The sequence below is a fragment of the Zosterops lateralis genome (assembly GCF_965231275.1).
Source record: "Zosterops lateralis genome assembly, chromosome: 3".
Lineage (NCBI taxonomy): Eukaryota > Metazoa > Chordata > Aves > Passeriformes > Zosteropidae > Zosterops > Zosterops lateralis.
The window spans coordinates 90,105,380-90,168,193 of record NC_139764.1 but is presented as its reverse complement, the minus strand read 5'-3'; the positions used below and the strand labels follow the sequence as shown (position 1 = coordinate 90,168,193).

At 41.8% G+C, this 62,814-nt stretch overlaps 1 protein-coding gene and 1 long non-coding RNA gene across 4 annotated transcripts; both read right to left on the bottom strand.

Moving 5' to 3' along the window:
- Positions 1–4,394: 4,394 nt before the first annotated feature.
- GCLC (glutamate-cysteine ligase catalytic subunit) lies at positions 4,395–41,038 on the bottom strand. Of its 2 annotated transcripts, none has more exons than XM_083856910.1 (16): positions 40,874–41,038; positions 26,933–27,045; positions 25,933–26,115; positions 23,262–23,375; positions 22,429–22,487; positions 22,201–22,337; positions 16,401–16,475; positions 15,398–15,514; positions 14,454–14,592; positions 13,816–13,928; positions 13,050–13,142; positions 12,255–12,359; positions 10,078–10,159; positions 9,878–9,981; positions 9,665–9,785; positions 4,395–6,095 (listed from the first exon to the last, which is right to left on the bottom strand). In XM_083856910.1, exons 1-16 carry the CDS (start codon positions 41,021–41,023, stop codon positions 5,887–5,889), a joined length of 1,914 nt encoding a protein of 637 aa, XP_083713036.1. In that variant the 5' UTR covers positions 41,024–41,038; the 3' UTR covers positions 4,395–5,886. The 2 variants fall into 2 exon arrangements, with proteins under 2 accessions (XP_083713036.1, XP_083713037.1); XM_083856911.1 differs by lacking the exon at positions 40,874–41,038 and adding an exon at positions 40,524–40,568.
- A 6,981-nt stretch (positions 41,039–48,019) lies between these two features.
- Positions 48,020–49,034, bottom strand: LOC310907797. Of its 2 annotated transcripts, none has more exons than XR_014589725.1 (3): positions 48,965–49,034; positions 48,670–48,743; positions 48,020–48,097 (listed from the first exon to the last, which is right to left on the bottom strand). It is a non-coding gene; the product is annotated as an uncharacterized lncRNA (long non-coding RNA). The 2 variants fall into 2 exon arrangements; XR_014589726.1 differs by having other exon boundaries at positions 48,027–48,097; positions 48,612–48,743.
- Between the last annotated feature and the right edge of the window lie 13,780 nt (positions 49,035–62,814).

Here is a 62,814-nt window from a genome sequence, read left to right as displayed (position 1 = left end):
GCATCTTTATCAGTTAAAAGCAAGGCCAAACGTGCCATGTTTCTGGAAGCCTGAGTGACAGCTGGAGGGACTGAAGCGGGATGCCTGTCTACCTTCTCCCTTCCTGACCATGCCACTTTTTGAGTCCCTGTGGCTTGAATGGGAATGGTCAGATACTGATGACACCACATGTATTGTGATGAGTAGGAAGTGGAAAGTCAGAATGAATTTCCAGGGCCGTATGGGCACTCCCTTCTGGAGCTCTGCTTTTCACATGCATCTCTGGAAATGGCTGCATCTCTCCCCCACAAGAAGCTGTGGGATGTGTGCCAATTGGGCTGCACTGGAAGTAAAGGAAAAAAGACAAAAATCTGAAATATGTTGTTTTGTGCCATTCTCTGAGGAGGCTCAGACAGGTTTTTTTAAAAAACAGTGAGTGAAGTTTGTTGTCTAGAAATGATTATTTTATGAGCAAGAGCAAACTGCATTTATAAGAGGAATCCACCTCTTCACCTCACATGGTTGTTCAGGATGTGTCATGTCCGGAAGCACTGGAATGTTACATGTTTTAATTTGGACCATGACAGTTTTGCTGACAGCAATTGTGTGGCTACACCAAATGTTGGAAAGGGACATGCTGGTCTGGACTGTTCTTTAAACACACACAGAGCTCTGCCCTGCTTATAGGGCATCTACAGAGCACGTCTGCCTGGAGGGCTCCCAGCTGGGGTGTCCCCAGGCAGCCCCGCTGCTGGCTTCAGCTGCCCTTTGCCCCTTCCTTCCCAGTGGGAATGCAGCAGGGATGGAGAGGAATCACCACTGCTCTGCTGTGCGACCTCAATGGGAGGAGTTCATGGGCTAAACCTATGAGCAGCAACTTGGGCATAAATCCACAGAGGATTTGGATGAGGAAAACGGCTCTGGCTCCTTTTCCCCTTCCACCAAGAACATCTGTTTTCTCTCCCAGCTCACTGCAATGCCTCTTACCTTAGGAGGACATGTAGGGGTGGCCCTGAGCTTAGCAATGAGCTTCATCCAACCTCGTACCTGTGCCTTGAGCACACCCCAGCGAGGACCCTGCCTGGCTTTCTGCTCTCTGTGCAAAGGTTATTTTATTTTGCTGGTAATGGTCACGCTACTGAAGCCCAGGGATCACACTGGAGTTTATATTGCATTGCTCTGGTTCACCCTGCTGGGATGAGAAACTACAGGCAGAAGTGGTTTGTGCTCAGTGCTCCAGTTTGTGTCTGAGACAGAGCACAACAGCCACATCTCCTGCTCTCCAAAGTCAGGGGGGTCTGGAGGGCTGGCTGCCAGCTTGGCCTGCCTCCACTCACATCCCATGCCATCCTCTGTCCTACTGTTCTTTAGAATCAGATGCCTGTAGCTGATGCCAGTGGGATGAATAATGCACAGAAATGCTACAAAGTAGGATGAAAGGTAGGAAATGTGGGTGATGCCAAGTCTTGCTTCCCCTCAGCAGAGAGGTATTTTTTTTGCTGGAAGGCTTTCCTGTTTTTCATTAGGCAGCTGTGTGACGGTCTCTGGGCAAGGAGTCCCAGTCCCTTGCGGTGCCAAGAAAAACACTCTAAGTTCTTGGCCTCTGAATGTCCATGTGGTGAGTAAGCTGGCAAGGATTAGTTGTCCAGCTCTGCCTGTGCATGTACGGATGGGAACAGACGGGAAGGAATACAGTCCAAGCTAGAAAATGGTTGAAGGGAAAGAAGAAACCTAACTGAAAAATGCTGGAGAACTTGAGGTCGTCTTGGCACAGATGCTTCCCCAGCACAAAGTCTAGGGAGAAAATGGAACTTCTCACGATGGTAATAGGCTTCTCTCCTTCATTCTTTCCTCCTCCCTGCTCCCAGCTACCTCTTCTGAACATGATCTGCCAGGGCAACACACAGCAAGCAACTTCTCACTGCCACATAGACTGGCTGTAGTTGAGGCACTGATAGTAACACATTCCTTAAGATCTTTCATCAAAATCTGTACCATCACCCTGTACCATCAGATTAAAATCTGCTTACTTTTGATCTAATTGCATTTAATAGGAACTTGGACTTTTTCCAGAGGAAGAACAATTGTTGTTTTTTAAATATTTTATAAACTAGCGTTTTTCTGGCCAGAACATAAACTCTTAAAAGTTAAAAGTCAATGATGAGGAGCCATCATGTACCAACCTTTTTTTTTTTTTTTTTTTTTTTTTTTTTAATGCACAATATGGCTCTGTTTAACTTTCCTTCACTGGGAAGTGAAGGAAAATTTACTTCTTTCTTTCTCAATGTCGGCATGATTTTAGTTTTCCCTTTATACCATGCCACAGGGGTGTAACTTTGGAGTAACTGAGATACATAACTAAATCCAATGGCTAAATTAAGATTGTTTTCAAAGACTGAGAAAAGAGTTTACAGCCATTTCTTGCTTAACATAAGCCATAGTATCTTGCCCAGTTGTTCAATTCACAGCCAGCATTTACAGTTGCACTTTTCTTTGGAAAAGACATTGCATTGTTCAAAGGGAGACACAATGCTGCTACACAAGCTGCAGGAATTCGCATTTACTGCTCCCATGGCTGTGCAAAGTGAATCCTCATACTTCGAGAGGGAATGGGAAGAAAACACTGTAGCCTGCAAAGCCTTCCTGACTTCACCTGTCTAGGAGAATCTTATAAGAAGGAGTTTCCCATTTCTAAGGGAATCTTATTCCAGGGAACACTGTACTGGGTTTGCATGGCCCCATTTTGGTATTGGGCTGGTTATAGGGGTGGAGTCAGTGAGAAATTTCTGGAAGCTCCCTCATGTGCAACAGAGTCAATGACAGATGGCTCCAAGATGAACCTGCTGCTGGCCCAAGCTGAGCACACCAGCAACAGTGGTAGTCCTTCTGGAATAGTATATTTAAGAAAAAGGGAAAAAAACTGCACAACAGCACTCAGCAGGGAGAGGGGAATATGTGTGCAAAACAACTTGGCAGACACCAAGGTCAGAAAAAAGGAAGGGGAGGTGGTGTTCCAGGTGACAGAGCTGAGATTCCCTGCAGCCCATGGTGCAGGCCCATGGTGAGGCAGCTCTGTCCCTGCAGCTCATGAAAGTCCACGGAGATGCAGAGATCTACCTGCAGCTCCTAGAAGAACCCCCAGCAAAGCAGGTGGATGCCCAAAGGATGCTGTGATCCTGTCGGAAATCCACAATGGCACAGACTCCTGGCAGGACCTGTAGCCCTGTGGAGAGAGGAACCCAGGCTGGAGCAGGTTTGCACCACTCCCAGAAAGGCAAGCTGCTTGCAGAGCTCTGTGCACACACAAAAGGAGACACATTTAAAGGATGTAGGCCATGATAAAAGCATGGCTATAATAATCCAAAAACAGACCGTTGAGCATGAAGTCTGATGCAAGAGCAAGCTGGCATCAGAGTTCATAGCATCAAGACCTCTGGAGATCACAATGGGATCTCCTAGCTGAAAACTGAGTGGAAGGCGTGAAGCATGTTACTGGGGCTGAACTGGAGCCAACACAGTGGTCACAGAAAGTGCCACTGACTGACACACAGTTGAAGTCTTTGGGCAAGGAAGCAATCACATTTCACCAGGTGCCTGATACTTCTTCCCCTCCCTTTGTTCACATGATTGCTGGAAAGGTCATTATTTCCATGAAAGCACTTCAGACTGCAGAACCAAAAGTCCTGTACACATAGCCCAAGGAGTTTCTCATGCTCTCTGCAAAAGGTCAGCCAGGGCTTGAGGCTTGGACTAGCATTTGCTTCTCTACCTTAGAGTAGGCACAGAGAGAACAGAGCTACCTCTAAGTTGTATTCAAAGATAGCAGCAAAGGTTGTCCCCTGTCCCTGCAGCAACTCTGGTTTGTGCTGACAGTCTTCACCACACTGTAAAGAACAGGCTGGATCACATACCTTGAACTCTTCATCTAGTGAATGTACAATGCTTAGGACACTGCAACCACACATGTCTCAAAAAACAGCAGCAGCTCTGTGTTTGATCTCACTCATCCCTTTTGAAAACACACACACAAGTCAGGAGGGAAAGTTCCAGTCACAACTTATAAGGCATCATGACAAAATGTTCTCTAACTTACAGGACACATTTTCTGCCAGAAGGGTGATTCAATGTCAACTGAAAGGGAATAAGAACACGTATTGATGCAGTACCAGCAGAAAAGTGTTCCAACTATTTTTAGGGTTTTCCAAGCATAGCGGCTCATGCTGTGCAATCAGACAGATGCTACCTTGACAATAGCAAGGACTTCTTTGCTGTAGGAGTGTCAGACCATTTGTCTGAATCCTGAGAAGCTCCGCTGTGAACAAAGTGAGTTTGGGTGAGTTGTACTTGCCAGATAGGCAACTCCTCCTTTTTTGAATCTGAAAATGTGAGTTCAAGTCATGCAAGTGACCAACACATATTGCAAATTTTATTTTTATTTCCTTATTACAGAAACTAAATTAGCATATGCCTACATCTTAATTAAAACAAATTCACCACTGCAGAAAATGAGTATTCTTTTTATTCTCTAAAGCACACCTGTGAACACAGAACAAAGTGTAATTCAGTACATAAAAGCTTCTTGGTGCACCTCCCACTGCACTTTCTCCATTAGTTATTTAAAAAAAATCATTACATCTTAGGTATTTATATATGCTTCCATTAAGCTTTGCATCTTCTACCTCTAATGCAATTCACTTTTAGAAATCAGTTAAGAAGCTAAATCAAAAAGGCCTCTTAAGTTTGCTTTATTTACAGACACAATGGCTGAATTTAAATAGTTTACAGTCACTCCCAGCACCAGCTTCCAATTCAAAGGATTAGTGCATTCCAAAATTTCTCCATAAACCTGTTTTCTAGAGGGGATTAAGTTGTCCATAACTACAGCTATGTAGGTAACTCCAGCCACCTACATAAATTATCTTATAGAAAATAAACATGCTGACAAAAATACTTATAATTAACAAAATGACAAAATCAAAACCTCAGCCTTGAGGAAGAATGGACAGAAGTTTGGTTTTGTGCTGCAGTCATTGTCGACTATGAGAACAGCAGCAATGTGGGAGAAGAGCAGTCAAGGAGGCTGAAGGCCAGAGCAGGTGTCTCTGGTTCCTTTTTGAAGAGAGCTGTATGTCCAGCTCTCACTTGCTCCTCCCTTTTGACACATCTCCCATTACTACTTTTTGTGAAATCATCAGGCAGACTTCTGAACTGAGATAGCATACAGCTTGTTTCAGAGGGGAAGAAAATAACTGCATCTGCAGGCAGGCTGACTTGCATTATTTGAATAAAGACCTATCTGTTCCTCTGAATTTTACAGTTTACAAATGGATGCAGGTTTTGTGGCAACCAAGAAACTGCTGTAAGATTAACAACTGGGATGCACATATATTTATCTGTTCTTACATACTTTCAAAACCCAAATGGAAGGAAGAATTATCTGTGATTCAGGTAGATCCAGAAGGATTTTTTTTTCTTACACAATAAGGTAAATTACTTAGCACATTCCAGGTTAAAAAAATTACAGTAAACATTCAGTAACTGGAATGCATATAATATACAAGTACCATTACATTTACAAAGCTGTTCATGACAATTTTTTCTTTCTATATTAAGCATAAAAAAGTTACAAGCTAATTCACAATAACCTTAGTTACAATGTTATTAAAATACATTGATGTTAATCATAAAAATATTTTACTATTTACATGTATATTGTATAAATCTTAACAATAAGAATATGCCTATTTTAGGATGCCTTAAATTAATATTTAGGCAGATTGGCCCATTTATAGTGCAGTATCCCTGTTTTGGTCTTCACACCATGAAACTGTACCAGATCCACAGTATCTTTGCTAGTGCTTTGCTAAAAGGCTTAATCTTTTTAATATTTAAGAAGCAATCATTCATTTATTCCAAAGAGTCAGTTTTGTTTCCACTTTGTTTCTTATTAAATCCTACTCCCAATAGTTCAGGACACTCTGCCTGGCCTTGAGCTATTTGGTTGCATTTCCACATAAGGCTATAATTAATTTCATCAGTTATCACACTGTCTTGCTTGTAGTCCGGATGCTGTGCAATGAATTCCCTCATCCATCGAGCAACTGTCATTAATTCTCCTGTGGGCAAGAGGAAATTAAATTTCACAGTTTATACATCTAATTTAGCAGTAGAACACCTGGAATTCTGCGCACTATATACACAATTAATGAGGAGCCCATGCTTTTATGAAAAACACATTCCTATACTTTTTCAAATATGGCTAAACTGCAGGCACAGTTAAGCTCACACATCCCTGATGGTCTAAAAGCTGCTTATCTGGTGCAATTTTCCAACTTTCAGATGTGCCAATGACATAATGCAGAGAGAAGCAGCAACTGGAACAGGTGCTATCAACAGATTGTATAGCAAAAGGGCTTAAACACTTTATTTAACAGAGAACCTGGCTGAGATGAATCAACCGACACCTCTGCACTACAACACTTACATAAAGTAAGTTTGTAGTTGACCCATTCAACTGAGCTGCTAGTTTTGATCAGTCAACCTTGACTTACTATTCTTTCTCCCTCTGGCAGCTACTCGAGCAAAACTTAGGCTGGTTCCCAATTATACCAACTTCTGGTTTGTACAGAGTGCCTCTGCTTCACTCCACAGTTCTTGGTTGGTCAGCAGGTACCTAAGGGTCCCCAGCACCCCTACACAAGGTCACTGAATGACACACACCGCACCTGCAGGAGACTGGTATCCCCATGAAGTAGCAGCTGCGGGTTGGCTGCACACCAATGTCCAGGCTACTGAATCTTGCTCCTGAATGCAGCTTGTGCAAGCAAACCTCAACTACTACAAGTTCAATGTAACTCTGACAGTTAAGACATTAAGATGGGCTGATGGGATGCTCAAAGAGCAAAAAAATAAAACTTTCATGGCTAGCTACTAGAACATCAGCTTTGTTGTGAGAGTGGAAAGAGTCAAGGGTTTCCACTACAGAAGTCTTTGGTTTAAGAATACTGCAAAAAGCAAGAGGAATCAAGTTAGAGAAAGCATGAAGGAATACACAAATAAAAAGTAAAAGAAAAAATCCAACACTATCTAAAAATATCCTAGCAGTGGTTTTGAACAGATGCACCTGAAGACAAATCAGAAAAATTGCAGAAAGTACCAGAAAGAAAAGCAGAATAAAAAAGTTACTACAAATCAAAATGTGCTTCAAAAACCAGAAGTAATGTTTTAAAAGAATGAGGCCAAAGCTTACACTTCTACATAGGAGGGCAGGAAAAAAAATTACCCAAGAGGCTTTATTTGATGGAGGCACTAAAAACTCAACATGAAAACCTTCTGACACCAACAAGAAGCAGGGGGCCTGCAACAAAGTCAGTGGAGTCAGGAGATGAGCAGAGTGAAGCTTGAGAAGAAACACATTTGAAGTGCAAGCCGTGCAAGCTGCACTATCAGTGCTGGAGCCGGGGAGTGTCCAGTGCACACCAACACAGACACCTAGTGGCCAGGCAGCCCAGGCACTCCCAGTCTTGCCCTGCTGTACCTGCACACCTTCACTGGGAGCACAGCCTGCAGCTCTCAAAAGTACCAACAGGAGTATGGCACCACTGACTGACAAAACATGTGAGACACCCTCCAGGCAAGGAGAGGCAAAGGGAATTGTAAGTTCAGGTGCAACTATATACTGCAGAACTCAACACAATTATGAATGCTGATGACAAGTGAGTAGATAAACATGATCCTACAGCACAGGAACTAGAAGGTGTATCATGGTATAACTGTGAAGAACATTTAAATATGAAAAACTACAGAATAATTTTTTCAAAAAGCATATAATAGAACTCTGTAATTTCTTACTGTATGACTTCAGCTGGACCAAAAGTGTAACTGCTTCAAGAAAGGTAAGGCAAAAATCATGGAAATCACATCTGTGAATGCTCATCAAGCTCTGTGATTACTGCGTTGCAGGCAGTCAGGAACCAGGAGAGCACTCCAGGACAAGGGCCACTTGATGCTGCCACCTCAGTACTGCTTTCATTAATATTTGGTGGTGATCAGCAGCTGCTGCCTGCCTAGCAAATTTGTAGTCTTACTGAGTGGTGGCAGTCACACACCAGCTATACAGAGACCAGGAGGGTAATTCCTTGCTGTGCTGCAGGAGAGGTGGTGACTGCAGCTCAAATTAATGATGCCAGAGCAAGGTTACAGCCACAGCAGCTAAGGTGTCAGTGGTCTTAACTCATGAGTGCTATGTTCACCATTAGAGAAATCTGAAAAATGGCCACTCTTTGTGGATATGACTCATACTAAACAGGCTGCAGATCAGGAACATTTCATTTAAGATCAAGAATAAATTGGAATCATCCAAAACTCACAACTGAGAAACATCATGGCACAGTAATACAATGCCTAATGCTTTTTTAATCTGTGAATTCTAGTTCTTAAGAAGCCTCATTTAAAAGTCATTTCAGTTTATAAGAACTGAACTTGCCCTACACTCTTATCTACTTCGCTCTCACAGCTTTTAGGTCTGTGTAAATACAGGAGCTGACTTTTGCAATGACTGCAACTCTGCATCAGGTAGCAAAGTTTTTCTTTGGCAGGGAACACCTGCAGCTGGGGCTGGACCCAGGTTATTAGGCCTCAGGAAAAAGACTCTGCTAGAGTTATGGATTCCTTGTTTTCTCAAGACCATTTCTCTGAAGGAAAAAGAAAAAAAAAACCCAAGACACAAGGGAGTGTTTAAAAACATGTTACCATTCTGAAGAACTACTAAAGTAGTGAATTACCAGATAAGACAAAATCCTGATTTCCACCTCAGCTTTAGAAAGGTCTTTACCTAGAAGCTTCTACAGTAATTTTCAAGAATTAAAAAGGAATGCAACACTTTAGTTTAAAACTTGGAGGGAGGGAGAGGGAAGAAAAAAAATTTCTTGACTTACGAGGCTAAAATTAACTATCTAGGTAAATTTACATCAATGCAGTTATACAGGAGATTTACACAGAAAAAGTTAAAAAGCTGCTGCAGACTGAGCTAAGCACACAGTTCTGAATTAAGTTTACCCTGCGCCTTTTAATCATTAAACTGCTGCTTTTTAAGAAGAAACATAAACAGTCATTATATACCTGTCTTGAAAAACATTGCAATATGGGGAAGATGGCTGAAGAGCCTGCTCTGCTCTGCCTTGAAGGAGTTCTGCTACTTAAGGAAGGACTTTTGTATCAGTGAGCTAAAGTCTCGGTCCCATGGTCTAGCAGACCTGAGGTTCAGACTTGTGAAGCTTTGGAGTTACACCAGTGATATCAGGCAATCTATCAAACCCAGCCTCAAATACTCCTACAACACTCAAGTGACAGGGCAAAATGGACTAGTGTATGTTTAAACTACTACAAAATGGACAATACAGTGGCAAAAGTAGGAGTAAATGGTGTTGAAAAGCTAGACTGAAGACTGGGTATATACTACCCTCTAAACCATGATTGTTACTCTCAGTTACTCCTAAGTTCTAAAATGAATCACTAAACATTAAAAATCAAAAATAGACAGGACAAGACTTAAGCCAAAGAGCACACTCCAGTCCTTTGCTCAATGATTCAACAGCTAATGAGACATCCACAGCTCCCATCAGTCTTATCCAACTGAAAGTAGAAAAATGCCAAGAAAGTCATTGTCCGAAAATGTCAGACATACCAGAGGCTCTTTTTTTTATTAGCTTCAGATAGTTTAGGATGGTGCATCTTGTGTCCACATCCACTTCCATGTTTTCAAGATAGGAATTCAAAATTGGGATCAAACCAGGAAAGACTCCTTCCTGTGTAAGAGAACAGAATCAGCATAAAACACATTCAGTCTTGTTTCTGGGAGGGTAGAATAGAATGTGTTCCAGATAGAAGAGGCTATGACCTTCCCATTGATAATTGTATCAATGCTCATTAAGGTGTACTCTTCTGTGTCGGTGCCTGTCCCATTCTGTGCAGTGCCACATCCATCCACAACAGCATTTCCACCTTCATGTGTGACAAAGGGAAAGGAAAAAATGGTTAAAAGACAAGACATGCACTAAACATCTACAACACTGTTAGTCAGATTACTTGATGTGATACCTTTGCATATATCTTTTCTGAAGTAAAACGTTCCCTGTCGTACAGCATCTCTTTTCTGGGCCTCCTTCATGTTTTCATCCACCTGGCAAAAAAGAGTATTTCAGAGATCTGTGACATTTTAGAAAAGCAGGATTCTACCAAAATGTCCCATTTGGGTTTCATAAGCTGAAACATCTATATTTCTTACTATTTCATCACACAAGCTCAAGCTGTGAAGCTAGGTTTTATTTCATTTTTCAGTGGCCAGGACAAACCCATGAATAGATGACAATTCATGAAACTGGGTATCCAGCAGAATAGGTAATGGTATCATGCTAGAACATGCTATGCTAATTTAAGTTTGGGTGGAAAACACAGGAACAGTTACAATTAACAGGTCGCATCCCTTCTGGGGGACTTCTTTGCATATTTAGATGCAATTTAAATAAGTACGGAAGAAGAAAATTTCAATTTCCCTAGCCATAATTTGCTGCTTTTATTAACAAAATCATCACTGTCTTTAGCAGAATTATCACTGTATTAAACAAACTTTCAGATACAGCATTCAAGTAAGTTTGTATGGGAATTGTACCTATTCCATTCCCAAACATCTGTTAGATATTCAAACTTAGATTGCCAGCAAAAAAGTTCTAAATTTCAGGCTTCTCAAAAGTCCTCCATACTACAACCTTTGCTCTGCAAATGACATAAGCATTGCTCTGTCTTTCTGGATGGAAGATTTTGTCCAAGTCCTTTGGTTGATGTTTTCTCAGGGAATTAAGATCATACAGCTTTTGGATATTAGCCTTAACCATATTGTCTTCAGAAAAAGAGATATAATTTGCTGAATTCTTTGTCTGATCTTTAACTAAAGTCTATGCAAAATCTTAGCTTAATTCTTACCTTATAAAGCTTTGTTTTCAATTCATTTTGTATTATGAAACCTATTTACACAACAGGTTGTTTTGAAAATTTGAAAGAACTCCAGTCCCAGCTGACAAGCATTCAACTGCATTCAGTCAGACAGCCAAGATTAGTGTGAGATTAGCCCCATAGCCCCCTATTATTTTACTTGAAAGAGGCAGGCTTACCAATGGTTGTGCAATTCTGTGTTGCATTACCTGCCAAATTGCTTGGCAAGCTCAAGCAATTTTCAGCCCCCCAGCCCTCCAATTCTGTTCAGGTTCTTTTAGCACCTGATCTCTTATTCACTCTTTACTGGTAGTTAAAAACTGTATGCTTTTGAGACACTCAAATAACAATGTAATTATGTAATCTAAGTGCTAAATGGCTGTGTTATTTATGCAGTCTGAACTCCCTGACATCTCCTTCTAGAAGTCAGACCAAATCATACCATGTGTGTATGGTATGATTACTGTAAATTTATGACTTCAGTATTTTTCTCCATTTTAATTACAAAACTCTAGGAAAAGCCTCAGGATACTATGGCTACGCTGAATTTTCCAGCATAATATCAAAAGCCTTCTGCTCTACAAGATCTTTTTTAAAGTTACCTATAAGATCACAGGAATATCCATCTAAAAAGACATCCTTTGGTCATGTTCCTCAGAAAGAGGACATGCAAGGACAGTTCCAGACAAAACAGTTCAGCAATTATGAGGACAAGATTAAGGAAAAAACACATTTTGCATGGCTTGTCTGTCTAAAGACAAGTCACAGTTGTGACCGGAATCAGCAGTATTTGTTTCCACTCAAATAAGTGGGGTAACACTAAGCGTGATGAACTCCTCCTCTCCCTCCCCACTAGATACAAACAGAATAAGAGCATGAGACACAGGCAACATTCATGTTAAGGTAAGTCTAACGTTTTTATTTTGACTGTCTCAGGTTATTTCCCCCCTGCATATAAAATGGGGGAAACATACCCTTTCCCAGCTTCAAAACAGCCTTGTGACAATGGTATTTCTCAACGTTTCTGCAGCAGTTAGACACTGCTAGGCATCACAGAAATTCCTAATGCAGCTGTCTATGTTTAATTCCATGAGACAGCAGTAAAATATTTGTTCAGTATTGTAAAGTTTAAATTAATTCAAAGTACTGGTACAGGTGAAAACTGACTGGAAGATAAATATGACTGTTCTGTAAGTGGAGAAATATTATTTCCTAGCTTGCAGGGGATAAAAACCAGGCTTGATGCATTACATTTAGCTCTAACAGATCTGATCTTTCACACGTACCTTGGACAAAGGAATGAGAAAATCGAGTTTATATGACAGAATCACTCTGGTCAGCAATACCACAAACACAACATATGCAGAGTTTTCAAAGTCTGTTAACTGGACCTAGACATGAAGGAGAGATTCAGTTATTTAGTGGGAACACACTCATGCAAGGACAGTCTGGAACAGTTTGACTCGGATGTTCATGTCGGTACTTGTGTTCACACACACTGTACTTGCCGAGGGGTGATGCACACGTGCAATCACCAGCAGTGACTTCCAGTGCACAATGCACACACATGCTTCAACAAACTCAGCCCTGCAATTCGATGCAAAGCACACTTGTATTTCAAGACTAATAACCTGCACCTTTAGGCTCCCTAATTACAGAAGTATAGTAGCTTTTAAATTTCCATTCTAAAAGGATTAAACTTAAGAGAGCTTAGAAGCAGACAGCTATAGAATAAAGGCACTTATGAAAAAAACAAAACTGACAGTGGAATTATTCAGTACCAGGAAATGTACTGGGGAAATACAGTCTCTAGAAGCTAAATGGGGCTTTGTTTACTGCTGCTTTAATACAAGCCTAATTCCTTTCTCCATCACCCTAAATCCATTAGCATGCGTTGATGTGCTGCAGTGGATTCCCCTGTCAGTTACATTCCCACAGTCCATGTCTGATTAAATACTGCTGTCCACTTCACTTGCATCTAGCAAATCAAAGGGGAGAAAACACAGCACAAGTAATAGGAGTATGATACTGGATGGCAGAATGCCTGGTACTTTTCCACTTAAAGGAAATGTCTTCCTTACCTCCATAGGTCTGAATTCCACTCTCCATCCAATATCTGAATTTGGAGGTGGTGGCTTAAACCTCATTGTCTGCCAGTTTGTAGACTGAATATTCTGCAGAGCACATGAAATAATCTGTTACAATCCAGATACATATCACTCTATAATATAATCAAAGAAAAATAAGGTGATAACTAGAGTCTTAGTGTTTTCTGTGGAACAGCATAGCAGGTTAGAGAAGTGGTTCCAAAGTAAGTGCTGTAACTTCTTAAAGCCCACAGTACAACTACCCGTCCCAGGAGCAAACATGTTGTACTTCCTCATGCTGTTTTGGTTGAGTACTATATACAAGACACCAAGGGACTGGTATGCAGATGACTTTATTTTTTCATAAGGGGCCGACACATCCTGAACTAAAAAGGCCTAATATTACCACAGCTATTACCTCAAAAATCTTTAAAAGAGAGATTTCTACATAAATAAAATACAAACCAGTTTTCAGGAAGCCTTAAAATTTGACAGTTCCCCTTAACATTTACACACACAGCTATAATTTAAGTGCTTCATATTTTATTTGGTTTAAAGTATAAGCCATCACCTTCTAAATAAGAGATAAAACAAATAGATGAATGTGCTTATAACTGCAAAGTCATATGCTAAAAAACTATCTGAAGTGAAAAACTAAGGAAAAAAATCTTAGCTAATACAGCCGTCCTCCAATTAAGTAGTATTATAAAAATAAGCAATTATATATATATATATTAAATTCCTCTAAATCAGACATAACCTCAAAATGGTCGGATTCATTTGCATCATCTAGATGTATTTTCTCCTCAAACAAAGTCAATGGGTCTCGAATGAACAAGTGTGCAATATGCTGTGCCAAAAGGTGGTCAATACCTACAAAATGAAAATTCAAACAAACAATTCACATATATCAAAACAGGCTCTAGGAATTTTTTTTTGTACAAGACTGAAGATATCTAACACTGCAATGCTACCTCAACCCACCACATCCTGTTAAAATGATGGCTTCAGGAAGGAAGGAAATGATTAAAGAGAGACAAAAAAACCCAAACAAAACAGGTTCTTGTTTGGAAATGGCAGCTGAATATTGGTGTGGCTGCCATTCTTCCTGGTTTCTGATGCATTCTGTGCCATGTTTCCTAAAGCAGTTCAGCTCTCTCCATAAAAATAAAACATTAATTCCAGCTTGAGAAACTCAGTTGATGCATTAGGGACAGTTTCTGTTACAAATTAATCCTTTTTAAAAATCTCTCAAGACCACTCTGCACAGATACTTCCCAAGTAGGAGTTACTCTGAGGGTTGCACAATGTTTGTAACAAACAAGAACAAAACCATAAAACATCCCCACACTCTGCAAACATAATTCTTAACCTGCTCATAATGAAGCAAACACTTACCTTCCTTTATTAGGTGCTCGTAGATATCTTTGTCTATTGTCAAATCAATGTCATTGTATTTCTCACCACATTCAGATAGATAACTGTCTATGGAATCATATCTGGATTTACTGATTCTATAATGGTTGTTCTTCAGTGGCTATATAATTTAAGAATACAATATTTTAACAGCTTGTTAACAATGTTACCTAAGTTTTGCTCACTAATGACATGTTGAGAATTATTATCCTATTTAAAAAAACCCTACAACCTCAATTAAAATTATTAAAAGCACGAGTCCTAGATAGGCTCAATATAAAGTGATTCTGGAATTACAACTATTTTATTTGCAGACATTTATCTGAGCAAAAAATCAGTCATTACACATTGACTAGAACTCTCTAGAAGTAGAAATGTTTTCTTGATGTAATATATCATTACCCCAAGCATTAAACATATATCAACAGTTTCACCATGTGCACACTATTAGAGATGCCCTTAAAATAGGTAGTTCAATAAATATTTCAAGTAAATTTTAAAAATTATTTATTTTATGTAATTTTTAAAGTGCTTTGAATGGAAATTCCTGCTTAGAGAAATTCTACAAGTTCTGACACCTGGGTCTCTTGATTTAGTTCTAGTTTATACTACTCAGCAGTACCCACTATTTACTCTAGTGCAATTATTGCCTTTTGGGCTCAAGCATAAATTAGAAAGTTCATCACGGGGACCCTTTTCAGCCAGCTCTGGAAGACTGGGATTCGTACCTAATTAAAAGTACGTATTTGTTAACACCAACTGACCAAACAAGGTGAGTGTTTACAACATCTCTCCTCTATCTACCACAAAGACCATCACATTCCCTCATCAGGGATTCTGATGAGCACAAGCAGAATTTGACACTAAAGCAGATTTAACTATTTTCCCCGAAGAAGCCCAGACACCGATGACGTAACGTGACGTACCTCCAGCCCTCTCTCCTCCCGCGTTCGGTCATCCACAGAAGCAGAGATCACTCCCCAGCGACAGTCAATGTCAGACACGTAGCCTCTGTAGAATGGAGATGCAGCACTCAACGCCATCTAAAATGAAACAGCCTGGTATCAGAACAAAGGACAGCCCAAAGAATCAAAAGTAAAATAGAACCCCACTGGAAAGGGATCCAGAAGGAACTGAAGTATATGTACTTCAGTTTAACATACAGCCAAAACCCGTATAATCAAGTATCTCAAATGCTACCTCCAAAAATTGCCTGGGTCAAGGGTTAGCATTCCTGAAGTGGCATCTGACACTCTCCAAATGTTTTTACCTCTACAGATCAGCATTTAAGGAGCACAAAAATGAGGCTGGCAGAAGCACTTTTGAGACAAATCAGGAAGTATTCTGCTTGTTCACTTCCAAAGTTCACCTGGCAATCATTTTATTTTGTTGATTTTTGTTTGGCCAAGCACCTTAGTAACATGGCTGGAACACAGCTCACTCAGGGCAGGATCTACTCATCATCTAGACCAGACAGATACTTTATTTTCATAACTCCTGTTATAAACAGTTGTTTATGACAACATGCTTATAAAAGGGACAGATTTAAACAGCTTAAGCTGAAAGCCTCTGTAACACCAGAGGGTTTTCATAACAGTTGAAAATTTAAAAATTGTTTTAAGGAACAAGCTTGTCTTGTTTTCATGAAAAACTGCCCAAATCTATTTCTAAAACTATTCAACAAGAGTCTCATGCATGTGGGAGTGAGAGCAGAGGGGAAGAAATAGACATAAGGGCCAAGAAGGAACAGATGTTACTATTTTGTGGTGTCATCTGCACATTAGTTAACATGACTTATGTGAAAACCTAGAGTCTTCTCCCAGAGTACCCAATTTGTGAGCTTGCAATTTGGGTATTATTTATATATATATATATATAGTGGATTTTGCCATGAAGGAAGAATTCATCTGACAGATGTCCACTACTTACCACAATGGGACAAATCGTAGCTAGCTGATCATAGAGATACCTTGCTTCGGAAATGCTGCAAGCCTGAAATGTTACCTGTTGGAAGATGTACAGTTGCTATCAAATTTCTACAATCATACAACATGCACAGTCTTCCTAGATTTAAAAACAAGTATATAATAAAATTATTTATCTACTAAAAATTTTAAGGTTTTTTTGCTTGGTTTTGTGTTTTTGGTTTTTTTTTTTCTTTTTGTGTGGGTTTTCCCCCCTAAGTCTTGGACACATTTCTGCCCCACTTATCAGTAGCATTTATATTACAAGCTTCTTTCTATGCCATTTCCATGTTCATTACAAGATTTCAGACCCTAATGCTTCTATGGTGAGGCTGAATATACAAACACTTGCCAGAATCAAAGAAGACTGAGTTAACATCCAGAACACAAATGGGTGAGTAATGCACCTTCAGGAAATAAGCCAGGAACCTACTTACTTAGAACAACAGTCTGATTCTATTGTAGATTTAACATTTGCTTTATATGACGCTAATCCTGTTTTAAAGAACATTTCAAGATGCCTTTGATCTTGAAAAACTGTAGGGGAAAAATAATATCTGTGTGTCTACTGTAACTTTCATTAAAAAAAAAGTCCAGCTTTTTCGGTATTAGAGGCCAGAACCCAGCAAAAAAAATAGAAAAGAAGAATTATTTGCAGAAGAGATTAATGCTTTAGAAGACCTACTACAGATAGGCCACTGGAATAGGTAACTCCTTTGTAATATTTCTGTGAAATTTACTCAGAGTAGCATCAAACAGAAGACACAATTCTAATAGCAGACTTTATCCTCTAGACTTTGCAAATCAACACTTCATGAATTTAAAAACTGCACAGAGTCATCAGTCTCAAAACTCCCTTTGTCTTAGCAGTTTATGTATTCACAGATCAGAGGAAAACTTAGATGGGAATGTTCCCCTGTACCATTACCATAACATTATGCAAAAGGCTTCAGCTCTAAATCAACATCTCTGCTTGCTGTCCTGAAGAATTCCAGTTGTACACAGGCTTTCCTCTTCCAAGGATAGTAACTAGAGCATCCCACAAAATATAAATGTTCTTCTCAGCTTGCCACTAAACCAAATTGCACCTCAAGTAAGACTTTAAAAAACAAACCAATGAACAAATCCCTCCAAAACTCCTGAGTTCACTGGTGCCTCAGTGATGGATTTTTCTGGGGAGTGTTGATGATTGTGGTATAGGGGAAATATGGGTTTTGTTTGTGTGTGTTTTGTCTTTTTAAATCTTCATCCAATATTCATTAAAACATCCCAAATTAGAAAACAGCTGTGCTGTGGAGAAAACATTCCTTCTGTGTCTATCCTTCAAGTGTGGTTTTTTTTTTTTTTTTTTTTTTTTCCTTTTTTTTTTTTTTTTTAGAAAAAAAAAACAAGCAAACAAACAAAAACCCAGTTGGTTAAAAGACAAGATTAATAATTATCCTGCAGAAAAGCAGCTAAGTATTATTTCTCATCACTAATTTTAGACATTCAGCACTAGAGAGCCAGCCTTGAAGTGGGGGTGGGTTGACAGGACACCTACACTCTATCCCCAGACAGTGATATTTGCCTCCCCCTTCCTTTTATGTTTATTCCAAACCACATTAAATCTGAGATTCAACATGGTTTCTAGGCAAATGTCCCATTACAGAGGAAAAGGGCATGTCTGTCTTCTCCAGAAAGGCTATAGGCACTGCCAGTGCAGGCTATCCCAGCCCAAGCTCATCAGGACATTATTTTTACTTCTGGAAATGCATCAAACCAATTTGAAGCTTGGTGTACAGTATGAAAAAGAGGAGCAAAAACCAAACCAACAAGACCACCCCCCAAACATGAAATTAAGTATATATACGACAAAGTACCTTACAAAAATAGGTAGGCAATACATATTATCTTCTAGTCTGTTATCAGGAATTATCAGTTGATACAGAAGCAGCTGCCAGCATTGTTTTCATTCTCCCTTTGATGATAACAGGACTACCAAATTTGAATTTGGCCACTGATTACCAGAATGTAATAATAAAATTTAGCAGTATCTAAAAGTAAAATAGTACTTCTTTAGAAAGAAATTTAATAATGTTTTTAAAGTTCATACAATGACTGAATAAGGCTGGATTTCTTTTATTGGTCTTAAATAAGAAGAGAGATGATATAAAACAAACCATGGCAAACTAACACCTTGTAAAACCACACAGTATTATGTAAACTTTACTATCTCATCAGATTTGCCCTAATTTGCCCTAGTGACAAGAAACCATATGTAGCACCTATCAAGAACTTTTATTTGTACAGCTTTTCTAGTTTCTCAAGCTCAAAGGGACTGCTTTTCATGAGGTTTTCTCTCCCTGCTACAAAACAAAAAGTACCTGGAGAATTTCTTTAATCCCATTGAGAGTTAACACTAGCCTCTTCCTAGCTCTGCTTCCAAGACTGTGGTGGCAACAAGCACATTTAGGAAGATCATGATTACCTAAGGTGTTTATCATGATAACCTAAGGTGTTAGTGTCCAGCATCAGAGATACATTTAAAGCAAAAGAAAATGAAAGGAATAAAACACTCTTTAATATTCAGCACCTAGATTTAAAGGGAAGATACTGTACAACAGGAATTACTCAGGTAAATTACTAAAAAAACATAAAAAGTGGGCATGTTCAAATTAGAGAAAACAGAATCAAAAGTATCTTCCAGCACTGTCAGAGAAGACAACTACCCACATGGATTTGGTAGGTATGTGGTACAAGCAATGAGAAGACAAACTCCTTAGCAGATAGCTAAAAATATTTAAGAATGAGAAACTTTATACAGGAGTTCATGATGTTTGTAAATGAAATAAAATTATACAAAAGCAGAAAGCTACTTATTTTAAAAAATATTCCCATGATCTCTTGCCACTCCCTGCTTTTACTGTTCTAAGGGTGCATAAGGAGGAAACACCTAAAATGAGGAACTAAAAAACCTCTCCCATTTCTACAAGACAGCTCAGTTGCCATCTCCACAGTGTTCTTTGGTTGTGCCTCAAAGATGACCAGAGTGGAGGATGGCCTTTCACACTCAAAGTGCTGGAGTTTCAGGAGCAGGTGCTTGATCAAATGTGGTTTGACAACTTTAAGAAACCCTCTCAGCAAGTCATCCAATTACATTTGAATATTAGCAGAAAAAGATCATAATGCAAGTAAATAAACCTGATATATTGAATTGACCCTGACTGGATGCCAGATATCCACCAAAGCCACTTAATCACTCCCCTCTTTTGCTGGACAGGGAAGAGAAAATGTAACAGAAGGGTCAAGGATCAAGGGAACGCCAGGGAGAGATCAGAGAATCAATTAGATTGGAAAAGACCTCTGACATGACTGAGTCCAGCCTATGACTGAACACCACCTTGTCAACTAGACCATGGCACTGAGTGCACATCCAGTATTTCCTTGAACACCTCCAGGTACAGTGACTCTACAACCTCCCTGGGCAGCCCATTCCAATATCTAATCACCGCTTCTGTGAAGAATTTCTTCTGGATGTCCAACCTGAACCTCCCTTGGTGCAACTTGAAGCCATTTCCTCTTGTCCTGCTGCTGCCTCCCTGAGAGAAGAGGCCGACCTCAACATGGCTACAACAGCCTCCTCTAAGGCAGCTGTAGAGAGTGATCAGGTGTCCCCTGAGCCTCCTCTTCTCCAGGCTAAACACCCCCAGCTCCCTTAGTCCCTCCTCACAGGACTTGTGCTCCAGACCCTTCACCAGACCCACCGCCCTTTCCTGGACTCACTCCAGCCCCTCAGTGTCTTTCTCACAGTGAGGGGCCAGAACTGGACCCAGCTCTCCAGGTGTGGCCTCAGCAGTGCTAAGCACAGGGGGACAATCCCTGCCCTGCTCCTGCTGGCCACACTGTTCCTGATAAAGGCCAGGATGCCACTGGCTTTCCTGGCCATCTGGGCACACACTGACTTCATGATCAGCTGGATGTCAAGCAGCACTCCCAGGTCCTCTTCCACCAGTTTTCCAGTCACTCTGTCCCCAGCCTGTAGCTCTGCATGGGCTTGTGGTGGCCAAAGTGCAGGACCCAGCACTTCGTCTTACTGAATCACACACAATTGGCCTTGGACCATCAATCCAGCCTGTCCAGGTCCCTCTGCAGAGCCTTCCTATCCCTCCAGCAGATAAACACTGACCCAACTTGGTGCAATGGAGACCATGCACCAGTTACTGTCAAAGGCAAAACAGGCTTAACTTGAGGAAATTAATTGAATTTATTACAAGTCAAATCAGAGCAGAATAATGAGAAATAAAACCCAAATCTAAAAATCCACTTCACTCCCAAATTCTCTACTTCCTCTCAGCAGTGCAAGAGGAACGAGGCTGCGGTCGGTTCATCACATTTTGTCTCTGCTGCTCCTTAGCCCTCAGGAGGAGGACTCCTCACACTCCTGCTTCAGTGTGGGGTCCCTTCCCTGGGACAGTCCTCCTGAACATATTCACTGCTCCAACATGGCATCAGCTGGGATAATTTTGTTCAGTGGCTGGGTATAGTTCTATGTTTTGGATTCAGTATGGGAATAATGTTGATAACTGATGTTTTAGTTCTTGATGGGCAAGGCTTACTCTAAATTAAGGACTTCTCAGTTTCCCATGCTCTGCCAGTGAGCAGGTGCACAAGAAGCCAGGAGGGAGCACAGCTGTGACCTGAATTGGCCAAAGGGATATCCCATACCATACGGCATCATGCTCAGTACATAAACTGGGGGAGTTGGTTGGGAGGGGCCAGTCACTGCTCGGGGACAGGCTGAGCATTTGTCAGCAGGTTGTGAGCAACTGTACTGCTGAGCGCCACTTTCTTCTTGAGTTTTACTCCCCCTCCTCTTATTTTCATTACTATTATTATTATATTTTATTTCAATTATTAAGGTGTTTTTATTTCAACCCAGAAGTCTCACCTTTTTCTGATTTGCCTCCTCATCCCACCAGGGGCAAGGGAGTATACGTGTGTGTGTGAAGCAGCAATGCCACGGTACTTATTTGCTGTCTGGGTTTAAACCACAACAGCCCTTCTCAGGGGCTGCACTTAGTTAACTGCTCTAGCGTGGGTTCCTTCCACAGGGATCAGTCTTCCAGGAACTGAGTGCTCCAGCATGGGTACTCCATGGGATAAAAAGTCCTGTCTTCTTCATGCATCTACCTGTTTTGGTGTGGGGTCCTCCAGGGGCTGCAGGTGGATCTCTGCTCCAATGCCAACCTCCTGCCTCACCATCATCTTCACTGCAAGCTCCAGGGGAATCTCAACTCTGTCACCTTGAATACCTCCCCTCCCTGCTTCTTCACTGACCTGGGTACCTGCAGAGCTGTTCCTCTTACATATTCTCATTCCTGTCTTCACCTGCAGTGCCATTGCACAGTTTTTCCACTCCCTATTATACATATCTCAGAGGCGCTACCACTGCCACTGGTGGGCTCAGCATTGGCCATAGGGGGGATCTGTCTTGGAGCCAGCTGGCACTGCCTCTGTTGGACAGGGTAGAAGCTTCCTTCTCATGGAAGAAGCACCTTCTCACAGCAGCTACTCCTGCAGCCTCTCTGGCCACAGAACCCCAATATACTTGGATTTTGAGACTAGAATACTAGACATACCACTTGTTCTTTTATCTCCCCTTTTGCCACACTGATGTACAATGTATCAGTTGAAGAAAGTGAAAGTAGACATAAGACAAGTCTTGAAAAGGGAAGGGTTTAGAGAAGACAATGTGCACTAACACCTTGAAAGCAGATGCACTTTACCTGGAGACAACAGTTTCCCATTCCAAAACCCATAGCATCCATATATATGTAGTCTGGCTTGGAAGCCTTTGCTGCTTCTCCATCATCATTAGGAAACGTTTCAATAAAAGGCGATGGTGTGTTCTTATCTTTAAATACTGTGTGGAAAATACAGACACTCAGTAACTCAGAACATGAGATTAAACAATTATTTTGAAAAACAACAAAGATGAGACTGAATTTACTCACTTGGTACATTTATCACAACCTTCTCTCCTCTTCGGTGTCGAATGTTTCTGGTCAGTGTACTACAACAAAAGAAAAAGTATTTTGAATTATATGAAATTTTCTCTTTATGCAAATATTTTTGCAGCTACTTTTTCAACAATTTTTAAGGTTTCAGAATGTCAACTTTCTATTTATTTTGAGCACTCTCCTTCAAAAGAGAAAAAAGAGAAAAGAACCTAGTTCTTTTCCTAGTTTTAAGACAGACTGTAAAAGATACAACTCTGAATTTTTCTTCAGTAAAATCAGTCTTGTTTTGATGGCTTTCACAGTACTACACTGATAAAACAGTCAGAAGTGAAAGGCTACAGACCTGAAGAATACAAGGCGAAGTTAAAAGGTATGCTTAGTTTTTAAATAGAATGATTTTCATTGTCCAAAGACTCACTTTACAGTGAGAAGTAAATCGTCCATTTCAGAGTAGCTAGGGCAAGCTACTGAGTACAGACATGTCTCTGTGACATACCTAAGCAAGAGCTGGATTAACAATGATGAAAGCATTTAGACACAGGATTTCAAACTGGAAACAATTTTGCAGTAGTAAAATCAACACTTTTTGCCCCATAATAGTGTAAACTATTATATAAATTTCCTTTAACTTAACAATTAATTTTCTTAAGACACTTTGAAAAGAAAATACATGTGATCACAGCCACTTCTGTCCAAGTCCTTGTGATACCTGTAGCAACCAGATACAGTGCTCTCTATTCCAGTAATGTAAAGAATTTGCAGATATGTCTATGATATTTAGGTAGAGACAAAATATTCAACTTCTCAAATTTCTCAAATATTCTTACCTAAATCTAGGATGTTTATTGATGGCTTCATCTGGAAAAAAGAGGGATTTTGAAGCTCCTCCTTCTACTGGCGTTGGCTTGTATTCTGGCAGTGTAAACCCAGGACACCCTAACCTATGTAACACAACAATGAGATCCAAGTTGTAATGAAAACAGACTGTGATTTTAGAACGGTCAGATGATCAGAGATTAGGACTCTAGCAGACAACTAGCCAACAACCACCTTCCACAGTGGTTAACATAGCCTTTTTTTAAAAGAAACCCCACTAGTCTATCATTAGACAGCAAACATGGACATTTTCAGTGGCTGAAGCAGGAAACTTCAGTACTATGTGGGGTACCACACTTTAGTGTGTTAGTGCTTGTTATTAATACTGACATGTAGCTGCATTCCATGCTTCAAAGTTTATCTCGAGCATAGGTTGATTGCCAAAGTAACTTACCCAGCTGTACTCTTAACAATCTACCCTTTAAAAAATACATGCTTAACCAGCTCTGTAAGAATTAGAGGCAGTTTCAAGTGATACACATATCTTAAGTCTGATAACACTACTAGAACCCTGAAAACTCCTATGAGACAAATGTCATAAGCAAAGAAAAATTGCAGCTATTAGGTGTAAAATGCTGAGAGATATGCAAGCTAATCAGAATACACCCTTCTCCTTTGGGTAGCTCCATTTTAAGTTTCAGAGTCACCTGAAACAAGAATAAGCTTTCAGTACAGCTGAGACAAAGGAACATTTGACAAGGCTGAGGTAAAGTAGAAGATTAGTTTCTCCATGTTGCACAGTAAAAAGGGCAAAGATTGCGTTGAAAGACTCTATATTTGCATGGTTAAAAAAAGATAGCTGATAAAATTACAAAGAAACTACTCAAAATATCAGGAAACACTCACACTTCCGAGAATATTATTTACGTTCAATATTGTTTCTTCTTCCTGGTTTCAGTAAGTTGTCCTACAACTTGTAAAGCCAGCTTCATCACTTACCTAAGTACTACATTGAAAACTGCATCCCTCCAGTTCTCAAGAAAGAAAACAACTTTCTGGCCCAGCAGTGAGGGTTCACAAATTTAGGAACTAGGGACATTCATTCAGTATCTAAGCTACAATTCTTTAATATTTAAACATTTTCAAATCATTCACTTTTGACTGAACTATTTTAACGTCAATAAGCTTACTTCTTTACCTTTCTTCTGTCAGCACTCTAACAAGTTTTTTTGTCTTCTCAAATGCACAGATTTTATTATATACACGTGTACATGCCCAGATGCACACAGGCATATATATTATGTGGCAAAAAACTTCAACCCCATGAAACCTCAGAAATACATATTAGCAAGACTCCAGTCAAATCAACAAGAACTTGAATGGCAAGATAGCAAGAGGCAGAAATAATAAACTAAATTAGGCTAGCCTAGGGAGGGCAATCTCTGAGGGATGAAAGTATGTTTGGAATGACCCATGAGTCATAAACAAACTACATCTTATTATTTACTGGTTTTCACTGAAGTCCAATGTACTGCTCCTACAGCGATGTAAAAAGTATTTATCTACAAAGGGATGAAGAACTCCTCTCCCTTTATTCCCTTCAAGACAGGGTCCAAAACATTTGTATGGAAAACTTATTAAATGACATAATGCACTGTAAGGTTGCAGGGAAAAAAAAACCCCAATTCTCTAATACAACTACTTAACCACTGGACTTGAAATAAATAAACTCTTATTACATCTAGTAAAACTCTAATAATGTGAAAGTGAATTTTATCAACAGTGTTCTTAAAAGAGCATTCATGGGGCATTATGCAGATATTTTGGCACCACTGCTGCTAGGCATATTTTGTATTGTTCCTTCTCTCAGCAAGAATTTTAGGCTGTTTTTGCATTCTTTGCTACGCTAGAAACTAGCTAGGAAGGCCAGCCACTTCTCTTCTACTGCAGAGCACATTTTTTACCATTGTAAGCATAACTATCTTCATTCACTTCACTGACCAGGCTACTAAGAACAAATGTAATACATCTCTGCCTAGAATTTTATTTCAAAGGAATGTCACAAAATACAGTTTCTCATAGATAATGAAGTTCATCCTAAATTTAATTTCTTCAAGAATTCCTTTACAACACTAAAAAGGATGAAATCTATACTTTGTAAGGGTATTATTAACCCAGGAGAGATGCTCTCCTTTCTAGAGTCAGTAAGTAGAGTATTGTATAATAGAAGTACTAAGTCCAGGTGCCCCAAACTACCAGAAGCTTGCATGTACTTTAGTGAAAAAGTGGTATTAAAAATAGATCAGATTAGCTATGTTTTGCAAAATTACTACTTATAAAGATCACAGTATGCTAAATAGGTAAAGAGAAACCTTTTCTATATAATTTTCTGTATCAACTCAAGGTGGTAGACTACTCTAGACTTAACACTTTATGTTACAAATATTCAGTATTGTCTCCTAATACAAAATCATCACAGGTTAGAAGCAACTTAAAAATGTAAAAGATGCTTATTTGCTTCTCTCGTTGCAATAAAAATTTAAGAAACATGACTGGAACATCAACTCAAAGTACTTTAACCAAATAATATTTTTCTCTATTTCATTGAACAGTTTAGCTGTATGCAATACAGAGAAAAAGGTGTGTAAGGAGAACAGGAGAATACTTTGACAACCTTCTCACCTTGGAAAGGATGTCACTGTGCAAACAGCCTCATTTTCTTTGAGCATAGAAGCAGCCTCTTGGCGTCTTTTCCTCATGTTGTCTTGCACAGTGTTGAAATCAGACATAGTTCCCCCATATGGCCGTCCAGGTGTTCCTTCAATCATGTAACTTCCATATTCTGGTCTCCAGAGTGTTGGGTGACTATAATAAAAGAAGAGTTACATTTAAATATTTCTGCAACTTCAAACCAGATGAATTATTTGTGAGAATTTCAGAAATTAATACCACTTGCAAGAAAATCTCCTTTATTTAAATATTTGACAGAGGAACACAATGTACCTCACCATCAGGAAGTGGTGAAAAGAAAACAAGGTGCAGTTTGGCAGTAATAATGTTGCTGTGTAGTACAATAAGTAGGATCTGCCTGCACCAAATCACAGTCACCCTTAGCATCTGTCTCAAGCTTTGTTTCTTGCGGTTTTAACCAGAACAAGAAAATACACATCACTGCTGCTTTTCCACAGGAGAGGACAGGGAAAAACTTCCCTGCCATTCTTACATCTATATTTCTAGTTCTTTCAAAAATGGAAGAGTGCTCCTACAGACAACAGGCTTCCCCTATAAAGCCCTCACTTGCTCCTGTAGTCAAGAGACACAGGAGCACGTATATATGCACATATACACATGCACATGTACGTTATGGGACATGGGTTACTGCATACACACAGAAACATAATCAGAGCAAGACAAAACAAGCATCCAGACGGCAACTTCTGCGGGTTCACCATTACATTCTCCTTTATTTCAAAGCATAATACAAAAAGTGCATGGACTGCCTGCAAGTGTGCTCAAAATCTTTCACTTCCTGAACCTCAGATTTATCTGAAAATATCAGTATCTGTGGTTTACAGTTTCACCAATAGCAGATTTGAATGGTAAGCCAGGTTAACAAAATTTTGCACAGTATCTTAACAGCAGGATCAAAAAAAAAAAAAAAAAAATGGAAACAGCTACTCACTTGGGGTTTACCTTCTCCCCCTTGTCTTGCAGTGTTTGAACAATTTCTTCACCACAGAGTATCAAACGCACTTTCTTATTTTCATGGTCGAATTTTACCAGCATATATTCCACCTTGTAAATAAAAACAAAATAAACAATTAAACAGTAAAGTTTTGTTCAGACACAAACACATTGGCACATAATCTTAAGCATCAAGTAGAAAAAAACAGATAAGCCACACTGAACTTTATAAAGGTTCAAAAACATTACTAACTACGAATGTAGTAAACAGTATGGGCAAAGATGGCTGCAGGCTTATTTCATCTGAAATAAAGACTTTAAATTCCTTGAAATTTCTTTCCCTCCATTTCTAATTGAAGATACTTCATGAAAAAAATTCTGAATTTGTACTTATCTCTACATTATTTCTAAACAAGAAAGAATTAAAACCCCATGCGAGCTACATGCAACCCACAAATATTTCACCTCATCAGTTACAGTCTCTTCTGCTGACAAAAAAATATCCCAAACAAACAAAAAACTCGAAAGTCACTCTACGAAACATCCCTTTACACCCATCACTTGTTGGAGCTATTAAAGACTAGCACTGTGTCTCATTTACACCACAGAAAGCCCACCGCTGTTGGTGACAGCATCAGCCCTGTCATTATGACACTCCAGCTCTTGGCATAGCACAGTGGTTTTCACCCCTGCTTGATTCGGCTTTGCTGCCACATTCTTTTCCCCTCCTGCCCAGCAGCGTACCTTGTCCCCAGAGCTCTCCTCCTGTCCCTGCACCAAGCTGCAACTCACATTAGATCCAACAATCCACTCGTGACAGCACTGTTGCATCCCAGCACTAGAGAATACGTTCCCCTAACTGACATTATCTGAAAGCAGCCAAACCTGGAACACCCTCATCTCAAACTTCTGGATCTCCATGCACATTTGTCAAAGCTCCTTAAAGACTTTTAGAACGCAACCTAGCACGGCAACCCAACAGCTGCTTGGACCTTGTAGCCCTTCAGTACTTATGGATACAATCTATTTGCTAATACCTCTAGGTCAGAGGATGCTTAGCAATGTTCTAAAAGTGTAAAAGACAAACCGGCCCCCAGGTGTGGTGTGTTGCAGAAGTCACACATGGAAATGCATTACCAGGGTACTGGCTTTCAAACCCCTGGAAAGGGGTCTGGTGGTTTGGTCCACAGCTGGACCAGTGGTGACTCCTTTTGTTGGAGGCTCTTGAACCACTGCCTGCAAGACTTCCAAAAATCATCTAATTGAAATATCAACTTATAGTTAAGAATTCAGAATGCAGTTTCACAGCTAGAACTGTCAAGAGGTTCTGAAAATGAGATGCATGTGCTCCTCAGTTTCATTTTCCCACACTGTCTAGAGCCACGTCCCTCTGTATTTAACAAAGGTGACTGCTCCAGTCCTAGGAGTTCGGATTCGTGCATGATGCTGATGTTAAAGTTGCAGCACACCAAATCATGGCAATTTCTATTTTGTACAGAAGTCCAATGAAAATAGGAAAACAGCTTGCCAAAAGACAGGGAACTTGTGCCATGTTTTACAGCACACCGTAAGTAGATTTGTGGTCTTCATGTTCTTTGGTTGCTTCAGTGTCCATGGAAGAGTTATTGCTTACTATGGTGACAGAAAATATAATCCTTAGTTGGGATTTGTGATTAAATCACAAGCAGTATTATCCAAGATTGTCTGTAATTCTACAGAATCTGATCAGAGACAAACTCTGCAGGGACTCATCCAGCAATTATACACATTTGCTGTATGTTTTCTAAGATCAAATTTTAATCTCCTGGAGAAAAAATAATGATTTCTAGTTTCTGTGCAGATTGCACTTTCTTGCATGATATATTTTGGCAATTGTGTGCATTATGCCACAATAATCTACTTGAGATAACTACAGACTATAGTCAACCAGAACACAGTTGAGCACTGATTTAATTATTGCCCAGCACCAGTCTCTCCAGGATCACTTGACCTTGAATACTGGAAAGAAAAAGGGACCTTCCGTTTCCTACCACATTCAGTATCATCTCCTGCTTTGCAGAAGTATAATTCTCTCTATAATTCTCTCTAGGAGCTGGCCTAATCTAGAGGGGGTATGCAAGCCCACAGGTGTGAGTCATTCAGATGGACACAGAAGGGGCATCAAGCTCACCACATGCTTGGCCTCATCCCACAGTGCCTGTGGAGAGGGTAGCAGAAGGAAGGGCACAGGAACTGCAGCTGCTATCGAGACCTGAAGTTGAACATTTGTCCACTTTTACACAAGTATGCTACTGTGATTAACCTCCATCTGAGAAATCCCTCTCCAAATGTACGTATAATGGGCTGGTGGGGAGAACACTGTATTTCTCTATAAACCAAATTGCAAGTTAAAAAAAAACAACCAAACAAATCAAAAGTGTAAAGAAACACTAAGTCAAGAAGACAAATCTGAAAAAATCAAAGTGTTTCATATTTCAAGTACAGTAGTGAATATATTGCATTTATGCATCTAGCTTTAGAAACAACTATTACTTTTGCCTGCAGAAACATCGACTACATCTTCAAAGCTGTCTTAACACACAGATGATCTGCCATTAATTTTAATGAGAAAAGAAAAAACTTCAGATGGCTGCCAACAGTTCCAAGTAACCCACAGAGTATCTTGACAACAGAGGGACTGACTGAATGGGCACCCTTAAAGAATGCAATTTAGGCTCATCAAAAGATTTAGCCTGCAGCTACAAAGAAAGAAACAAATTCAGAGTACACATTTTTATATTCAACTTCAGGTCATCATTCACAGACTTCTCACATGTTTTTTATCCACAACAAAGTTCAGAGAAATGCAGCCAAGCTGAGAGAATCAGCATGCCTGGCAGAGATTCCAGTCCAAAGGCGAAATATAAGGGGCTTCACCCAAAATCCATAATTCATTATTTTGCTAAACTCTTTAGAGTTCACTTTTCTCTATAATTTTAACTAGGCTCCTTAGCAAGAAGCAAAATACACATCAGATCAAACTACTGATGCAGATGGCTGACCAGCAGCCTTGCTTAGAGCCAGCAGACAATGTACCCTGTCATGGCCACTTCAGACCCAAGTTTCCAGTCAGTGCTCTCATCGTGCAGCAAACCCTACACACCTCTGTTTTCTGGCTGGCACACACTGCAAAGCTGCTGAGGACAAGATGCGGCATCCCAGCTCCTCCCTGCAGACTGACAATGCTCTGTGCAACCTCAGTGGACGAATCTCTCTGACCACCTCTGCTCTGCCTGGCTCACAGAAGTTCTGTGGTACCTTACCAGGCAAGGGAATAGCAATTTGGCCAGCCAGGTTGCAACACCAAAGCTGGAAGTCCATCCCCCTGTCTCATTCCAACACATTACTGAAACCTAAAACAAATTACTGTTCACAGCTAAATGCATTTAAAAAGCAAATACAATCTTAGTTAAAGCAAATACTCAGACTATCAGAACTACTCATGAGCCAACACAAGGGAAAACTGTTCTTTAGAGGTTTCCTTCCTTTAAACTACTGGCTTGCAGTGTAACTGTATCTACAGAGTATTCCACGCCAGCTCCCCTCCACTCCATTGCTGAATCTTCTCAAGAAGCACTTTGCTTGCTAGCACCCAGAATGGTGCTACTTTACTCACTATGACCTTTTCTCACAGTTGGCTGCCAAGAAAATTTCAGGCTTTTGAAAATTCTTTCATACCACCTCTGTAAATACAAGTGAGACCTTGAAGTCTCTCAACTGCAGAGAACCACAACCACTCTCCATTCATTAAGTCAAACAGTTGTGCTGGACTTGTCTGGAGGCAAAATGAAAGATGACAGCTCTCTGGAAATGGGTAAGCAAGTCTGAAATTGTTTGAATGCCTGAGTTATTTGACCATAATTACACATATTATTTCTGCATAAGGAATGCTTTTTAAAAATGAAGGTGTATCAGAAACAACTTGTTAGCAGTAATTCTAAGGAACAAGGAGAATCAAGTCACCATTATGCCACCCTGTTGTGGGCAACCTGTTTGGGCAACCCAAATGTGGGCTTGTTGTCCAGTGTGCAGTGCCAATGTACACACCATGATGAGGTACTTCTATTTATTCTATCTTCGAGGTTGAAAGAGACCTTAAGGATCAGCAAGTCCAACTGTCAACCCAACACTGCCACTGTAAGCCCTAAATCACTAAACCACATCACCAAGCAAGACCTATATACCTCTTCAACATCTTCAGGGATGGTGACTTTATCACCTCCCTGGGTAACCTATCCCAATGCCTGACCACCCTAATGGACAAATTTTTTTCCTAATGTCTAATCTGAAACACTTCATGTTTCAACTCAGGGCTGAATATTGCTTTATTCTAATTTGTGCCAAGCAAGGAGCTAGGTGATAACCCACAAAAGACTGCTAGCTCCCCTATAATCAAAGCTTTACATCATTTATACATTTTAGCAAAGAAATCACAGTTCACTGACTACAAGTTACATAGTTCTCTTATTAATTCTACCTTCTTTTGGTTAAATGATTCTCTTGCTTCTCATGCTAGTTAGTTTGCATGCTCAGTACTTCTCTTGAGTTGGTGGGTTTTTTGAGTCAGTGGACCATGGTGGTGGGAATGTCTCCCTGCCAGAATTACCTTTTACCCAGTTGGAACTGATCTCCACACAGTTGCTGAGTTGGCTTTGTTAGTTTCTTACTTATCTTGGGAGTTTTGCCAAATGTCCTTGTGGCCTGTAAATTCTGTGTCCTTTGTGCCCACTATCAGTAGTACATCCTTCACTAACCTCTACCCCTAGACCTAAGAGCACTGTAGTGTGTAAAGCCCTAAAACTCAACATGGCACTTCTACCGACAAGTAATATATCTTTCTAACACCTGGATAGCAACATATTGTCCAAATACTTGCCTTGGTAGTGGTCTGCTTCCCAGCATGAAAATCCACCCTTGCACACTCAAGTTAACACCATCATGCTACCTACACAGGGAACAAAACCTATCTAACAGATGAGAATAAAGGCTCTGCTGTAGTGTTAAACATTTAAATCCTTTTAATGTTCAAAATATTTGCCATGAGGTACTTCTGCCTATGAAAACACTGGTAAGCATGGAGTCTGGACTTCAGTAAGGTGCCAATGTTATATAATAGAAGAAAATAGTTTAGAAGAATGATTTGAAGAGAAGGTTTGTTTTTTTTTTTTTAATGCAAAAAGCAATGAAAAAAAGCATTGCTTCATGCTTTCTATGTGTGAAAAACACTACCTGCATTAGCCTTGTACCACACTCCTGAACATCCATCTCAGATGTGGATGTCCCATCCCTGGAAGTGATCAAGGCCAGTTTGGATGGGACTTTGAGCAACCTGGTGGAATGGAAGATGTCCTTGCCCAGGGCATGGAGTTGGACAAGATGATTTCCAAAGGTGCGTTACAACGCACACCATTCTGTGATTCTAAATAAACCCAATCATAGGTGACTCATGGACCACTCCTGTTTCTCAAGGACAATCTTAATGACAGTTTCTTTCTCCTTCGACTGGACAGCTGTTACCTGGAACAATTGTTAGCAGTCTCCTCATACAAACCTTCCTTTAGCCTGGAGCTGTAAGGGAAATTGAAAATTTTTCCTGAACACCCAAAGAGGCCTCATGCGCATTTATTTACTGTTAACAAAAGCCACTACCAACATTTAAGTATATTCATGCAGTTTGTCTCATATACTTATGTATGCAGTAGAAAATACCCTTTCACTAGTTATTAGGCTCACTTATGGAAAAAAGAGTAGTTCATCCATATATTTATTCATCAGTTAATGCATTAATAAAGTACCATTATCATTAAATGACAGTTGTGAGAAGAACAAAGTTTTAATAATCTGACTGTTCATTAAAGAACCTCTGCCACAAGTTTTCAGTGTTAGATGGAAAAAGCAGATTATTATTCTGCTGGATGTAGAACATAATACCCAAGGTGGGCTTTTTTGACACAGTTATCTTCTCACCACTGATGTGATAAAGCACAGAGCCACAGAAAAAAACAGCTGGTAATGTACCTTTAATGAAAGTTTACTGTCTTACAATAAGTCTAATGCCCGAGGGAGCAAATTTCAGAGGAAAACAAGTCTGGAAGTGCCACAGAGGCTGGTTACCCTGTCTCTAGCCAGCAAACCCCCACACTGCACACCGGCATGAGGCAAGGCATTTCCACACTCATGAGATTACCACAGATGTTCTCTGCCACAGAAATAATTTCAAAAATCTGCAACAGGAGAACCAAGATTAAAATGTAGTTCTCAAAATGCTTAATTTTGATCAAGCAGATTGGAAGTGCCAGTCCAATTAAAAAGCACTGTCGCCAGCTCTAAACAAAATCAATTCACGGAAAGCACGTCCCAGAAACAAAACTCATGTTTTACATTACACTGACAATAATGAAAAAATTAAGAACTTCTATGCCACATTAACTATTATCATAGACAAAACAAAGAGGATGCAGAGGCTCTCATCTCAGTCAACACAGCCAGCCAGAGCTAAGTGCTCTTGCTTGTTCCCCCTCCCATGTGACAACATCAGGGCTGCAGATATTTCTGTGCATGATACAACGTGACTAGAGAACCTTCTGCACACACCACAAACCAGGAAGCTGGGTTATTGAAAATTAAAATTGAGAAGTTATAACCATTTGCATGATTTGATAGAAATAAGATGTGATGCATTACAGAAAGAAGTGTCATTGACTTCTGTACTATGTAACACCTGAGGCTAATATTAATAAAAAGACCAGGATCATGTTAACTTTAGCTGTCTGCAGCCAAGACAACTTTATTTATTCACCTGTGAAACAAAATGCTGCAAGTTTCTAATTTGCCTTTTGCATCAAAAAGAAAAAAAAAAAACCTGAACAACTGAATATGCAACATCAACAATAAAATCTTTCTTGTACCCATCCTTCCTCATACTGTTAACTAAAATAAGGCATCTGCACAGCAAGAAGAGGTCTTGAGGGAAAATAGGAATTACAATAGAAAATATCCCATGATAAAACCACAGCAATCCACCTGATATCCACAGACGGACATACACTGTGAACAGAATATTTTCTTATCAGAAATATACAAACAGTAGTTAATTTAAGCTTCTCTTATTAAAATCTGGGGTTGGGAAAGAGGAAATCAATGTTTACTATGGGGGTAGGTCAATATTTATGACCAAGTGCAGCTTGCTTTGGGAGAAAAAAAAAACTCCTAAAAAAACCCAACCAACCACCCAAACAAGCACACAAAAAACCCTAAATAAAAATCAAAACAAAATTCCAAACAACAGAAAAGCCCAAAACTTCCAAACTAGTTTTCATTGATTACAGAATCAAATTTTCAAAGAGCATCTCAGTATGAACTACAATGAGTCTTGCGTGCCACATACACAGTGCATCTGGCAGTACAGCTCTCAGGCAGTTCACTGGTGTTGCACTACAACCCATACACATCTTATCACCCAGCCACTGGAAGAGCTGAGCAAAGGAAGATGAAGCAAAATTATCAGCCATCATGGGGTTAACCCACTGTGCACGTTTTGAGAGCTGGATGTTTTAGTTTAGGTTTTCCCTGATGCCAGGATTAAAACCAGGCAGAAAAAGTAGTTTCATGGCAGTCGAAGTATCCGGGGAAGGAATAAACATAAAGACTCTTCAAGGGCACCTATCTTGCTCAAGAGTTATATTTCTGTGCATTAGTGTATTCTTTTTAAACGTTGCATACATACACATGTACAGCTGTCAAGCAGCATAAGCTGATGCACTAACATCACACCTTCAGACTCAGCCCCAGAAACACCACTATTTGAAACAGCAGGTATCCATAGAAGAGATATTAAGGAAGCACTAAGTCTATTTGTAAACAAATAATTCCACTGTCCCTTTATTTAGCCAAATAAAGCTCAGCGAGAAAGGGTGAATAAGCAGACATGACAAATAACGAAATCATTGAAGAGTGCCGCGTCCCCCCAAGCGGCCAGCGGGTGAGACATCGATTACGGCAGCGCCATCGAGATGCATCTGCACACGCCACATTTGGCAGAGGCCACCATGAGGAATTTCTGCATTAAAAAAAAAAAAAAAAATAAAAAATGCATTCTGTTTGGGGAATTTCACTGGGGGACAGGGAGACTAAAAGCATTTGTCTTAAAATTACAAAAATGCAAAAAGATTTTAAAGACTTCAGTCTACTGTTAGCTTTAATATAGGCACAAGATTACCAAAAAAAGCTTTTAAAAAAGCGATTTCTGCACACTGGTATACTGCAGCGGTTTCTACAAAGTAACGATGTGAGATCATCATAGTATTGATGATGAATCTGTACAATGACTTGGATTGTTTTTTTTTAAAGACCATACATTTTACTGGCATTCTGAAAAACGCAACAACTATTTTTTGTGATTCCATTTTATTTATAACATATAAAATAAAAAGCTAGGTAGAAAGCTTCAGATAAACACTAAAGAAATCCCACAACTCACTATACAATTATCTAAGTGGTTTGGACAGATGGACAAACATTTTGCAGCATGTAAAGTTTAAAGAAACCATAATAAACTGTCTATTCTTGTTGTCCATATAAGTCAATGTCTATCTCAGCTTCAAAGCTATCATACGGCATCTTGTTCCACAGGGCATCTAGGCTTTGTAAAATAAGTAATTATCTTAAAAGGACATCTGCTCTTCTGGTTCATCAGGTTGGCCAACTTTCTTCTAAAATGAAAAATGAACACTGCCTTTCTGTACACCATGATGCTTTCTGAACCCACTCTGTAAGTTCTGGTCCTTTCTTAACTCTTTTTGAACATTTTTATGCATGTGTATCTGTCCCTCACCAAGCCTCACTGGTTGTCTTTTTAGCAAAGAGATGATGAAAACTTTCTCTGTATATGTTAGGGGTAGTACCTGTACTTATTTTACGCAGCTGGTGAGCCAGATTCACCATTGCTAAACAATGCCCTAGATTTTGTTCCTGGTTTAAAGTGGATGACAGGCAAACTGGAGCCTCAAATTGTGTGCATCTGAACCCAAATTCATTTCCTTAATACGCAGGAATAATTTTACCAGTCTGAAGTTCTGCAGACTGTAATGTGACATCTACACCATGCTACTGTCCTGGAAACACCCAAAAACATAACAGGCTAGAGACTGTAACAAAATACTAATGCAATAGCTACCTCCCTGGAAAGAATCACTCAAGAGGAAATGCAGCTCTTTTCACAGCCTAGCCTTTCATTATGAAGAAAAGAGAAAGTTTTCAAGAGAGTCATGCATCTCCTAATGAGAAGCAACACCTTTGGGACATTCTGGTAAGAAACCTCTGGCCTGTTGTAGCTCCTGAGAAGGGCTGCTTTGCTTCTTGCATGAGGAAGTGGTGATAAGCACACATTCCTTTTAGTTCTCATTTAACTTATTTATAAGGTATAGTTGAAAAACTAAAGGATAAGGAGAGGAATGAATTGAGTGTACAGGAGAAAGATCAAAAGAAGCTTAAAAAGGACTGAGAAGAGGTAAAAGGAAGGAAAGAAAACAAACAACCAAAACCAAACTAGAATTAACTCAGTAAGACTTAAACTCTCAAGCAGTGCAGTGGTACATTTTTCATGCTGCCTCATACAGAGCATTATCAAATCTTTTTAAAGGCCTCCAAATTTCACTTCAAGTTTGCATTAAGAAAACTTCTAAAAAGTTGAAGATGCTTATTGTGTGCTAATTCCCTACGCTGATAGGAACAAGACTCATACACAACAAAAGGGTCATTATGTCCAATTTCACTAAGCAAGGCTGAGCAAGTCAGATTCCTACTTCATTCATATGTACTTTAAAATAAAACTCTCATGTTTTGCCCGTGCTTGCTTTCTAAATCCCTTCCTTCTGAGATCTCCTTCTGGCACACATTTCTCAAAATTTTCTTACACAGCTCCTCCTTCATCTTTATAGACTGTGGAAGACAAGTATGACATGGACATGTGAATACATATGTATACGTAGTTCAGTGTGAAATGCTGTGACTCCACACTTGTGTGCACTCTCAGCACAAAACAGCAGCAGTGAGCCTTGCCAAGGGCCAGCCATTCCACTTGTCTGATCCGAGCATCCGTATAAAGCTCCAAAGGGAAATTTAAGCAACGTCTGTCAGTTAGAGGAATGCAAGCAGCAGACAAGAGGTGCTGAACAGCACAGGAGACTACTAATGCACCGGCACAGAAGGGAGCTTTTTGGGATAAAAGCTGGGAAGCAGCAGAACAGGCTAGCGTCTGCCAAGTTGCAGAAACTAATTGTTTCATATAGTATCTGCTAACTGTACTAGAGTTCTGAAACACCGTACTGAAAAGCTGCAGGTTTTTGATTCTGCTACACAAAAATGAAAAAAAAAAAAATAAACCATGATCACAACTCTGCAACCCCGAGGTCAAGCACACATTATTGGATGGAAGAGGAAGGTGAGAACACAAGGAGATTGTAATTGCTAGCTTGACAAGATCTCACCAGCAGATGTAATTGTTGCCCGAACTTTGTGAGCATTAAGACAATGATAGTAAGGCGGGGTTTGATGAGGGATAATGAGATAGTTCACTGTTTTGTAAGCTCCACAGTCAGGAGAAGTCAAGCATAAACATGGAGGTCAACTGTCAGTTTTAAATGAGGTAGAAAGATGATTAAGAGGCAGAGGACCTTTACCTGCAAATGAAAATTTAAGGAGCCCTTTGGAAAGTTTTTTTTAGAGAACTCTTACTCAGTTACACTCATATTTGGTAGGCTTTTGTTTTTACTACTGCATAGGCTTCATGGCTACGGAAAATGGAGTAAAAAACAACTTACCTCAAAACAGACAACAGCTCTTGGTTCTATTAACACTGCAAAAGCAATGAAAAAGCTGAATTTTCAAAGCAGAACTAGTTTTGACCTTTCCAGCTCTTTACTCAGGACAGGATGGGAGCACTAGGGAATGCTACCCTGCAATGTAAGCTGTGATTCTGTCTCACTCCCTTCAAAACAGATGCTATCACCATGCTCTGTTAGCACTGAGCCTTAACACTTCTGTGTGACACCCAACAAACTGTACGTGATGATTCCCCACAGCTTCATTCCCTTGGAACCCCAAGGAATGGAGTCCCTGGGAGGCCAAAAGCACCCCAATGGAACCCCACAGTTCTGGAATGAGTCTTCAAACACACATGGAGAAGTGGGAGTCCTAATGAAGCAAAGGCTGGTATCTACACTCATGAGCAAAGACAGCATTTCCTTTTCACAGCAGCATCACCTAGACGGGGAACAATCTTTCAAGTATTCAAACATATGTCCTGAAAGACAAACCCAGTATGTGCTACTGAAGTTGGGTTTTTCCTCATAAACATTCCTTTAAAAAAAATTACAAAATACATTTTTTACTAAACACAATCACAGAAACATCTCTTGAACACAAAACTAATTTTGTTTATTCTGATATTATCTCTACCATTAAATGAGGGCTGTCATCTTCATTCTTGATTTCTATCTTCAAGAAGTTTTTAATGCAATTAAACACCCTCAGGCTACAACTTTATACATGAAGGTCAAAGTGCAAAGAAGACTTTTTATGAAAACTGTCCAATTTGTCAGTTGATTCATCTAAGTTGCATAAAAATGTGGCACCACTTTCTAACAACTAGATATCTGAGAGGAAAAATGGAAAACAAATGTACTGCCCTCTGCATTAGTCTATCTACAGCACCGCTCAAGTAAGTTATGGACTGAGGTATGGTTCTGTGTTTGCACAAGAGCAAACTGGCTACAAGTACCTGGTCAATTAACACACTCCTAAATGCTGTGTTACATAAAAATATGTAACTGCATAACACAATAAAACAAAGTTGCCACACCTGAGTTTATCAGCATTTGCTAAAATGAAGAGGTAGACAATGAACCAGGTTACCCGACCTTCTCTGAATGTTCAGACATTTCTAATACAGCTCTCAGCTCCTTATCAAAATCATGTCTGCAATGATACTGCTCTTAAAATCCTGCCTCTTCCAAGCTGGGGCATGACAGAAGAAAACTGTGAATCTCCTTTAACATAACACTCCACTGTTTATCAAGCATAAACACTTTGTTCAGCATGGTCCCCAGGCCAAAGGAAGAATGAGGCTCCCAGAGTCCAGTCTCACAATACATCTAAGATTACCAAGAGATCAGCTGTGGGTGCTGCAGGGGCTGGTTGTACTTGACCCTTTTCTCCACACACTCCTGGTACTTTTCTCACATTAAGCAGAGCTTGTCGGCTCTACCTGTGAAAGACCTGAAGCTCTGCTGAGAAAACCAATCACCCTAAAAATCTGAATAGAAGAAGAGTTTTCAGCTGGGTTAACTTTTTGAACAGTAACAACACAAGGCAGGCAGCAGAAACACAAGCCCAGAAGACAGGGAGGGAAGCTGAACCAGCTTGCTAGTGGATCAGCCTTAGCTATCATGTGAAATCTCACTCCGAGAAAGCAAGGACAACTAAAATCTAACACCCATTGAAAAATGAGTACCATCTCTTAAAGATTAATGAGAAAACCCTCAAGCTAAGTTTCAGAGCAACAGGAAGACTCTGTCTATATTCCTGGACTCAAGACTGTGAGACTCTTTTGTCTGTGTAACCTCAGTCATACATGACGTGGGAACACAAACGTCAGGCAGGGCTAGATAAAAGTATATTTAAACTTCCTGAGTCCACAGAACTCTAGCTGCAAAACTCTGTGGTCTAGGCTACACATTCATTAAACAGATTTTAGTAGCCAAGCCCCCACTCCCTCATGGAAGCAGCTCCTGTGCACTGACACTTGCCCTGCCTTTAAATTAATTATAAAAGGGGCTCATTTAAAGAAGAGCTGACATTAAAAAACAAGTTCTCTCAAGGTGCACACGGTGAACAACAGTCTCCTATGGCAAAGAGCATCTGTGAACAGCTATTACTTGAATAAACTTCTCTCATAAATGCTTTTGCTGCTCAGAAAGCAAACCGTGCATGAGACAGAGATGCAATGGCCAAGTCCCCACATTGCTCGTGTCCTACTCTGCTCTTCCAACTTCCCCGCAGCCACATCAAGTGACCAGTGCCGGATGCAGCAACACCACGGACAGGGATGGCTCCCGGGAAGCTGCTCCCGGTCTCCTGGGGCTCGGATGAACCGAGGAGGCAGCGCTCGCTCCTGGTGAGCTGCTGTCAGCCCGTGGCACAACCGAGAGCAGGTTTACAAGGCAACACGCCCAAGACCCGGGACTAGAGTTACGGTCCTCGGGCACAAAGCACCTGTAACAAAGTTCAACTCGTGACCCGAGCGCTCATCCCGGTCCCGGTTCAGGAGGCAGGCTGGCATGTACCGGCCGCCCGGGGAGCTCCGGGGTGGAGCGGGGCTCGGCGGTCCCCTTCACCCCGGGATGCAGGAGGAACGCGCGAGAGGGCCGCCCATCCCTGCTCCCGCTTCCTCACTTCCCTCCCAAAAACCGGCTCTGAGCCGAGCAGGCACTGCCTTACACCGGAGGCACAGACACGCGTTACTCAGACACATCGAGAGAGCGTAAACAAACCCCGGGGAAGGAGCGAGCACCGCCGAACATCGCGGCCCGGGGAGCACCCGCACCTCCCGAGGGGCTGCCCGGGCACCCGGCCGGTGCCAAGCGGAAACGCTCAAACTTGTTGTGGCGCTTCCGACCCGCGGAGCAGCGGGGGAGCCGCGCACGGCACCGGGGCGGGGGAGCGCGCCTGCGTGTGCGTGTGCGTGAGGTAAACAAAGCCCCGCCGGGCGGCCCAACGTCACCCCCGGCCCGGCCCGGCCCGGCCCGCTACGGGCACCGCGACACGGCCCGGCCCGGCCCGGAACGGCACCTGCCCCGCCACGGGGGGCGGCGGCGGCCGCGCTCGCGGAGGGCTCACCCACCTCGTCGCCCCACTTGAGCACGTCCTTGTGGCGGTCGCGCAGGGCGCGGTAGATGTGCAGGAACTGGATGATGCCGTGCCGCCGCACGTGCTCCGCGTACCGCCGCGTCTCCTCCCAGCTCAGCGGCGAGCCCTGCGACAGCAGCCCCATGCCGGCCGGGAGGCGGGAGGCCGAGGATCGGAGCGGGGCCGGAGCGGAGCGGAGCGGGCGCGGGGCGCTGTGCGGCGGGAGCGCCCGGAGCCGCGGGACCGAGCCCGGGCCGCACGTGACGGCGGCCGCGCGTCAGCCGTGACTCAGCACTTTCCGCCGCCGGCGCCGCCCCCGCCGGGCCGGGCCGAGCCCAGAGCTGAGCCTGGAGCCGGGCTGAGCCTGGAGCGGGGCTGAGTCTGGAGCCGGGCCGAGCCCAGGGCTGAGCTGAGCCTGGAGCGGGGCCGAGCCCGGGGCTGAGCCTGGAGCGGGGCTGAGCCTGGAGCGGGGCTGAGCCCGGGGCCGAGCCTGGAGCCGGGCCGAGCCTGGAGCGTGGCCGAGCCCGGGGCCGAGCCTGGAGCGTGGCCGAGCCCGGGGCCGAGCCTGGAGCGTGGCCGAGCCCGGGGCCGAGCCTGGAGCGGGGCCGAGCCCGGGGCCGAGCCCAGGGCTGAGCTGAGCCTGGAGCGGGGCCGAGCCCGGGGCTGAGCCTGGAGCGGGGCTGAGCCTGGAGCGGGGCTGAGCCCGGGGCCGAGCCTGGAGCCGGGCCGAGCCTGGAGCGTGGCCGAGCCCGGGGCCGAGCCTGGAGCGTGGCCGAGCCCGGGGCCGAGCCTGGAGCGTGGCCGAGCCCGGGGCCGAGCCTGGAGCGGGGCCGAGCCCGGGGCCGAGCCCAGGGCTGAGCTGAGCCTGGAGCGGGGCCGAGCCCGGGGCTGAGCCTGGAGCGGGGCTGAGCCTGGAGCGGGGCTGAGCCCGGGGCCGAGCCTGGAGCCGGGCCGAGCCTGGAGCGTGGCCGAGCCCGGGGCCGAGCCTGGAGCGTGGCCGAGCCCGGGGCCGAGCCTGGAGCGTGGCCGAGCCCGGGGCCGAGCCTGGAGCGGGGCCGAGCCCGGGGCCGAGCCCAGGGCTGAGCTGAGCCTGGAGCGGGGCCGAGCCCGGGGCTGAGCCTGGAGCGGGGCTGAGCCTGGAGCCGGGCCGAGCCCAGGGCTGAGCGCGGCCTGGCGGCCCCGCCGCGCCCACCGCCGGGGAGGGAGCGATGGAGCGGCCCCGGGAAGGCAAACCCAGCAGCCACTGTGAGCCCGCGGCTCCGAAGGCCCGGCCCACGGCCCGGACACAGGGGAGGAGGCGCCATGGTGGCGGGAGGGTGCCCCCGGCAGGACCGGGTTCGTCTGGCCCGGCTGGTGTGCCGGGGGAAAGGGACCCTTGTGGGCCCGAGAGCGCCGTAATAAAGGCCCTGATGAGGCCCTTGGGCGCGGACAGTGTGCGAACGCTGCTGTGCATATCACGGTCAGAGCACCGGGATAAAACGCGATGCTCGGAGTGCGGGGAGCGAAATCCAGAGAGGTCGCGCCTCGTCCCCCGTGGAGCCTCCTGTGCGCCTCCCCGGCCGCGGAACCCACAGGTGGCGGTGTCAGGCACAAACCCAGCTCGTGAAGATGCAGAAAATGAGTTTGTTACCTGAGAGTTGTTCTGGAGGGATTTACAACAGCATTGTCTCAGCAAAGGGGATGCGGGGACGTGTCAAGGCATGTATTTCACATTGGATAAAAAGTAGAAGGCCTGTTAGACTAAGTCTGTGAAGAGACAAAAGGCTGAACATAACATGAAGGGACAGTTTCTCACTGCTGAGAAGCAGAAATTCATTACTCCTGGTCCCTCATTGATACATTCACAAAGCTCGTCATAGGCTGCAGGGACAGTCAGGGCTGGTATGGGATAAACCAATGCTCTGAGGATTAGTGAGGTATTTAAATTGGGATACAGACCACTAATGGATGGAGTGTATTATTAGATATTTCATTAACTGAATGACTATACTTACAAGAACTTCTTAATTGTCTTTATTCCAGGATATGAGGTGCCTAAAGGATAGAATAAGCTCCCAAGATAATAGCATAACAAAACTAAAATGCATTAGTGGAAGATACCAAATATTAAAGCAAAACGACTCAAAAGTATTTTAGTGACGGAAGTTTCTACGCAAAGGGCAGCTCTGACAGAACAGTTATACAAACAATTTATAATGAGCTGGTTTTTTAGGAGCACATGATTAAAAAAAAAAACCCTCATAGTTTTGGCTGAAATTGTGCAGGCTGGCCTGATTGAAAGCAGTGCTGTTGTTGGTGCTGTAGTAGATCTGGAGATGGCTGGTTGACTTAGTTTGGGGGACAAGAAAACAATCTTTTCTTCTAACTAAAAAATCCTGCAGCCTTTTTTATTTTTGAAACAAGAGGCCAAAAGTCTCACAGCTGGCAATGGCAGTCTGATGAGGCATATCTCTCATGTGGAAAGCAAGTTGTACTTTATTTCAGATCTAAGGGGACAAAGCCTTGTTTGAGGGCAATTGCACCCAAATACCAAGATTCCATGTTGGTGCTGTCATGCTGCCATCCAGCCTCAGCTTTTCCACAGCTCTGAGTTAGAGCTGAAGCACCTGGGGAGTCCTGGCAGTCTTAGCCAACAGCTGTGTTAGCCCCTTTCTGGCTCTTGGGGCAGTGAGCCTGGGTCTGGAGCAAATCTCGTTGTAGCAAATCAAAGTTAACATGGTCGTCTTATGAATCTGAGCCAACCTGTCTGCACTGTTCAGGGTCCATGCTCTCAGTTCCCTTGGCTGACAGCAAGAGCCCTGTGTTACTGAGAAACTTATCTGGAAGAATTGGGTATTTGGTATAACCCCAGCTGCTTTGAGTGTGCTGGTGTGTAGTGCACTGTAAACAATTCCAGCAACATGCACAAAATTTTGAAATTAAGATCAGTTTTATTATATTTCAGGCTGCTATTATGCAGCCTGTACTCTTCAGCTGACCACTAATGCTACTCTATGACCTGAAATTCAAGGGCACAATTTTCAGTGTCTTGTCTTTCTCGATATTTAAACTCTGCTCCTTTTTGTGTTATTTAAGTGCCAATATTTGCTCTATTTCAAGTCCTGTGTGCTTAGTCTCATACTATAGAGCTAATACATTGTTTATAACAGAAAATCAAGATATTTTCCTTTTGCTGACAGGCCAGCTCTGTTTATGAAGTGTTCACTACCTTCAGCTGAAGCTTTTCCTCCTCTAGTTCTAATGTATGTGTTCTGGCAGTGTGGGGTGATCCATGGTGGAGGACTAAACCATTCTAAAGTTGACAGCATCACATGCAGAAATGTTCATTTGCACATCACCTAAGATATGGCTTCAGGACAAACCACCATTGTATAATATCTGCCTACATGCTTAATGTTGTATAATTATTTCCAGTACACTATCATGTATAATTACTTCCAATACACTTAATATGAAAAAAAAAGCTTCTCCAAACATACAGGCAGTGCTTTGGATGATGTTATTAGTTTACTCTGTACCCATATTCCCTGCCCCAAGGCTTAACTACTTTTTCTGAACAGTCCAAAGGAAATCATTGAGGGAAAAGGTTGATGTACCTCTAATCTAGTAGGCTGATTGGAGGAGAATATTTGACTTGCAACCTGCACAGCAAGGAGCTGTTTGACATGTTCCTGCCTTTCTCCACAGAAGATAACTCACTTCGTGTTTTGTTTAGCTGCAAAGCTATTCAAATCAGCTGCCACTAAATCTAAATAGAGTAGCTTGGCTTTTTGAGAATATACCCACTGGGAGAGATGAAAGATATGTAGACTCATAGGTGAGGCCACTCCTACAGATTCCTTTCTTTTACTGGTTGTCATTAAAAGTAATAAGTAATGAGCAAACATCTTGTGATGAGACTGTTATTAGAAGGAAGAAAGAAAGATTTGTTTTACTTCATGAATCATCTGCAAAACAATTTTAAAGCACCTTTGTTCAAGGTGATTGTTGAGCTGGCATTGCTGAATATTCTGTTATTCTTGGAATAAAATTAAAAGACTTCAAATGAAACAATCCACTTCCAAAATTTTGAAATGGTATGTTTGGTAGGATTTTTTTTTTTAATCAAATTTTTATGCTTCCAGGTCTGTAATTTATGATATGCACTTTTGTCCAGTATAATGGACTCAGGTGAGCAGCAGATGCAATAACTGCTTCCTTTTGAGTGAGGAGGTCTCCAGACATTTCCTGAGGCACTAGAGAGATCCGTGCTCGGTCAGTTATTTCTTGATGCACAAAGTCTTGCTGACTAGCAACTTGGATTAAATGATCTGTCTAGGGGGAGAAGGAAGTCAGGACACTGAAAAGATTCAAGTGAAGGATTTTCTGATATATCTTCCAGTTAAAGTCTTCCTGTTTTGCATTGAGGAATATGACTAATAGGGACTTTTTCTAGTCTAACTAGTAATGCTTATTCCTCTCCAAGCCAACTTCTCAATTAGTGTATAAGAGACAGTGTTGTGGCTTGTCAGTAATGCTTTAATTTTTTTTTTTTTTTTTTTTTTTTTTTTTTTTTTTCTGTTTCCTGATGTAGAAATGACTGTAGTAGCATTAAGTTATGTCATGAGTCTAAGTGGTGCATTTCTAGGATGTTTTTTGGTGATTTTTTTATTGATAACCATTATTTTTGAGGTTTGGAGTTTTTTACTTCAGTAAGGACGAATTGTGCATTTCAGTCTATAAAGTTTTGTGCATTTATGTAAAAAGTGAATATAATCACATTGTTTCACCACTTTGGTCTGTATTAGGATGTTCCTTTTGCAAGGAACTTGAATTTCTCATTTCTGAGTAGCCCACATATTCTTTTGCTGTGTCTGTGGACAGGACATGATTATGGTGCCTTGACTGACTTGGGCCTATCTAATCATGCCATGAATGCATCTGGCAGTAATAGCAGTTGTAGTGTGTGAATTATTCTGTGTGCACATTGTTGAGCTGCCCCTCTCAGAGAGGTCTGGCATGGTGACTGATGCCTGTTGCATCTTGTTCACTTTTTTCTCCAGCCACCACCGGTTCCCTTGGAAGTGCACCCTCCTACCAATTCAGCTGTCACTGTGTCAAAATCTGTCCTAAAGAGGCTCTTTGATGATGTCCACAAGATACAAGGTATTCCAAAGAAAGCAAGAACTTCCAAATTATTTTCTGGTTTATTTTCTTTCCAGCATCTTCCAAGATGGACGCCCTTTATTATAGAATTATTTTTATATTCTTTTCCATAGGCTGACCTGTGGGGTTTTTTTCCTTAGTAGATAACTGTGTAATATAAAATAAAAATTATAGCAAAGCTGAGGGCTACCTTCTCATCCTCTCTGCATGCCAAGTTGTTGTCTTTAATGCATCACTTCATTGTGAGTATCAGAAGCAGTGAAATTTTTTAGACATAAGAAAAATAGTGGCTGAGTGCAAAGTCCTTCTAAAGACTCTGTTGATGATTAAGCTTTATAAAAGCCTGGATTCAGGGTGTGCATCTTAACAAAGCAACTGAGTTCCTTGGTTACTTGAATTCCCACCACAGGCAGGAGTGTAGGCGTGTGGCACTTCTTTTGCACACATGTATCCTCTTGAAGGACAATACACCAAAAAGTCCTAATTCCATCATCAACATCTCCTGAAAAAAATCCACAAACCCACAAATATTAGTTGAATGTGGGCTGGAGCATTCAAAAGTTAGTTAAAAAGCAGAATAAATAATTTATATATTTCTCTTTAATAACTGTCTCATCTTTCTTGCCACACTCAAGCTGTAACATATTTTTTACATGAAGTTTTACAGCTAAGAATAAAGTACTGATCCTTAGTGAAAAACATAGTAGAATTCCTAAGTAAGATGCATTAGTAGCAGCTTTAATGTCTATTTTAATATCAGTTTTCAGTCATCAGTTTTTTACAGGCTGGAATTAAAAGCAGAGCCCGTGAGCTGCACTGCCAGGTACACCCCAGGCCACTGAAGGGCAGAGGGGCTGTTGTACTGTCTTGTGCTCCTGCCTTGGGCTGGGCCTGGGCTCAGGGGTCCCACTTGGAGGCATATTCCTCTGCCAGGCAGCAACCCAGAGCCACAGGCTTATCCCATCCTGGGGGCAGTTTGATGTGCCTTAATGTAGTGAAGTCTCCCTGCCAGAGAAAACAGACATCTGAAAGCTGTGTAGATACCAAATATGAATTTGATTCTTCCATACTCACATTCCTTCAGGCCATGTCCAGCTCAAGATACTAAACTGCCACACTATTAAATCTGGAAATACCACAAATTTCCCAAGACAGGACCTGTTTTTCCCCCACTTTGTGTATTTGTTCATTGCCTCACAGCTTGTGTGTTGCAGTTCTGTCTCCTTTCATCCTTCAATATTGTTACTGCAGTATAAGTTATAGTTCCTGGTGGGAGTAGTCAATATTTACAAGACTGCTCATCATGTAGGCTTTTGGTCAGGTAACAATGAACCAACTGGGAATAATTGTCTTGTATTTTAAAGGGCCATGTCTCCAAATCTTTACTTACAAAGTATTTTAATTTCTTCTACTTCATATTGTATATTTGATTTTATTTGGAGTATTAAGTTATGTTGAAAACTTGAAAATTATTGGAAATGCGTTCCCCTTGTCTCTATGAATGAAATTGGTTGGTTGGTGATTTTTTAAAGAGTTTAGACAGATGAGTGCCAAGTTAAAACAGTAAGAAGAAACCTTGGCAAAAGAGAGCATTTAGAGAGAAACTCAGTGTTTGCTATGACATACTCTTTGAAGGTTACTGTAAACACCATTCATACCTCCTAGGTATTTCCAGCAGATCAGTACTTCTCAGGGTCTCTCTTCCAAAGACAAGTTACAAATGTTTTGGAGACTCCATTTCAAAGAGAAATCAAACATGATACTGAAAATACCTCTTGTGAAATTTCTTCAGGTGGACTAATTGATACAATTTTAAAAGTTGGCCTCCTACTTAGAGTTACAGCACTTTGTAATATGTTGCTGTTATTTATAGCACTGCTGAGGAACTCACAGATGGTCTTGTGTACAGGTAGACAAGCAGAGGAGCAGAGATGTCAGGCTGCTTTGTGAGGGATACAGAAGGCTTAATTTAAATACCTGAAATAATTATTGCTTACCTTTCTTATCTTCAGGCCTCCAGCTCTAAGGGTTGATGCAGTTCTCTTTGAGTAAGACCCTCAGTTTCCCATAAAACCTGCCATGGAATTACTGCATAAGAAACAGTTGTGACAGCCTGCCAGGGCTGCTGGCAGTGGAGAGTGACAAGCCTGCCTGCAAGGAGAGGCAGCCTGTGGATTGCAGAGGGCTTTGCAGGCAGGTACACAGCTTCCCTCCATGTTGTGCTCCACTGCTGTGCCCCCCCTTCCAGCAGGGGTCACCAGGCAGTGAACTGGCCAATGGTTTGTTAGATATGGTTCTTGTCCTGCACTCTCTCATCGGACTGCTTCCATCTACGTAGCTAACAGGAGCCAGAAACTGGTTAGTGGCATCCCTGCCCTATGGCAGCACTCATGAAACAGCATAATTGGTGGGCTGCAACCCTGAAAGGCATTTAATACAGAAACAGCAGTGAGTGAGACATGGAGGGGAGAGCACTGGGTCAGAGTGGGCTGTTGGAAAGGTCCGAACTGCTGAGGGATGTGTTGGTGTGAGCTGTATATTTCCTGGCAAACCCCTGATGCCAGGCTCAGAGACGGATGGTGACCTACTTATTTCCTTGTGCAGAAGGTCAGAGGAGCAGGTAGATGGAGTGTGTACTGTCCTCACCTCCTCTTAGACTTGTTGTCTGGGAAGGGCTGACAAACCATATTCTCCTGGCCATTCACCAGTGGATACTAAACCTGTGATGATAAAGTAAGAAATACATGTAAAAAGCTTTTAAAATAGTTACACACCTTCATATATTGAGTATGTATTTCTAACCTTGCTTTGCACAAGGTTCACATTTCAGTTGCTTATATCCCCTGTTTTAGCTCAAGCTCTCCTATATATATATATGCATAATAATAAAATACATGCATTCAGGAAGATTTTTACTTCAAGTATGAAGAAATAGTTAAACCTGAGCAGGTGAGGTAAGAGTTGGAACCCAAACCATGCTTTGCATTACCAAATTCCCCAAGGCTCCATTGTTCTTATATTTGAGGTTTATAGAAAATAACCACCTGGTTTCTCTCCTGTGCCTGTAAATGATTATATTCCTCACATTTCTAACCTCTCCTAATACTGCCAGTAACAGCAATACAACCTCCATGTGGTAACCCAGTTGTTCACATCCGTAACTTCTTTAATCTTTGTCCAAATTCCCATTTCTGCCAAAGAATGCATCAGTCACCAAGATAAAACTCAGGGAAATGTAACCCTTGCCCCAAATAACCTGTCATGAACTGTAATGTTTTATCACAAGAACTGTACTTTGCACAGTTGTGTAAAAGAGCAACCATCTGCCTGCCAAACCTGCAGCTCTCTCACGCTCCGTGGCGCTGACACCAGGATTCCCAGGTTTTGCCTGTCGGATTAGCTGTTACCAGCTGTTCTTTCCAAGGCTAAAGCTGTTGTGTAGCAGCACCAAGGCAGCATTGTTGTGTTTGTGCCCTGCACAGATCCGTGCTTGGTACAAAGAGGCAGAGAAGACTGCGAGGTTCCCTCAGTGCAGGCTGTTGGGGGCATACAGCAGCAGAGCAAGAAGGAAGAACAGCAGATACAGCCAAAAGATTCCATGCTTAAATAATTCAGTCTAATGCTAGTTATAACCTCCCTTTTAGTGTGCATATATGTGTGCAGGTTTTGGTCATATGGATCACCCCCTGCGAAACCTTTGTTATTCTCAAATTTCTCATTATTCCAGTCTGGTTTAATCTTCTTTTTCATAAGAGCTGTGTAATTCTGTGGCACTCCACCAAGGAAAAGGCTTTAACTATATCATGAAGGGGTTGTTCAAAATCCCAAGTAGAAACTTGTGTATTACTACATGTAAGAGAAGATTGAATTTATTAATAAGCCTAAACATGTTCCAGGCATCTCGAGTAAAACAGGCTGTTAGCTTGCTCAGCAAATACTAGTGAGGCTAAACCACCAATTTGCAAATAGACCGGCAGTATCAAGAAAGATGACATTGGCCTTCCACTGAATAGTTCAGGTATTTGAATAATTTTACATTAGATTTTTATCTTTCTTTGGCAGCTTGTATTTCTGGATGGAGCTTCAGGTACTGAGAAATGGGTGGACTATAAGCTGAATAGATCTGCTTTTTCCCAGTGAGAAACTGAATTGTGTGAGGGAACAGCTCCCAGCTACTGTCTCACTGCTGCTTCCACACGCTGTATAAACACCACTGTTGGAAGTAGCTATGGATCATGGGCTGCAGGGTCTTTGGTGGTGTTACCACACTTTTTTCTCAGCCTTTGTTGCAGAAAGAAAGATGCAGTCCTAAATGACCCAGGAGGCTGTTGAGAGGTAAGGGATAGATTCTCAAAGACAAAAATGCTACAATTAAACAGACACATGCAGCTCTCAAGGGATGGCTAAGTGCTTTGGAAACACCTCAGTAAACACTACTCAACATTTTAGGCCTCTAAACATATTAAAAAGGTAGCTTTCTCTTGGAGTTCTTTATGTTCACCTTATCACATTATTGCTCAGCCTTTGAGCCAGGCTATAAAATTACTGTCAGGCTGCAGATGGCTATTAGGAGAAGCCTGTAGGACACATAACAATTAAAGTGTCTGCAAAAAAGCTGCACAGGTAAAGTTACACGTTTGGGCTTGACATTGTCTAACAGCTCATTTCCACATAAAGAGGTTCTGTGCCCTTCTCCCTGTCCTCCTTCTGCCTTGGCCTACCTCTCCTTACATGCACTGGCTTGTGTCTTCTGACCCTGCACCAAGCCAATTCTAATTACTGGAATTGAGAAGAATATTAAACTGGAAAAAAGGTGAATCATTTGTGATAGTATATGGAGTTGACTTAAAGCATGAATGTACTTTTGAGCACAGTGCTAATGTAAAGGATGTGACTGGATCTGGGTCTAAAGAAAGGAGCAGGAGGAAAACTAATCAAGAGCTTTATAGCAATGGAGATCTGGTCAATGTTCTTTGTGGTAAAGTGCCACTACTCCTGAATAACAAATGGCCAAATTCTATTCATGCTCAGACCAGCATCATCCTGCATATACATGTTATCTTTGTTTGTCATTATGGTTTTGTCTTTCACAGCATGGGTGTAAGTGGATAAAGCTGGGACTGCAGTATGACAGACCAGTGAGACACCAGCAACAGGGCTTTGCTCTCAGGGAGGGTGGTCAATAGTAGTGGCATGTTCTATAAGCTTGTCCCTCAGCTCTCTCCAGGAGATAACAATCTCTCTTGCCAGCTCCATGGGACTGGACTAAGGTAGGCTTTCTTTCTCTCTTTTCCTGCCCCCTCACCTCGTTTTTCAGCTGTTTTTTTCCCTATCATAAATTCTGGAAACAGATCGGTTTTTCATCTTCCTCTCAAAAATCTGTAGAAAAACAAGACAGCAAATAAGTAAATGGCAATGAAATGTACTGCCCATGAAAGATTTGACATAATTCAGTTGAAGGAAAAGGAGGAAAGTTAATGGTTGGCAGCAACTAGTAATCACTCCAGCATTTCAAAGTTTTTTCTTCAGATTAACTGAAGACATTTTCTGTTTTTGTTGAAGTGAAAGGCAATATTTCCATTGGCTGCAGTTGGGGCAGTTTTAATCCCCTAGTTTTGAACCATCCTGTTATTCAATCTAAAATAACAAAGATATGCTTTTAAAAATGGGTCAGTTATCTGATGTGTGGATTAATCATTCATTTTGACACTTATCTGATTATATCCTCATTCTTCTACTGAGGTTAGTTTAAAAGGAAAGGCACCTCCCAAGCTATCCTCTCTTGAAATGTCATCTGAGGCTTTCTTTTCACTTTTTAGGCTCTGTGGGAAGTACAGCTTCAGCCTTGCTATAAACAAAACACAGCAAGAACCTGTCTTCCTCACGCAACAGTGTCTTGGGGTGAACATAGCAATGACTCACTGTTGCCTCTGGCACCCTGCTTTGGCTGGGCAGGTGCTGTGGCAGGAACGTTGGAGCACCGGTTGCATGGCAGCACAAGGGCAATTCATGCCAAAACATGGACAACTGTGTGTGCTGGGGAGCAAGGCAGATGCCTGGAGATAAACTGCTGAGGGTGGCCAGGACATCCACACAGGGCTGAAGATACAACACAGGACTTACTGAACCTCCTTGCCCTCTGCCTTGGTGGCTGGAGGCTGGATGGGTGTGGTGGTTCCACCAACCAACACAGTGGGATATGCCAGGCACTCAAGAGGGCAACTGCGTGTGAAAACCTACATCTTTCCTGAAAGTTCCCCTAGAGCTGGTGTGTTTAGAAGTCATGGGTGAAAGAGTTAACCCACAGAGAATGTACTTGCTGGTTTTCCTTAACGTATTCTCCTCTGAAACCTTTAAATGGATTATGGTTTCCACTTCGTTTTTAACAAATGGGGTATTTGTGCTTCTTTTTTTTCTTTAGCATAGCATGTTGGACCTCTTGGCAGCCCGAGGGTCAAGGTTCCCATGTTGCAGTTGCCACTGCTTTACAGGCAGCTCTCACCACAGTGCTTCTGATTGCACAAATACATCCATCATTTTTTGTCACCTGGAAAACTGGAGGAAAGGTCCACCTTCAAGTGGACAGATTAATCAAAACTCAAGGAAAAATATGTCCTTCAGGTGGACACATTTCCTTTGAAGAAAGGAGTTCTTTTCTTCTTTGTCTGTGTATGTAGGCATTGAATACAGTGGTCTGTCCTGGCATAGATCAGAGGGAATTTCAAGCTTTCAACTTTGTATTTCCCTATGATACCTTCAGGTATTCTCCGTAGTCTGTACTGTGCAAACATATCCTACAGTCAGTCAGTCAGCCTGAGGACATTGGTGTAACTGTGCCCAGTGAGAGTAAAAAAAATGTGTATTTTCTGGGGTTGAGCTGAAATATGCTGCTCTCTGAAATGTCAACTTTTAGGGTTGAGTGGAGAACTTTCAATGAGGGTAAGAGTACTGCCACAGTAAATGCAGCTGGACATGGCTGTCTCACACAGCCTGGGGACACAAGATATGAAAACTAAGTTTTCACAGCTTGTTTAGTCTGCATTTTTTAGTTTACTGTCTTGGATTACTGAGTCATAGAACTCAGCTGCAGTTGAGCTGAACTTTGAGAATAATTACATAAAATACTATGTTTTTAATTTCCTATTCAGAGCTGTACTGGGAGTGAGTTCAGTAAACAAAAGAGGGTGTAGAAGATCAGTGCTAATAAAAACCTTGCCTAGAATCTCATTAAGAAATCTCATCTGTTCTTGTGTACTGAATAAAGTAGGGATCTCTTGAAAGTAGCACAATGCAGTTGTATCATTAAAAAAGTATATAATAATACGTACACAACAGGATGTCACATTAAAGGCAGGCTTAATTCTGGCATTTCATGACATTAAAGGGATTGACTTTGCAGTAACAATTTTCTTTCAGTGCAGGGCCATTTTTGCTTGGGTGGTGTATGTGAATAACCCCATAGTTTCACAAAATTGGGAAGGTGAAAATGGAGAGCTTCTATGTATACAATACTCATGTTGTCATTCATGCGTTCCTCAGCAAGTTAGGATGTTTTTGATTCATGACACATCCTCTGCCCTTTGAACTGCACTTGGAGACAGGCTGCCCTTCCCAGGGAGTCAATGCCAAAAGGATGCTAAGACATCTGTGTTCTCATTGCCTTTAATACATTATATGCTGATAAATGAAACTTGCTTATTCCCAGCTCCAGAAGAAGCTGAGATTAACTGAGCACAGAAGTGTCTGGTATTTGCTTTTCATAATTTCTTTGTGATAAGTGTGTATCTTGTGCTGATCCATTGGCTCTGTGTGCTGATCCTTGCCTTGGAGCCTTCACAAGAGCATAAGGCTGGCCCAGGCAGAGCAGCTGCAGTGTTGCTGTGTGGGGATGGGACATTTGTCAGCCCCTGCTTGGTTCATAAACCTCCACAGACTGGAGGAGCAGGGCCCCCTCAGCACTTCCAACCCATATTTGTTGTGCCCTTGGAATTTGAGGAGTTTTTCATACTGTGCAACCCTCACCTTTCCAAGTGGGAAATTCTTCATCAAATAAATAGTTACCAAAGAGTTTCCCAAGGGATCATCAACAGCATGTTTCCCACCTGGTCATGTTCTCAACAGTGACTGAACCTCTCCATAAAGAAGGTGCGTTTCATGTCTTTTCTTGTTCTCAGTAATGACAACTATTTTTGTCAACATTTTGTAATGATGAGTACACTTAATGATACCAAGAGAGAAAATTTTCAGCTGTATGGAAATCTTGCAAAGTCAAATGGAGAATTTCAGGTGAGAACCACTGGACACTTTATCCTGTAAACACTGATGCTGTATTTGTATATGGTACCAATCAGAAAACACTAAATTATTAATTTTTGTCCTGATTACATCATTCTTTAAGAAATAGAACATAATTTTGCCCACTGTAAAATAAAGAGCTGCTATTCAGTAGCATATTGTACTTGTGAAGGAAGCAAGTTTCTGCATTTCAGATTTCTGCATCTGTTAAGCTGTCCCACTTGCACACTGACTTCAAGACCTACAGAGCTTCTCAGTAGCAGAATCCAAAATAGAATTAAATCTGAGAGAGGAAGCAGAAGATAGAAATTGTCCTAGTTGATGGAGAAATATTTGATTGACTGCACTAAGGATGTAGTTTAAATATTTTCATCCTTTTGAAATACTAAGAGATCTAAAAGTAGATGCTTGAACTTTGAAATGGAACATTGCTATTTGGGAGGATGGTACCAAAAGTAAATATAATTTCCAAAAATACACAAAAATATTTAGTTGCTTTTCAGCAAGCACAAATAGAGGAGCTCCCCTGGATCAAGCTGTATGTTAATTAGTGGCCCATCACTATGGTCTTTGTTTCTGAAAGTTTAACATCACTATTTTATAACAAACCCATAAGATGCTGCATTTTAGAAAGTACTGACCACAGTCTCTGCTCTCTCTGTCAATCTGAACAATTCCATCTGAACTAAATAGCTGTTCTCATGCTCCCCTAAAATCTCTGCTCTCTGCTCAGATCTTAGGCTGCTTGGAGTTGAAAACAAAATTTATGGATATGTTTCTTTGTATTGTTGTTTGGCTATACTGTGGTTATATATAATCAATATGGGGTGGTTTCCATGTTAAGTTACATCAATATGTGACAGCAGTGCTATGAAAATCAGGTTTCCAATTCCTTGGTAGTCAGGAATTTCCAATCCAATATGATGCTATCTGAAATCATCTAAAAGGATCAAATATTCTGTAACGAAAAAAATGAACAAATAATTTTTATCAGTTCATTTTGGTATTCTGTTGAGGTATTACCAAATGAAGCCAGAAAGATAAGGAATTCTTTTTCCAGAGAAAGTTAATCCATTTATTATCTTTGGAAAAACTTGGCTGGTCTCTATCCTTGTGTGGTATCATGTTATTTCTCTGAGCTAATAAAAAAAGACCAGTGATTCAGTATCTATAGCTTATAATTTAATCTCAGGTGAAAAGTTTGAACAGCAGGCCAATATTTCATCCTAATGTTATGTATTATTTTCAGGACAGTCCAAAGGGAGCCTTCTGGAATGCAAAAAATGAATACCTTTAGCCATAATTATTTTTAAGTCCTCTTGCTTGTTTTCCAGGTGGCACCTGTTATTCCTAAATTACTTTAATTCCTCATTTGTATTGACAGATCAAGTTTGCCATCAACTCTGCCACTTTCCTACCAAAACTTGGTAGGAAACATACTAAAACAGAAATAAAGATAATTATGGCAAGAGGTATTTTCTGTTCTGGTTGGTGAGTTGGTTTATTTTAGTCTTTGGCACCATCAATTATTTCCAAAAGCTTCAAGTGCAATATGCAGATGTAAACTGAATTTTGGTACTCCGCAGAGCCGCACAGCTTGCAGAAGAGTTTCAGGAGAAAAAGTAGCTTCAGGAAATAAACTCTGGTAACTTTCTTTTTAATTGCACTTCCAAGTTATAGGGAGAAGGGGGATGCACGGAGAGAGGAGGCAGCCTCAAAGTATTTGTGGGGAGGTCACTGTGCAGCAACAGCGTTTTCCATGAGTTCACCTGCACAGGGCCAGGCTGGTTCAGGAGCCCTCTTGGAGCAAAAGCACCTTGTCTGGGTCTCTCTTGCCTGTGTCAGTGAGCAGCATCACACATGTCATGGTACAGCTCAAAACTACTAATTCTTTTTGCAGAGGGGAGAAATTTCACACCACTACAGGAGAACAAGAGTTTGTCAAGTTGCTTAGTCACAACTAAATTAAAACATAATTAAAATAATAACAAGAATACTGTGTCCTGAGGGTTGCCATGAGGCTCCCATGCAATGCAGGCAGCTGAATGCTTCGTTCAGCTTTTCACAAACCTGGTGACTTATCTGAAGCCAGCGCTTTCAGAGCCTCCTCTCCTGGCACTTTCAGTTTGCATTTCAGTTCTAACAACAGCTGCTCTTCGTGGGCTGTGTGTCTTGTGTAGCCCAGTTGCAGATGCAGATGTGCCCTCCACCTTCATGGAGAGAAGGCTGAAAAGGATTGCCCTGCTGAGAAGCTGGTTCAGGGGTAAGAATTGTATTTTTAAGCTAACATTTGCCAGAATTGGTGCTAAAAGATACCGAGCCGTCTCCCTCCTGCTCATTCCTACCCTCTCCCTTGAATTTTCGCAAGCCTGGTCTGAACAACAAAGGAATTAATCCGGTTGAAGTCTCAGCCAATGGGAACAAAACCACAGCTGTAATCTGGCTCAGGGTTGTGTTGTGGTTTTCCATCCAGCCACGTGGACATGTGTGCCCACAGGAGGCAGAGCTGGAGGGGAGAGAGAGAACTCCCTCAGGGGACCAGGGAGGAGGATACAGAGTGGTCTATGGGAGCTTGTGCTTCCTCACAGGTGAGGTTATGTGGGATGGCCGAGCTGGGGGGTGGCTGTTAACCTGGAGACAGTGACAGTGACCTCCAGCAGAGCTCTGTGAGCCTTAGGGAAACTTTTCTGATCCTTACTTCCCTGAGCTGAGATGGTGTATGCATGAGCACAAGCCCTGTGCCACAGCATGCCACAAGCAGGATGGAAGTGCTGGAGCAGCAGGCATGAGCAGGAGCCTCAGGCAGCATTCCCCAGGCAGCCACAAAAATTGCAGGGATGGGCATGTGGCAAACTAGGATGAGTATGCAAAATGGTGTGTAGGACATGCTGGGAGGTGCCCCCAGCCCAGCTGTCCTAGAATTTCACTCACAAGGTAAGTCATGAGCATTTATTGTACAAGTGTGTGTTCAGGGTGGCTTTTCAAAATGAAGTTGCATACAATTGACTTCTTTGTCTATTGAGAAACCAAGTAAGCCAGAGTTGTGGAGCACCTCTATATCTACGCACTAGCCCATAGTAGGGATTTTGCAGGCTAGCTCCAGAGTTGGAGAAAGAGGCATGTGGAAACTCGGGCTGTCCTCAAAAGAGGGTTTTGCAAGAAAAAGTTTCAAGGTCCTTTACTAGTTAATGGTTGTTTTTTCTGTTTTGCAATACAGAACAACTAAATATTCTGATCTTGTTTGAACCAATATATCTAGTGTGACTTCTCTTTCATCCTCTTTCTTTCATCACCTTCTTTCTTTATCTCAGACTAGAAAAATATATATTAATTCCTGGAAAAGCTTACAAAAATTACAAAGGTAAGTGAACTAATTTCACCTTTGTGTAAGAGGGCAACTTGTTGGTACTTGCTGTCAATGTGCACTGATTTTATCTGGTGGGAAGATGGTGGTGACACCAGCATTGAGGTGTCTTGCTCTAACAACTCACACATGTACAGAGGCTGTTGAGCAGATGGAGAGAGCTCAAAAAAGTGGTCAAAAATGTAGCATCTTCTTCTGTGAAAATATGCACAAATATATTTTTGTTTTTTCATTCTTCTCCTTGGGGAGATTTTTTGATTTTTCTGCCTAGCATTCAGATGAAGGAAGACTCAGTGATCACAGTGTCCATCCATCTGTCCCACTCTAAAAGCTTTTAAACCAACCACCACTATTTAACATCATGAAGTGATACAGAGCTCAAAAAAAATACAGTATGATTCATTTCACCTAAGTTTAGACTTCTGTAGTACTAATGTCTTCATCTGAGATAATCCCTTTGGTTGTCCTTACAGTTAGTGCAGACCAGCTGGCATGTTTAACCATGATTCAAATGACCTGATTTAGATATCTATTTTGGGATAGGATGAATCATGGACTAAGAGTGCCTTTCTCTTTTTTCTGCTTAATTAGGATGATCATCTGAGATGAAGAATAGTGGAATTTTCTACATGACTTCTGAAGACGATCTCTACATAAGAAAGGAAATTTAATGAGGCAAAGCTGAAGTGTGTGCTCACCAACAGTGGTTGGGCACTCACTGTGGGTATCAGGCTGAGAGGCAGAACATGCCCCTTGTCAGGGAGCCCTTCAGCTAAATGAGGTGGTATTTAGAGGTCATGAGAAGAAACATGCTGAAGAAGTACAGCTGAGGTGAGGAGAAGGTCATAAAGAGCTTTAGGAGATGTTAATGTGTTGGGCAAGTAAGAAAATACAGTATGAGTTCAAAATAAACCAGGCTTCACCAGGTTTACTGCTTGTGGAATTAAATGATTATTCCCACAAACTCACCACAACTCTGTGTGCTGTGACTGCTCAGATGAAGCAACTTCTAGAATAACTCTCTCAGTATTTAGAGGTCAAGCCCTACCTCTGATCAGTTTATGATGCAATTTAGTAATTTTCCATTTCCAACCTCATAATTTTCAGACGTGCTTTTGATGCTTTTTCCAAGAAGCACACTCTTTTCTCTGAAAAAAGTCATTGTAAACACCTCTTAGCCACCTAATTATTTTCTCTGAAAGTCCTCAGGCCCACTGAACTCTTGATGATAGCTGAGTGGTTGCTATACCGATAGTGTTGCCTTTGATTGTTTATGTTTCCTGTTACTTTCTACCTCACAGCTCCCAGTCCAAGCGCTTCTGTTCAGACCTTTTCTTTGTTGAGCACAATAAAAGTCAACACACCTGCCTGTGTCTATAAAATTTATGGTAATGCAAGTAAATGAATGTGAATACATTACCGTACTAGTTCTGTCCTGATGTGTGAATGTTAGTGGCGTTCCTTCTAAACTGAAGGGTCTGGAAGTTGTTAGGACAATGTCTCTAAAATACTGCCAGCCCTGCAAAGTTGCCCGGTTAAGTTGGGCACTCAGTTGTTTGTGGAAGGAGACTGAGAAGCAGGATCAAGCCGTACTTGCAGAAGGGTCAGCCACAGACAACAACAAAAGGAGGAAACAAAACTGAAGAATGTGCCACATCATTTGCTGATCCCTGTGATACCACTGAATGAAAAGAGTCACTATCGCCTTAATAACCTTGGTAGCAATTTGTGCTTTGTCACGGTGACTCTCAGCCTTTTGTAAGGCAGGGCATTATTCAAGACTGGCCTCAGTGAAAATGCAGGTGCTCCAACAAGCATATTCTTGTCTTAGGATCACTTGTTAATCCATATTTATTTAGTAATTTACTTTCTGGGAACAATTCCATTCAGGTTCACTTTTTCATTATCAGCAAAGTGTAACTCATTACCCTGTTTTTCAGAAGGCACAAATGAGATAGCAAGTGAGCTAGTTGCTAGCTTAAAGCCATGGAGTGGGTCAATGAGTCATCAGCAGAGTAGTTTGAATGTCAGGCAGGTTTTGTTTTGTGTTTCATTCCAGCAAAAACAAAAGAACGCAGGCTGCGAGAAAAACTTCAAAACAAATGAACTCTAGCAATCACTCCCAAGCTGATCTTCACCAGAATTTGGTCCAGAGTCCAACGCTGAATGATAAGCAGTGAACGCCAGAACCTCATTTCATCCTCAAAAGCTTTGTTCTCCATAAAACTCTGGCAAGGTTGCTCTCTGTTGTCCATTATACCTCTGTTTGGGTATCCTCATCTTCCTCATGGCACAGTGGAAGGAAGCCCATGTGACATCCTTGTTGCCATCCTCTTGCAGAGGGAGCAGAGGCCTTCTGGTCATGATATAAATGATCAGCTCATACCTCAGCATTTTTCAGCCTCACTGCTTCCATACATGTCCCTGGTTATTAATACTGACCATTCTTTTGAACTGATTTCACTGTTTTTTTTCTGATGTTCTTAAACACATTCATTCCCATTTCACCTGTAACGCCTCATAAATACAATTTTTGCCCTGTACACTGAAGGAGGTCCACAGGGCTGCCTTCCAGGGATTTTCTTGCAAAACATGAGTAAGCCAGAGCTAGGAAAGTCTGAGTGCAGTCTCTAAACACTGACCTACCTGTGTGCACATGTACTTGTTCTGCATCAGCCTATTAAGGCTTAAGAATGTGAACTTAAGAATGTGACATATTTCAGGTGACTGAAACAAAGCATGAGAGCTTCAAAAATTAAAAGACACAACAGCTTCAAAATTAAACGTCTAGTCAACAAAATTTTCAAGGACAGAGAAAACCAGGTAATATCTGGAATGGAATTCACTTCAAGATGGAGGCTCTTAAATTAATATGCCTACATGTAGGTAAAGATATAAACATGCTTGCTGTCTATATTTTGATTATGGAGATCAATGGATCAGTGGAAACTAGTGGTTTGCCTAAATGTTTGCCTAAATTCATTTGCCTAAATGTTAGTGCCTTTGGAAGAATTTCAGAAGTCTGAGATGTGCCTGGCACCTAAATATAAAAGAAACTCATGTCCTTTTGGAATGGCTGGATGCCAGGGGACACCCTCCCAGCACACAGGCAGTGCTGGACATTTATGTGTGAATCTTGTCTCTATCCAATACAGTCAGTAAAGCCTGAGGAGTAACTTGGGTTATCCTACAGTAGGACTTGTGGGTGACTGAATGAATCACTTTATGTGCCTGCATTGGCTGATAGTGTACCTTTGACTGTACTGCCTGTAACTGAAGTTTAATATCTAGTGCATATATATAGATGTCTAAATTTATGCTCCCTGACCTTGGGTTGTCCTCAATGTTTCAAAGAACCAGTGGCAGATATGAAAGCATTTAGCTTACACAGCAGCAAATGCCTGCAACTCCTCAGCTTCATGACTTGCATGACTGATCTGGCCTTTTTAAGTGGTCTGCCCTTCCAAAGAGATATGATCCTATGGGAATTCTTTGAACACTTACTTCTCATATGAACAGATCCCACTTCTGGGTAGTGACCCAAACTGACATGTCCTCCTGCTCTGCTTCTGCTGCATGAACCAGTCTCTCTGCTGTGACTCCCTGTAACAATTTCCATCCAGGAGACAGGTGTACCTTTTGTTTCAAAGGATTGCATAAGAAGAATTCCAGTTGCTGCTAACATCTTAGGGTGCTATTACTCACATAACACCTTAAGAGATCTCTGCATTGAGTTTTAATACATGATTTATAATCTTTGCTTTCAATTTTTCAGCTTTGTTGAGATTCTTTTGCAGTCTTAAATGTTTTGCAGTTAGCCTGGCTTGCCACATCTGTTCCTTCAGAAGAGCTGATCTGTTATTTCTGACAATGTGGCCAAGGTGTCCTTTTGCCAGAAATTGTTTGACACCAGCAATGAAGCAAAGGGACCCTGAAATGTCACTGACAGCCATTTTGGCTGCTTCAGTGCATTTGCTGTTGTTCCACCTAGTGTGATCTAATGGAAAGCAAAATATTCTTATTATAGCAAACCATAATTCACTGGCTGAACTCTCAAGTGTATGCAGTGACCAGCATAACAGCTTTAAGCAGCAGCTGGGCCAGGAATCTGTTGGCTGCACCATTCTCCCAGCAACATGGGAAATAACTGGTTTTCCCATCTGCTAAATGTCAGTAATTTAAAAAATGTGTTCATACTGCACTGGGATGAAAGCAAAATATGTTCTTGAAAGAACTTGTCCTGAGCTATCAGCATTTAACAGACTGGCTTGGGAAGCTGAAAAGAAATGCATTCCCTACCCTGCAAGGGTGGTAAATATTAAGTTATGTATTCAAACTGGAACAGCTCTGACAGAGGAGACTGACAAACTTTCAAATAGGTTCATGGCGAGACCATGTATGTGCAACATGCAAACCAAGTCCCCGGTGTAAGCAAAAACCATGAAAGTTGTGCGTCCTCCCCAGTCAAGACTATGTCCTTTACCCTGTGAAAGCAGGGATGGTACTCTCTTGTGGTGACCAGAAACTCATTCTGAATCCAAGAAAAATTTCCCTGACACTGATATTGTCAAACTTCATGCACCATTGTGCACTTTGATTTTAGCAAACGGGATTTTTTTCAGCTCATCCTTGTTGAATTGCACTCCACTTTTTTAGGATCATGGCACCAACCCGTTGGGATCGTCCAGAGGTACGAACCTTTTCTTCCAGGATGTTTACGGACAATAGATTGACATAAGAGAAGAGACAGTGGGCAGAGCACTGCTGAAATAAGTATTTTTACATAATAACTCATGACTTGAATGTTCTTCCCCGCTTTGTCCCGCTCCCCAGAGCCGCCAGCCCTGCTGACTGAAATAAACACTCGGTGGTTTTCCCTCTGCCTGTCCCCGGCAGTGCCGCCAGCCTCCCAGGGGACCCGCCTGTCCCCGCAGTGCCGCCAGCCTCCCAGGGGACCCGCCTGTCCCCGCAGTGCCGCCAGCCTCCCAGGGGACCCGCCTGTCCCCGGCAGTGCCGCCAGCCTCCCAGGGGACCCGCCTGTCCCCGCAGTGCCGCCAGCCTCCCAGGGGACCCGCCTGTCCCCGGCAGTGCCGCCAGCCTCCCAGGGGACCCCCCTGTCCCCGGCAGTGCCG

Coding starts and splice junctions, on each gene's coding strand:
- GCLC (XM_083856910.1), bottom strand. CDS start 41,023: ATGGGGCTGCTGTCGCAGGGCTCGCCGCTGAGCTGGGAGGAGACGCGG. Junction 23,376..25,932: donor ACAGTGACATCCTTTCCAAG/GTGAGAAGGTTG, acceptor TGTGTTACATAG/GTTAGGGTGTCCTGGGTTTA. Junction 22,338..22,428: donor GGTTGTGATAAATGTACCAA/GTGAGTAAATTC, acceptor TTTTCCACACAG/TATTTAAAGATAAGAACACA.